Source organism: Astatotilapia calliptera, chromosome 3, assembly GCF_900246225.1.
Source record: "Astatotilapia calliptera chromosome 3, fAstCal1.2, whole genome shotgun sequence".
Classification (NCBI taxonomy): Eukaryota; Metazoa; Chordata; class Actinopteri; order Cichliformes; family Cichlidae; genus Astatotilapia; species Astatotilapia calliptera.
The window spans coordinates 40,594,367-40,666,276 of NC_039304.1; the positions used below are offsets into that span (position 1 = coordinate 40,594,367).

General features: G+C 40.9%; 3 protein-coding genes across 4 annotated transcripts; 1 reads left to right on the top strand and 2 right to left on the bottom strand.

Moving 5' to 3' along the window:
* The first annotated feature begins 12,443 nt into the window (after positions 1–12,443).
* LOC113019552 (V-set domain-containing T-cell activation inhibitor 1-like) lies at positions 12,444–22,245 on the top strand. Its single transcript, XM_026163309.1, has 3 exons — positions 12,444–12,617; positions 18,598–18,945; positions 20,235–22,245. The coding sequence occupies exons 1-3, from the start codon at positions 12,563–12,565 to the stop codon at positions 20,408–20,410; spliced, it is 579 nt and encodes a 192-aa protein (XP_026019094.1). The 5' UTR covers positions 12,444–12,562; the 3' UTR covers positions 20,411–22,245.
* Positions 22,246–35,377: 13,132 nt separating this feature from the next.
* On the bottom strand, positions 35,378–40,475 carry LOC113019539 (uncharacterized). The gene is made up of 6 exons (XM_026163294.1): positions 40,406–40,475; positions 40,150–40,263; positions 38,876–39,008; positions 38,036–38,386; positions 37,769–37,904; positions 35,378–36,544 (listed from the first exon to the last, which is right to left on the bottom strand). Exons 2-6 carry the CDS (start codon positions 40,244–40,246, stop codon positions 35,804–35,806), a joined length of 1,458 nt encoding a protein of 485 aa, XP_026019079.1. The 5' UTR covers positions 40,247–40,263; positions 40,406–40,475; the 3' UTR covers positions 35,378–35,803.
* Positions 40,476–47,640: 7,165 nt separating this feature from the next.
* LOC113019534 (uncharacterized) lies at positions 47,641–56,548 on the bottom strand. 2 transcript variants are annotated; one of them, XM_026163287.1, is made up of 5 exons: positions 56,051–56,548; positions 53,908–53,932; positions 50,326–50,495; positions 50,061–50,196; positions 47,641–48,582 (listed from the first exon to the last, which is right to left on the bottom strand). In XM_026163287.1, the coding sequence occupies exons 1-5, from the start codon at positions 56,524–56,526 to the stop codon at positions 47,839–47,841; spliced, it is 1,551 nt and encodes a 516-aa protein (XP_026019072.1). In that variant the 5' UTR covers positions 56,527–56,548; the 3' UTR covers positions 47,641–47,838. The 2 variants fall into 2 exon arrangements, with proteins under 2 accessions (XP_026019072.1, XP_026019070.1); XM_026163285.1 differs by lacking the exons at positions 53,908–53,932; positions 56,051–56,548 and adding an exon at positions 52,679–53,305 and having other exon boundaries at positions 47,646–48,582.
* Positions 56,549–71,910: the final 15,362 nt, after the last annotated feature.

Consider the following 71,910-nt stretch of genomic DNA (forward strand, 5'->3'; position numbering starts at 1 on the left):
TACATTTTTATACAAATATTGAACTGACCCACGCATTTCTTTTGTTCTGTTTTACTGCATTTACTTTTATTTCTTTAAGGAATTGATCAAATTGGCTCAAATTACCATACCATAGGATCTGGTTCTAACCTGTCTCTATTCCGGCTCCATTTTTGCTCCTTGTGGCTCTGTTCTGTGCTGGGAAAGGCCTGTTTTATGGTCTTGTCACAGGACAGGATCACTTACCTTGATTTGTTGTGCAGCAGAGGAGAAACATTAGAACTGAAAAGAAAACAAAAGATCATAAAAATTCAGTGTTAATAACAAATATAAGCTCACAGGAACAGTGACCACGAACTGAGCCTCAGACTGATAAACTCAAAATGTTTTCTTTGAACAGGATGTGTCCTGTTAGCAAAGGTGACGATGCAGTTTAACACTGTGGTGGTTTATCTGCAGCATCGACCACACACTCTGATTTTTTAATGAAGTGAAACTTTGAGCTGAATTAAAGTGAGAAGCCACAAGTCTTCCTCTTTACATTTTTATCTCCTCGACATTTTTTCTTTGGACATTTCTTTCTACATGGTCATTAACAGTAATTGATTCAAATAAAATATATCTTGCTTTATCTCATCTTATCTTCAATAAACATAAAAACATAAAATTTTAAGAAAGCATGTGGTACTTACAGAGCAGCCACAGAAGACGTGTTTGTCCCATCGTGGCACACAGAGGTGTGAAATCTTTTCGTTCAATGCAACAGTTAAACCCTCCTCCTTCCTCTCAGTAGCTCAGTGTAGAGGGTCTGTGGGTTCTCTGCAGCAGTTCTGGAGAAAAATCTTTTTTTTTTTAAATATATCTCCTCTTGATTGAGCCTTTGTTTAGGGTCAGGTCATCTGTTGTCCTTTGTTCCACGTTTCCATGTTTCAGTCTGCCTCCGCCAGACTGTGACAGAACGACCCTGTTGAACCAAGCAGACATTTATTTCAGTGACTTTTTTAAATTTAAGATTCTTGTTACGTAACTTTGCAGACGTTCGATTATTTCCTGTGTAGGAAATCAGGAGGAGGAGACGGAGGCTTTTTGGGCTCTAGTGATGGGATTTCCGGCTCTTTTTAGAGAACCGGCTCTTTCGGCTCCAAACCGGCTCTTCAGGTTGTTTTGTTGCTTAAATAAACAATAATATAAAATTATGCACAAAAGGAATTACTAATGTAAAAAAGAGTGGTTTTATTTATATATTTTTATATTTAAATATATACGGTGGCCCCTACAGACAACGTACGTACAAACTCCAAAACACATTTCTAGCATGAACTGAACTTCCAAAGCAGAGCTACTAGATCACTTAAATTACACAATTGAAAGCATGTGTGTATTGTTTGTGTATTTATACACAAGCACTCATATATATTCAAATAATTAAAAAAAAAATTTACCTGTTACTACCACACACCGAATCCGGTCGTTGGTAATTGCTGGCTTGTGTAGCCACTAGGTAACAAAAGCGCAACACTGTGCCCAGCATCCTGGAGAACTTCTGTTGTGTTTTGTACGTGTTTTTGGAGTTTTTGCGTGACTTGAAGTTTGTACGTGCTTTGTCTCTAGGAACCACCGTAAATATACTTTTACAAAAACCAACTACAGTTCAACTTTTAACTATTTAAATTTTCAGCTTTTTCCTTTTAAACAAATTTAAAGTGAAACAACACAAAACACTGCAAACCACAACACAATTAAATATAAATTATAATATGAAAACAAAAAGAAGATGCATATTCTCTGTCATATGGACCCGCATGAACAAACTTTCTGAATCCTTTATCATCTGCAACTGAAAATAGTTGTGGATGATTACTATACCTTTCTAATGTGACGTTGTTGTCCCTGGCTGTCTTTCTCTCTCTCTCCTGCTCTGTTCCTGTGCTACATGCGGAGTGAGGCGGAAAAAAAGTGCGAGAGAGAGAAAGAAAAAAAACTCTCACAGCTTGCGATAAGGAGCCGGCTCGCGTCATTCACTTCGAAGACCCGGCTCTAAGAGCCATTTCGTTCGCGACCGACACATCTCTAGTTCTTACTACTTCCTTTGTATTTTGAAGGTTACTTTCCTTATGGATCTTCTACATCATGCTTTGATGTTTTGTCCCTCCTTGTCTCCTTCATCCTTCTCCATGTGAACCAGAAATCAGTCTCAGTTCTTCAGTTTCCTTTTCTTATTTTCCGTCATTTACTGTTTTGCCATGTGAGTCTGAGAGTAATGAATGAACGAACAACAGTTTAACTGTGTGTCATTTTGCAAAATTTTATGTGAAGGCTGTAAACATGTAACTTTCATGAACACTGTTAGACCTGACATGATTAAATACAGCAGACAGATGTTGCAGCTGTGCGAACATCACATTTAAATCACTTTGAAATGAGGCTCTGAGGTGAGGATGGGTCCGTCGGTTAAAACACCTGCTGCCTTACTCCTCTCTCTTCAGGTCTCCTCTTCACCTTGAGATGTGCAAGTGTGAGTCAAACTTTAGCATCAGAGTGTGGAATAAATATAGCCACTAGGTGGCAGCACAGGGGCTTCAGTTTGGCTCACAGTGGCTTCCACTCTGAGCTTTAATGGCACAAAACTGTAAATACAGAGTCCGAAAGAAAAAGCTACATCATCAGAAAAGAGATCACACAGGAACGGAGAGTCAGTGTTCTGCAGGCTGCACACATTTTGACACTTATCCTGCAGTCATAGAGGGAGAGGTGGGGCACAGAGGTGGACAGGTTACCTGCATTTTAGCCCCGTCTGTCACAGGACTAACACAAAAACACAACCTTTCACACTCACATTCTTATGGGCAATTTAGAACCACCAGTTAATCTAACCCTACTAACTGTATGTCACTGGACTTTTGGAAGAAGCTCCGGCTTCCTCCAAAAGTCCAGCTACCAGCTAGTTTGAGGCATGAAAATGCAACTCCACACAGAAAAACTGGATTCAAACCTTGTTCCTGTGAGGTGATGGTGGTGACTACCACACTATTTTTCCTCCCTTGGTTGACTAATCAAACATAAATTCATATATGAATGCAAATACTCTTCAAATTACGATGGAAAATATAATAGTTATATAACAGTAACAGTTTTTAAATGCTGCATGTTTGATGCTTTTTCAGTTTTTATGTTCCAAAAGATTATAAAAAGTTAATACTGACTTCTGTTGCAGACTGGAGTGTGACAAGCAAGCAATCTTTACCTGCTCAGTAGCTATTTTTCATAAATCTATGCTAAGTTATTATTATTTTAGAAACAATCTTCCTTCTTCAACTTCGACCATGTGATCCTTGCCTCTGCTTTCACTCACTTCTTCTTCTTGATGTCTGAAGTCATCCTATAAACTACATGTGATGGTGCCTAGCTACATCCTCCTCTGACACCACCTGCTTCAGGGCAGAAATCAGTCTCCTCTTTACATCTCTGGTGTTGCACAGGTGTGTTCAGTGACCGGAAAACTGCTTTATCTTTAAAATCTTTTATTAAAGACAAACATAAACTTTCCACTTCATCCTGAGCTCTACATTCAAACTGGTTCAGTGCAGCTGTACGACTGTAAACACACACAAGATTAAATAAATAATAAATAATATAGAGAGGAGTGCAGGGATGTGTTTGGCAGCGAGCTGAACGTCACTGGTCAGACTGGTTAAACTGTGGTGAAGGTGTGTGGGTCTGCTTCAGCGAGGAGTAGATGACGGCTGAGTCTTTTTGAAAGTCTGAACACAAACACACAGATTACAGAAGGTTCAGTCCTGAACTGGCTCAGTTTATCACAGAGGAGCTGATGTGAGCAGGAGGAGTTTAACACTGCAGGTGAAAGAATAAAACTAAATCTGTCTTATACACTGTATGAACACCTGAATCTCACGAATATAATGACCAATATTTAAATGTACAAACATGCATTTGTAGTTGTATTCAGGCCTTGTGTGTATGAATGACAGAGCTGTGATGTGATAACTTACAAAGGCACCTTTTATTTCCTCGTCTCCTGACATCTCAGAGTTATTTACACCACCTTCACATTTATACAACATGTTTTCTTACTATAGTTACAGAATGTACTGTCTTCATCACACAAACTAGGGTTTGTCTGCCACAGCTGTGTGTATCATGTGTTTAACCTCTTCATATGTTTCTAATATTATAGTTAATCCTCCTCCCAGAGCTAATAACCACATTCATGTGACCACGGTGATTTTCACAGTGTGTGCTGCTACTCCTTTGCTAAACTTTCCTGCAGAGGAGTTCGTGCAGCGAGCATGAAAGAGGAGCAGCTGTACCTCTGTGACTGCTGTTTGTCCTGATGGCGATCTGTGCATAGCTGACATCAGCTGTTCCATACAGTAAAGAATAAACTGCAGCAGGATCGCTCTCTGCAAGACAAGACAGAGTCATGCGACTGATACACAACTGTTGTTTGAGGGTGAGAAAAATTTGGACTTTTCATAAATTAGACCTGCAAGCAGGAGGATGCAGCGTGTCTGGTGTTTCACCGAAAGCTGCTTTTACACCTCAGCTAAGGTTCCCACATGTTTACAGACTGTGTTAGTTAATAAAACAGGAAGCTCAATGGCCACAAAGCTCCCCAACTCTCTCAGAAACATGTTTCACTTTTACATGATGCATTAAAATATTTTGCAAAACCAATTTCAAAGAAAAACACTAAACATTTTGGTTTTGATCTGTTTTTTTACGTTGATCTGACCGTGTTTACCATTTAGCAACGCATCATTATAACGTTTAACTTGGTTTGTCGATACATCACAAACAAAATGGGTTTGGCTCTCTGTGAAAGTCCAATGGACAAACTTTGGCTGTGTTTAATAAAAAGGACATGATGAGCTTAGTGTGTTAATGTGGTTTATTAACATCATTACAGGGAACCAGCTTTAGTTCCCAACAAAGGATTCAGCTGTGGATGCTGGACGGCTTGAACTTCACTTTGTTCTGTTTAAGGAGGTTTTTTAATTCTTAGTGAGAGACACACAGCTACTTCCTCCAGCAGCACTTTCTGCCTTATTAAAGGAGGACTGAGAAATAAAAGCTTGTTATTACAATGTATAATGTTATTATTACTATTATTATTTTAGCAGCAGGTTATTTAACTGAGGAAAGCATCGGAGGAGCTTCTCATTTCTTAAACATGTCAGAGGATATGATGTTGCTGTGTTTCAGACGGGTCAAATTATTGGCCTGTGTCAAGCAAAGAAGCAGCTTAGGAAAAGCTCAACTACTAAAACCTGGCTACGAATGACCCCACACGTTATTAAAACCTGGGGGGGGGGAACTAAAGAGTGCAAATAAATCACTTAAACATTTGATGACAGCACATCACAAAGAGAGAGCATTTCAACATTTCTGCAGTGCACGATCTTTAATGAATCACTGCTGTCTGAAGTAGATTTCATCACAGTGCATCCAACACACGTTTAAACATCCTGAGGAAATGTCAGAGGATCATCGACGAGTTTAGAGACTGTGTAACAGGAAACGTTTCATACCTCTGGTCACATTTGACTCATACTGGCTGTTTGCTGTTGTTCTTTCCACTAAGGAGTAGGTGGCATCTGGTGCAGGATCTTGCTCTGTAAAACAAAGTCAGACTTTCCATAAACAACAGGACTGGTACTGCTGCTGCTGCTTCAGCATTTGGAATATTAATACAGCTGAAATCCAGAAACATGTTGACACTGTGTGAAATCTCTTAACCACTTATTTTATTCACAATGAAACGCAGAAAACATTTGAAATGCTGAAAAAGACTCATTTTAATGTTTTATGAAAAGGTTGGGACGGGTCAACAAAAGGCTGGGAAAGTAAAAAAGAAACAGCTGGAGAACGATGCTGCATCTAATCAGGTTAACTGGCAGGAGGTCAGGAACATGACTGGGTATAAAAAGAGCTTCTCAGAAATGAAGACCACTGATCTGCAACAAACTGCGGCTACAAATCGTCAAGCAATTTCTCAACATGACAAGTTTCTCCACATAAAATTACCAAAACCTTTGGACATCTCATCCTCTACAGTGCAGAATATCACCAACAAATTCAGAGAATCTGAAGGAATCTCTGTGCGCAGGGCCCTCAGTGCTACTTGAGATCCCTGTTTTGAGCATTCAGACAGCACAAACTCGACTCTTTCATGGAAATCACTGCACGGGCTCAGGAGCACTGCAAAAATGTACTGTCTGTGAAGGAGAGGGAGCACTGGGCTTCATATCAGACCTCTGCTGGAAAGTCTGTCTCTCTGATCATTTGGGGATGTTTGTATGTAATCGGCAGCTTGCACATGTGGAACGGCAAAAGTCAGTGTTGAAAAATGTATGCAGATGTATTTTTCAGGAAAGGCTCAGCATATTTCAGCAAGACGATGCCAAACTGCATACTGCATCTATTACGACAGTGTGAATTTGTAGTAGAAGAGTCCAAGTGGTGAATTGTCCTTCTTGCAGGACTTTGAGCAGCTGGAATCCTCTATGGGACAAGAATGAGACCACATTGCTCTCCTAAAAGTCCAGCAGCACCAGTTCCCACGTGTTTACAGACTGTTGTTGTTGTGTGACATGACCCTGGCCAACTTTATTCAAATGTAAAAAGACTTTTGTTTTCTTTAAAAAGTACATATTTTCAGTTTACACATTGTTTTCTTTGTTCTGTTGTGAACGGAACGTTTTATTATTTTATTAGGGATTAATGAAGTATTCTGATTGTGAAAAATATAAAGTTATGAGATCTGAAAATCACTGCAACCGTTTGGTGGATGGTGTGTAAAATATAGAAAAGAGCTAATGATGTTTAACATGAGCAGTAAAACCGAAATAAAAAAATCGAGGTGTTTCTTTCTCTCAGTCCAGGGGTGAGAAACTGAAACTGGACAGCAGCAGAGCTTCTCCTTCTTCTTCTTCTCCTTCTTCTTCAGCATGCTGATGTGCAGTTCAAACACACGGGTATTTGGTCGTAAAGTGAAGCTTTGAAAGTACTGACAGTATTAACATGCTACCTAATCAAACATGGGTGTTTGGGCCAACACACATGTTGTAAAAACCCCAAGCACGAGCTGGGCAGACCCTGTTGTGGAACCATCAGAGGAACATCAAAGACTTCTGAGATTATATAACAGGAAACTTTGCGTACCTCGTTTGCTGTTTGATTCCTTTCGGTGGTTTGCTGCTGTTCTTTTCACTGATGAGTAGGAGGCAGCAGCTGCAGGATCTCTCTCTGCAAATACCAAAGATTTCCCTCTGATAATACAACCGTTACTGCTGCTTCGGCATGTTAATATGTATAAAGCATTGTGTTTTTAATGAAGCTGAAATAAAACAGTAACTCTTTCAAAAATCTTTCTGAACGCTGAAAAAAATGTCTCTTTTTTTACAGTCAGATAGCTGGATGGCAGCAAAGGTTCTGCTCTCATCGAGTCTCTTTGACCACAAAGTCTGAAAACACAAACTAATCATAAATATTAAAATATAAGGATATATTTCAAATATGATGATTATCATAAATTATAGTAGCTTAAAATGGACTTTTAGAATTTACTTAAAAATGTGAAGGTCTATGGCTCAACAACTCACAAATATAATAATGTGAAATTAACACATCCTGTGCACCATGTGACCATTTTTAAAGGAACAGTTCACCTCATAATCACACCTACATGTGTTTGGTCTCCAGTGCTGCTTATCCACTCAGATTAGTGACTGGCCAAACTTAGAGATATTTGATTACAGTTTTTTCCTTTAAACTATTTAACATGTTCACATTAAGTGTGAGCAGAATGTGTGTCTCACCTTCAGGTTTCCTCTGGACACATCGCCTAACCAGTACAACCAATACAACCAGCATTAGCAGCCCAAATATGAAGGGAACAGAAACCAGCACAGAGAGAGGAGGAGAGGAGCGCTGAGAAGAAGGAGTAGAGGAAAACGAGGAGGAGAAAGAGGCAGTGGAAGCTGATGGAGGAGGAGAGGTGGAAGACCCTGGAATTAAAGAGAAAAAGGGATCTTTGTGGTCACTTTGAGTTGCTTTTGGTCTAAAATCTGTAATATAAACAGAAGCCTCACCTGTGACAGTGATCCAGCTGGATGGAGACTCTCCATGACCGCTGATGTCACACTTGTAGAGGCCTTCATCAGACCTGGAAACATGCTGGATGGTCATGTGACCTGTAGGCTGCTTCCTGATGAGGGAGCCATCTTTATAGAAAGCAGCTGGGAGGTTGGAGGGAGTGGTCTTTGTTTTACAGAGCAGAGTGACGTCATCTCCCTCCATCACAGGGAGGACAGGACTCTGCAGGATCACTGATCCACCTCAACACAGAGACAAACTACAGCATTTCATCCATTTACACACAGCTTCATCAACACTAACTCCACACACTCAGCTTACCAGTGACTGTCAGCTTAACCATGTTACTGATGGGACCCTCTCTGGACTCACACCAGTAAACTCCACTGTCTACTAAGACGATGTGGTTGAAGGTACAGGAAGAACCAGCTGGTTTTCCCCACTTGTCACACTCAGTTCTGATGTCTCTGCTTGTGTTTCTCCTCAGAGTCCATCCAGCAGAGCTGTCGTCCTCCTCACAGCTCAGAGTCACAGAGTCATATTCAAAGAACTGAGAGCTGTTGGGACTCACACTTAAATGAACTGAGAGAAAAACATAAACAATTATTTATATATTTTCTCACATAGAGAGCATAAAAGAGGATCCACAAGTACAGCTTCTGAAACAGCTTGTTGATCAGATGCCAAAAGCCCTCCCTTTCAATCTTGCTGCTATCCTTCTGTCACAAATCACCCTGATGAATCTCATCTCCATCCTGATACACTAGTAGATGTTAAAAGTCACTGGCAGGTAGATCTTGTTAAACAAAATATAACGTAACAGTTTATTAAATTCCCAATCCTAAATCTGGTGCAATACAGTAATACAACAATAAACAGAACAGCTCTACTCAGTAAACGTTTTTCTGTGAGTGCTGCTGTTCGGTTTACTTAGACAGAATCCTGATGGCTGACAGGTTGAACTAACCAGCTGTGCAGATGTTCATGTAGTGGTCAAACACTGTGGGTTTTACATAAGTGTCCTATGTGCCTCTTAGTTCATCGTCTCTCTGAAGCAAAATGTTTTAGCTCCTCTCACTCAACACCAACCTTCCCCCCCCTCAAATAGGTGTGAGCAGCACTGTGGGGCTTTTTTGCTCACACATTTAAATATAAGGGATAAACCTCATCATACACAACCAACAGCAGAAAAAAGACTCAATTCAATTTGAAATTTTGAGCATGTTTGATGGGAAAAAAGATACCGAACTGCAAAAACGGATTTTTAATATTTTTAGGTAGACAGTCTGGTGAGAGCTGAACATGTATGTGACTGGATTTTCTCTCAGTCTATGTTAAAAGCACATCCGATCACTTTAACTAAGATTTACAGGTCACTCTGAAGACAACATGAAGATACTAACCTTTTTACATTCACCCTCTTTTTCTTTTTTTACTAATAAGGCCTCAAAAGTGCACGGAGCTTGTTCACTGGACTCTTATAGTAATATCGTTGACAAGAAATGTATCGACTTCCGTGTCAGGAGCTGCTTCTGCTCACGTCTTGGTATCTAGCTGACACTATTTGAAACCAGAAGGCTGAGCTTTTATAATGTCATTAAAAATACAATCAGCAGGATTTTTATTCAAATATTAAACTGAATCAAGACATTTTATTAAATGTTTGACTGAATTTTACCACACAGAGTTTCACTTCACCAACCGTGCATTAAAGCTGCTCTGACTCAGCTGGTCCATCTGAGCCTAACCAGTTTCTATTCTGTCTCTACTTTTGTCACATTCAGCACAGTTCCAAGTTGTTTTTACACTCTTTTATTTTTTATAAAAAGTGTTAGTTGGTAATAAAGCAGGTTGTCCCTCACCTTGGTTAGTTGTGCAGCAGAGCAGCGACATCAGGCCTGAAAACGAAGCACAACAGATACCAACATCTGTTTATAGGAGCAGCAGAACGGTGACCACAAATTAATTTCCAAGCGATGAACTCAAAACGACTTCTTTAAACAGGACGTGCCGTGTAGGAGGAGGTGAGGATACAGTTTCAAACTGCAGTGGTTTATGTGCAAAATCACATTTTTAATGACGTTTAAAAAGTAAAATGTTATAACCTCCTGTTACAGATGTAAAGCAGCTGGATAAAAAGAGCTGATGTGCACACTTCTACTTAAACCTTCTTAGACAATCCTAAAAGTTGCATCTTCCTCTTTGTAGTCTCGTCTCTTGTCCATTTATCTCGAGGTCATTATCACAGTTATTGAGTATTAAGTGTCTCGCTGCCACTCTCAGCAGAACAGCTTCAAGTCACGCAATAAGATTTACAGGCAGCATGTGGTACTTACAGAGCGGCCACAGAAGACGTGTTTGTCCCATCGTGCCACACAGATCTGAGATCTTCTTGTTTCACAGAAGCACTTGAACCCTCCTCCTTCCTCTCGGCAGCGCAGTTTAGAGGCCCTGTGGTTTCTCTGAAGCAGTTCTACGAAAAAAAAGACAGAAAGAAAAAAGGAAAGTCCTGTAAGTTTCAGGTTTGAAGCTGAAATATGAATCACAGAGTTTATTAAAGCGATGAACGGGAAAGAATGAAACATGTCAAAGCTGTGGGCACCTGAATATTATTAGTTTTAAACCTTCATAAAATTTGTTTTAGTGTTTGTCGCTTAGTCTTTGAGGAAATTATCATGACCTGAATGAACCAACCTCAACATGTAAAATGTAGGACATTTATGTAAGCTGTTATTCTGGCCTGTATATGATTTGCACCATATAACAAAATTTAAACTTTCAGGTATTTGATTAACTTCTCATGCACAGAAATGCAGCTTTGCTACACAAACAACACAGAAATGACAGCTGTGAGAGTAGACTTTATATATCTTTATATCTTTCTTGTGTAAATGGAAATTTGTCTGTGTTGTTGAGCAAATTCTTAACGCTAGTGTGTATTTCACGCACATGGAGAGATTTTTTTTTACTCGCTGGTGCACTGTTACACGCAAACTACAAGATGCCCTTTTGGGATTTAACTTGTTGAACATGTCAGTGTGTTAATAAAGTTAACTTGAAAAAAAAAGCGATGCGGAAGAAAAGTGACGGACATGCGCTGCTGTGCTGCAGCCATGCTTCATTCAAAGTGCCACCTGATCGAAACCAGTGACAGCCCTGCTGTCACTCAGCGAGAATTGGGAGACTGGGAGGATTTAAACGCAGTGTTTTGCTTTTCATTCCTTTTCTCCCTCATGGACGTCCGTGTGACGGTCGTCCGCACACATGAATGCAAAGGGGGGCAGTTTTACCCCAGGAAGCCAAAGACGGTGATCAGGTGAGTTAGTGTCATTCTTCGAGTCGACAACTTTTCAGTCCCTTTTCTTTCTCTACCCGCACACATGTGGAACAGCTTGTTGTTAAATGAAGCCTTTTAAACGTGAGCACTTAGAAAGCAAGCGTCCTCTGACGTCTTCGTGTATCCTGGGTTAGAATAAGCGCTTTTCCCTTGATGTCCCTGAATGCATCAACGTGCAGAGTCTCAGAGGCATTTCGACAGCTTTTGAGTTTCCTGGTTGTAAAACTGCTGCTGAAGACAGTTTATTACAGGTTAGTTCATCTTGCGCAGTGTTAGTTAAACATTTCGATCATTATGAGTAAGAATTAAACCTGCAGTGACCGCTGACGGACACTAGAGGGCAGTCAGTCATTTCACATTTACAGAAATACACAGGTTGAAACCAAATATCATTTCTCCAGCATCTATAGTAGAATAATAGAAACAAAAAACAAAACAAAAGCAAAATTAATATATAATAAACAATATAAACACTTCATGGATTATCTCACTTCCTCTAGGCTACTCAAACAGGGGAGAGAGATCAGGGCAGTGCTGCGGTGTGTAGGAGGATATGCCGGGGTAGTGACGATGAGCAGGCGAGCAGAGATGGTTGAGGTTAACAGCATAGACTGCAATATGTTTTTGTGGTTGGAATCCTCAGTAAACAAACAGCTCCACGCCCTGCCACTAGCGTGTGATCTAAGGCGAGATAAACAGTGTGTGCAGCTTCAGAGCTAAACCCCGCTGAGACGGCTGATGCAGCTTTCCAGCCCACGTCTCCGTGAACCTTACAGTGTGCGCGCTGCGAGTTCGACCAAATGATGAATAACACTGCAGTCCGCTACAGTGAGACGTTAGACATACAATAGATCAGCACAGGTTTTATAGTTAGATGTAACTGATGTATGGAGTGATTTTAAATTCCCACTGTACAAAAACGGCAACAAACAAACACACAAATTAAAAAAAAACAGACAAAAAAACCAGTGATCACCGTCGCACAGAGATATTGTAAAGACTGTGTAAAACGTAAGACTGGGGGCGTGTCCTAAACGCAGCAGACCGCCTTTGACTCCTTGGCAAAACAAATGTACACACATCCAGTTTCCAGCAACTTCAGGGTGGTCGGTTGTGAGTTGTTCTGCAGAAATGTCTCACATTCTTCTTCTTCTTCTTCTGACTTTCGAGACAGCGGCATCACAAGGTGAGTGCCAAACAAGCGGAGGAGTTGGCAGTCTGCCAAACGCTGTGACTCACGATTTTTAGGGAAGTTTTTTTTTTTTTAAACAGCTGTTCAAATGTAATCATTAATAGCAGCGTGTTTGCAGCGAGCAGCCACCTGAAAATCGTAACTGTGGCCCGGCTGATGGTAAATAAAATCAAATGCGAGCGAGATGATAAACATATCTTTGAGATTCACTGCTGCTCTTTAAATCTGCAGATTTGCAGTGAAACAAAAGCGAAACTGCGTTTTCTTTACTTGATATGGGCAGAATGTTGCATCAAAGAAAAGAGTTTGAAGTGATGGGCGAGTGAGATTGAATTCATTGCCTGCAGGCATGAATATTGTTAAGTAAATGAAAGGCGTTTCCAGTCCATTTGTTATAATCAGAGCCGGTGTTCCAGCTTAACTGGTTTTTTTCCACTTTGAGAGGATGATGTTTTTTGCATTTAAGCAAATGGTGGCAAAACTATATAGTTTATATATATAATAATAATATATACTGAGGTACCAATCGGATAGATGCGTGCCAGGAAATCTGTTTATTTCAAAAGCGAACAGCCCAGATTCTCAATAAAGCAACAGATTTGCTTATAAAGTGCTCTGTAGTCATCTCGGTGTACATCGCTCCTCTTTTACACCCTGCTGGTTTGCTTATCTTGTGCAGAATATTACGATGACATCATGTTATATCGAGCAGCAGCTGATTACATTAAACTTTGACTGTTATCACTGGTTAACTTGGGCGTGTTTCCTAAATCAGCAGATGTTAAACAGCTGACAGGTCAACAGGATATATGCAGGTAAACTCAAAGGTCTATTGACCTGATCTATGGTGTCGTGAGGAAAACACTGGCTCGTCTAAAGTTTATTATTATTTTTTAATTAAAATAATTTCATTGTTGTCGGGAGATAATATTGATGCTAATTTCTAGGAGCTGGAGATTGTTTTTGTTTTTTTTGCAGAGGTCTTTAATCTTGTCAAACCACATAAGCCACTGACAGACAGATGAACACTCAGTGAAAATGATAAATCTGCAGATCCAACATCTGGAACACTGAGAGTCGAATAAGTAAACAAATCTAACCAGTTAACATAAGAACCAGTTTACCTGGAACACCAGCACGAGGTGTTGAGTGGCTCTAAGCAGAGATTAATTTGGACTGCATGCTTCCATCGCCTACCACCCACCTCAGCACCACCAATACTTATATATTGTCCATATTTGATCTTTTGCACATCTAAAACATCGGTTATTGATGTCTTACTGCAGCGGTGGGGAACTCCAAGCCTTAAGGGCCGGTGTCCTGCAGGTTTTAGATCTCACCCTAGGTCAATACACCTGAATCAAATGATTAGTTCATTACCAGGCCTCTGGAGAACTTCAAGACATGTTGAGGAGGTAATTCAGTCATTTAAATTAGCTGTGCTGGATCAAGGACACATCTAAAACCTCAAGGCCACCTTTGAGGCCTGGAGTTCCCCCGCCTCTATCTAACTGGAACTGAAAGGGAAGAAAAAGACAGGAAACAGTAAACATTGCCTTTACAAAGCAAATAAATAACACGCCCTAACCCAGAGCAGCAGAGTTAAGTATCTGGTTTACACCCATTCAAAAACTTGCCAAATCTTCTCTCGCAGCGCCAAACAGACTATTCTTCTTTTGAATCTAGTTTTAAGATTCTGGTGCTCCACGTGCTGACAATCGGGTGTCTGATTGGCTCCTTATCAGCAGCACCTGTGAGCATGGACCCTCTTACAGCGCACAGTTAGCGTCTGCTCCTAGCGGGGGTGACAAGAGGAAGACAGTTCATATATAGCTAATGTATCTGTGAATAATAAGGAGATCTCACAGCTTTTTCCATAATGGTCTGGAAATGACTCCGTAACTGGAATACAGCTAAAATGATAATGTGCAGTTGCACTTTTAAGAAAGCTCATTTTGAAACGTATTGCTAGACACACACAAATGGATAGGATTCAGCCTGACACAAGGATAGGCCGAGGATCAAAGGATCTGCTGTTAATGACTACCATAGCTAGGGATGGGTATCGAAAACCGGTTCTTGTTGAGAACCGGTTCCCACTGTTTCAATTCCTTGGAATCGTTTGCCATTTTTGCAAACGATTCCCTTATCGATTCCAGTCACCCCGAATGACGTCACCACGTTGCGGAGCGTCATTTACCTGGCAGGAAACATGGCGCCTAAGCGGCTCAAACGCTCAAAAGTTTGATTATACTTTATGAGAACCGATGACAACAGGGCAACTTGCAAAGTAGATATTTCATTTAAGGGAGGAAACACTACGAATATGCAAAAGCATTTGCTCACAAAACACGCGATGACACGCGTTTTTAATTCCGCTCCGGACTCGTGACTCTCAACCCAGCAGCAGCGCTAACGTTTGCACGTCCTCTCCCGTTAATGCGGCAGGTAAATAATCAACTAACAGTGCATATTATGTTAGCGCAATCTGCCTTATTACAAGACCTGCCATTACTGTACATGTACATGGACTCTGTCTGTCTCTCTCATCATGGTCACCTATAGGTGACCATGATGAGAGAGACAGACAGAGTCTGGCTCAGATGCTGGCAGTTCTCGCTGCAGTCTACCCGTAGCGTCTCCTTTCAGGCCAGGATAGACGAATGTCACCGAGCAGTGTCTAAGTTTGTGGTCAAAGGCTTGAACCCATTTGCCACAGCAGATGCCCCCGATTTTTGGTAAGTGAATGTGTTTAATTGTAGGCAGGGACATTACTGGATATTCTTGTGTAATTGCCACAGAACAATTTATGTTATACTTTGTTATTGCTACAGAAGAATATTTATTTTATTATTTTACATTTACAATTTTTTTTCCTGGGGACCCTGTGACACCCCATTGAAGAGCCATAGGCTGTGGATCTCTTAAGATCTCACTGCTGGGTTTGTAAGGCCATGTTACTCCTAAATTTCTATCTTGTTCAAAGAGAAGATATAAAACAAAGTTCTAAGCTAATCGACCTTAGTGTTCTCCTTTTTAAAAAAAAAAAAAAAAAAAGAATCGATAAGAGAATCGATAAAGAATCGAATCGTTAAACAGAATCGAAAATGGAATCGGAATCGTTAAAATCTTATCAATACCCATCCCTAACCATAGCCCATTACTTCAGAAAACTGGAGTTACGTTTGTCATAGAAAACATTGCCTAATTAGTAACAAGGTGTCTTTACAGCACGGTTTACAACAACAATACAATAATACCATAGTTTTACAATAATATCTAAGATGGTCGAGGTCATCGTGGAATGCGATTCAAATATAAAGCCCTAAACTCAAAGCACACCTTTAAAGGCTGGTTTCATTTTTCATTTTAACTAGCGTGACTGTAGCTAGATTATGATAAGATACTGGAATCAGTCAGTCACATCTTGCTGCTTTTTTTCTGGTTTTTTAGTTTTTGTTTTTTTTTCTCCCTCTGATGGATAAATCCTTTTGATGCATTGTTAGAGTGAATTGTTAAATGTTGTCATTTCTATGCTTGCCAACTCTGATGAAAGAAATTCCACTGTCCTTCCCCCCAGATTCTCCAGGTTCTAGGTGGGGGGCTGTAATGTTTTATTGCAGATACAAACTATCTGGAAGATCTGCTTCTTTTCATGTAAGCTTCCTGCGTTTACGACCCTTTGGTCAGCAGGAGGTCTCACACACACACAGTCTTACAGAAGTTCACACATATACATACAATGCCTTGCCTTAGAACCATGTGGGCGTGGCTTTGTTCTGATGTTTTGTCTCTCAATAAAAAGGCAGCAAGGGAGGTCATCGCCGAGGTCATTTTCGTGGTGGACATAGGCCTCCCTTGCGCAAGTGATCGATCGATCGACTGTCTTGTTTTCTTCATGATGAATACGTCTCTAGAATTAGCGAGGCTTGTGGAAACACAGACCCAACATTCATATTTGTTGCAAGTAGAACAACACAGAAATCTTTATACCAGTAGTTTTAAGTTGTCATATCGTTAGCATATTTATCTTTCTGCATGAAACCAGAAAATGACCTAATGTGTTACAAAACAATCGCATGTTATTGTATTTAGCAATGTAGCTTCCAGACATATAGGTTTATAGATGTTGTTCATATCAGTGCAATTTGATGTTGCCTTTGAAATCTCCAAAAGTTGATTCTGTTCATGTGGACGTAGCGTTTTGTGGGAGAAACGTTTCGTCACTCATCCAAGTGACTTCTTCAGTCTCAGCTGAAGGTTTCCCCGATCTTAGGAAGAGTACATTTGCATAATGACTGAAACCATGAAGGAACAATGGGCTGGGAGGTCAGTTCCTTAATATTAATTATGCAAATTCACATGACCATTGATCAATGGCCTTGAGTACCATTCACATAGAGTTGTGGAATGGCTTCAATCACAGCATTGTAAGATGGCCAGGACTCTGCAGTCTATTTACACTTACAGGCCAGTGGACACGCTTTCAATGATGAGGATGTACACATCCTGGACAGGAAGCTGGTGTGAGCGCAGAGTCAAGGAGGCCATTTATGTGAAAAGGGAAAGACCATCTCTGAATGGAGGAGGGAGCCTAAGGGGACATCTGTCACCATCTTACTATTCTGTGATTGCAGCCATTCCTCAACTCTGTGTGAATTGTACTGATTGCCATTGATCATCACGTAGCGTGCCACACGAAACACAAGACACTTTGCAACCTGCTCTTTAATCACTTTAATCCCCGCTTTTTCTCCTGCTTTGTACACATTAATCATGTTTGTTCCTGCTCTCTTACTTTTTAGAGTTTATACTTGCCCAGTTTGTGTGGCTCACCCACAATTTCATTGTACGTGTACAATGACAGGAGAGGGCTTTTCTATTCTATTCTATTTGGTTTTTATTTACAAATCTTTAAGGTTATACAAATGGTACAATGGGAATTTCGGGGAAAACATTTCCTGAGAATTCAAGGGCATCGCAGCTGTGTCATTGTGGGTTCTTTGTAACAGTCAACATATTGATAGGGATTCTTGGGAACGGCGCTGGGAAGAAAATGTGCAAATTCTAAAAAAGAGAGCCACAAAGTCTGACCAGTACTTTGTACCATATGATTTGAGTCTGGTGTTCTTAGAGAAGAGCTTGTTACTCAAGGTGTTTCTGTTCAGCAGGGAATTTCACGAAACCTGTTAATCCCTTGAGGTGATTTTAAGTAATCGAGCCAGACACAAACAATGAATGTTGTAACCTGAGTCAGGTGTTTGTGTGCACAGAGTAGGTTATAATCACAGAGGTGGATGAGGTCACTTTGAGCTTGATTTTTTTTTTTTTTTTATTCTCCTTTGTTGTGGATCTCCTGGAATAAAAAGTTATTCACACAAGCAGGTGACACATTCACATTTATGGAGGACCCTTTTTCCAACAAACAACACAAAACTAGGCTCATTACAGACTTGAATAGGAGCTTGTATTCTGACTCTCCTAACATCTGTATGTGATTTGATTCAACAGTGCATTTTTGTTCTTTGTTTCTTGTAAATAAAGCATAAACCGAGACAGAAAAGCTACCAATCCCCACAAATCCTGCATGAAATCCTGAATGCAAGCAGAAGACTCTAACCTACACCTATCAAGGACATTTGTGACTTTTCATGTCACTTTAAAATACAGCAGAGATGGTGGTGAAAGTGCATCTTCAAGAGATGCACATCTTCTCTAAGGTCCTTGGGCTTGTTTTGGATGCATGTCGAGCTGCAGGAATCCATTACTTGAGTCCGCTGATGTTTTTTTTAGATGTCTTCAGTGCTTCCTGTCCTGCTCCTGTCAGAAGTCTCTGAATATGCTCATGTACTGGAAAGAAAACAACTTTACTTTAGAGGGACTCACATGAGTTCTTCTACACAATATATCTTAAAGAGATGCAGTATGACACGTTATCAATGTTTGCTTTTTTCTTTTGTCTTTGGTCACACAGATATAACAGTGAGGTGTGGACAAGATGTCGCTCTTCACTGTCAGGATCCCAGGGGTGTAAATATCACCCTGTTAGAGTGGAGCATACCTGAGATTAAGTCAGACGGATACGTCTTCTTCTACCGAAACCGGCGCTCATATGAAAGCTACCAGCACGAGCGTTTTAAAGGCCGAGTGGAGCTGTCAGACCCGTCTATGAACAACGGAAACGTTTCTGTGATTCTGAAGAACGTCAACGTCAACGATACAGGAACATATGAGTGTCGGATTATAACCAGTGATCTCAGCAGCGGTCAGAGAGTTCAGAGTGAGTCCAGGCAGTCCATCGACCTCACAGTCATAGACTCTGGTGAGTTGAGAGGTTCACTTTACTACTTATTCTTCTTCTGACTTGTAGGGACATGCAGAGCCAAATTGCAGCCCTCACTGCACGGCTAAGCACAAAAGAGCTTTTTGTGTCTGTGAACTGTGACGCTGGCTTTTCGGAAGGAAGCATTATCTGTTCATTCATGGTAAAAACAGAAGACCCTGCATGTTATTTTCCACCATCTGATAAAAGAAAGAGGAGAAAAATCCCCAACCTACGTCACTGGAAAGGATTTAAAAAATATCGTCTTTGGATGGGCTCTGAATTTAGCGCAGACTTTGATGTTTATGAAATCTTCACTGCAAACTGCACTGATCTTATTTTTCTGTTTCTACTGTGGTCTGAGATATAATGATGCATCCTGCAGTGACAGGTGGTGACATATCTGATCTGACACAGTTGTTTATTGGCTGTGTTTTATTTATATGCAGACATCTGCTATTGCTCTTTTTTCCATGCTCTGTGTGACATTATTATACCACCTGAGTGTGTTGTACATGTTTGAAGTCCACGGACTAACCTGCATTGTCTCATAGTTCAGAGTTTTGAATGTGGTGGTTCAGTGAAACAAAGATGGTGCAGCTGGTTGAAAAGACTCCGATTTTGAGGCTGGTGTGCAGCCGAGACACAGATGACATGAAAAGAGTCTGTGTGAGTTTAAACTGAGTGTAGTGTTGAATAACTGATTTACAAAGTTGTGTACTCACTCTAGTACTTTAGCTTTCGAGTACCTATAGCAGAATCTTTTATTATGCAGAAAAATGTCCGTGATATGATTGGATCATAGTTGTTGCAGCATTAAAATGTGCTTCCTTTTAATGTATAAGATGGATATTTTATTGGGTTATACTTCTGGGTGGTTTTATCTATATTAATCGAGCAATATATCAGTATCAGTACAATTATAACTAATAAGGTACCGTAAAATAATGAACTGAAGTTTCATATTTCTGGGGGTCTAGCGTCACCCTGCACCCTCATCTTTGGGTGCACCCCTGCTTTTCTTCTTTCCATGGGGAAAATGTATTTTGAATTGTATATTTAAGTTTATATTTAGTTCTGTTTCTTGTTTTTATGCTTTTATTTGATTGGTGCTTTACTTGGTATACATGCAGCAGCTTTAGAGAGAGAAAATAAAAGTGTCAGTCTCTGAAACACGACGCAGTGATGCTGCTCAGCGTTTATTACTGTTTGCAGGATTTCAAAGTATAAAAGCAGAAATACTGTCAGCATACCTGAGTCCTCACACCTGTTTTGTTTTTTCTCTGCAGGAAGCGAGGATGAACAGGACAAGAAGACATTTCTTTTAGCTATAGGTATTGTTGCTGTTGTTTTAAGTCTTTTTGTTATTCTTAGTGCTGCTGTATGTATCCACAGAAAAAAGAAATCATCAACACACAGGGAACATGAACATTATAAACATCCACCTGAAAAAGAGCTGATCTGAAATGCATCAGACGATGTGTAAAATATTATTTTCTGACCCTGTTAGCAAGCAGACAGCACAAACAAGGGTCCCCTCACAGCAACATGCTTCGATGCACCGCTCCTCTGATCTCAAGTCATGTTCTCCCATCAATCATTAAAAGTAACATTAGGTCAATGCTGTGGCTGCAACAAGGTTCATGACTGTTTCTATTTCTTTTCCCTTTTTTTCTTTTAAGCTCTAACTTTATTCTGTGCGGTTTTCTGCAGAGCTTGATCTTACTGTGAGAACAGGCGGCAGGTAGAGAACAGCAGGCGAGCGTAGTGGAGCTTTTAGCAGGTAGAGAGGTGGAGGAGACAGACGTAGAGTAGATCAGTTCAGACAGTGCATTAAAACGGGGCCACAGTAGCACGGTTCGCAGGTTCTCACAGCTAATTAAGCACTTTATTAAGTTCTTTAAGCTTTTATTTTGCACCTTTAAACACTTTATTATACTTGCTGCTATTTGTGGCAACTGCAGCCAATCAGCGACTTCCTTCTTTCTGGCCATTGCCTCCATTAGATCAAAATAATTCGCCAAACACAAGTCAGGTAGTGTAATATGTGATTATAGTATAACCATAATATTTATTTAAAAAACATACAAAATGGTTTTATTGTGTTATTATATGAGTTGTGCAACGTTCTGAGTTGGATCTGTAAATATCAGAAACCTTATTTAAACTCTGCTGATCTCACGTTCAGATCGGGCGTCGCTGTTTTTAGACTTCCCGTCATGTCCACTTAAATTTGTTCCTCTGCACAAGTTGCAAGGTTGATGTTTCCATTGACTTTCATTTTCAGGAGTTCACTCGAACATTAATCTGGTGAATAGGAAGGATTTTAATTCTGAAGACTTTTTAACACAATCTGAGTCAGTTGGTGCTTTCAGCCCCTGACAGTTCGGCTCGTTTCCTGTCCTGATGCCTCAGGATCTCACCCTTTCTCCTGATCGGCGCCCTCTCCTGTTGTGCTGCCTTCAGGCATTGAAACTCATCAGAAAACTGCTCAGTCGTGAAGTTCAGGTTAGTTTTAAATACAATTTGTTTGCTGTTTGTCGTTTGAGGTGTGTGGTGAGGCTGCAGAGCGCTCTGTGGCAGAGGTCAGAGAGGGACTTCCTCTGAGATCTAAAAGCAGCAGCGGCTCTCAAAACAGTCCATAGGTTTCTGATTTTTATCGATCTCTTCTCAGAACTTTTCAGAATTTAAGTCTTTATTTATCTGATGTACTCAGTGTGTTAATATTTCACTCTTTGTTTTCTGTTTTGTTAGTCCCCACTGATCTTTAGTTTGTCAGTTCAAATGTTGTGGATTCTTACTGATATCCAGTCTGACTCTGACAGAGTGATAAGCAAAGTTCATTGGAAATATCCACTGTAAAAAAATAAATAAATCGATATTTGAAGCTCAAAAGGGACAGTGCAATGTGTAAAAGGAAGGTGGAAGAAGATGGACGGGCGTTCAAAATTAAAACCGAGCAGGATGAGCGGTCATATCAGGAGTCGGCAGGAGGAACGAGGTATGAAACCCATGGAGAGAAATGTGGCTTCCCTCCATGTTTAGCTGTTGTTTGTATATTTTGTGTCCAAGCCAAGTGGATCTGTTGGCTCAAATTAGTAAATAATACATAGAAAATACGTGTTCATATGTATGCATGTACACATGTTCATTTCTCAGTACCATTTTTACATTGGAACTTGTATTATATTCCTGCTCTTTTGTCTTCTGTTCATTTAAATTAACTGTAAGTGTTGTGCAGTTGGCTGGACTGTTGATCTGAACTCATCATAGAAATAAAGTGAGAGCCTCATATCACAATGACGGGTTTGTTTGATGTTTTTTCCCTCTAGGGGCTTTTTCTCTGATTAAAGCAAAAATAGGGGAACTATGTCATTAACTTCAGCCTGTTTGCACTTGTGCACTTCCTTCTTCTAAACTCAAGTAATTATAATTATGGGTGTTTTTTCGTAAATGCTTCTCTGTAGAAATGAACTTTCTTAGTTGAGTCCAGCATTGAAAGACATTTTAGATCTTTATATGCCAAACAAATAAGTCGGCACAGTCAAGAAACAGAAAATGTTTGAAGTGTCCTTTAACTGTGACTAAAATGTTCCTAAATTCCCCCTGGTACTGTTGTTGGTATGTAGCAGGAATGGCTGCGGCTCATTTCAGATGCACTCGGGTTATTTCCACTCCTGCTCTGAAGTACACTGTGCTCACAAACACGACACAGTATATCGCTCCAGCTGCAAGCTATCAACCTTTACTGACTCGACTGTTTGGTCACATGTCTGGTTAGCTGACATTGACCTTAAAGACAGTTTAACTTCCAGGGCACGCAAAGCTATTTAAAACCTTATTTTGGGCAAAGTCAGCAGGTTTAAAAAAAAACCTGAGATCAGATTTGACTGCTGAGTCTGTACATGTACTTTTTATGTCTTGGGAACACTTCAAAAATAACTACCAAAACAGGACCCAGTAGGTCTGTTTTAATGTTTTCTTTTTAACAGGAGCTGCTTTTCTTTCTCTGTCATCATAAAATCAGACTGGGATTAGGGAATCTGCAGCGTCTGTTAATGATGAGTGCACTTTGCTTCCAAAATAAAAAAACAGCTGACCGTCAGTCACTTTGGTTTAATCAGTCAGAAGCCACGAGTACAGCTCACGAAGACTTTATCACGAATGCCAATAAAGATAAGTCCTGTTTTCAGTTGAAGCTTATCTCATACTGAAAGTCAGAGTTCAGCATGTTTCCTCATATTTTTACCAAGATTATGTTTTCTGAACCCACAGAGAGGATGGGAATGATGTTTGTCTGATGATACAAACTGTTGACTTGCTCAGTAGTGGTGACGTGTGTCACAGTGACCTGTAGATAGACATTTGTGATACTGTGGGGACTGATGCACTGTGACTTTCACTTCTAGGAAAATGAAACGGGTCAGAGGATGACTTCTCTGGTCACAGCCTGTAAATAAATGACTCAGCACAACACAAACGCAACTGGTCAAAATGTTCATTTCACTAATGTTCTTTGCTGTGGATGTTCCTGTTTGTCCGAAACAGCCACGTAAAAACGAACAACTGCACATCCCTCACAATCAGATCATCAGATCGTTGCTGTACTTTCTTTCTTTTCTGCTGGTCACCACTTTGTCTGTGTGTAATTCTGTGAACAGGATGTGGTCAGACTTAATAAGACTAAAGCTGTGTGTGTGTGTGCGTGTGTGTGTGTCTCAGCAGTGCTTCTGTAAGCTGGCTGATTTTCTGCATCTTCATCCCTACAGTTGTTAATTCCTGACTAGAAGAACATCTGGAAGCTGCTGAACATCTGTTTCTTCCCGCTGAGCTTTAAAATATGAGCAAAACAGAAACAGGCCTTCAAGTGAGGAGTAATGGAGGTTGAGTGGCTGCGATTATTATCAGGTGTTCATGACATGAAAGGAGATGCTGCCACCTGTTGGCTGTAGTTTGTCACTGAAGCTGTGGTGAAATGTGTACATGAGATTATATTCTGTTGTCATGAATGAATTCGCTTTAAAACATTCTACAAAATAATGGTTTGTGCATGACAGAAATAAATAATACTAACACCTTCTCTCGGGGGCTTTATTATGCACACTGTTACACTTGACCTCATAAAATTCAGCAGACAGATTTTGCAGCTGTGCCAGACGTCATATTTCATTGTGGTGTGTGTGTTTGGCACCACAGGGCCACCGTACATTGATCTAAAATGACATTTCTCGTTTTAAAACTTTCTCAGTAAATCCATTCTGCACCTTGAAGGTGAGTTAAATGTTGTATTAACATGTTGTATTAGAGGAGCAGACTGAGCTTTGAGAGCCAAACAGCTTTTATCTTTGAGTCTAAGTTCTGGTTGAAGAAGGTTTATAGTTAGAGTTTATCGAAATTCAGCACATAACTGAGAGGAAGTCTCATTTATAAGTCTTTCTTGGCCAAGTTCAAGTAAACCGATCAGATTGTCATTACTGAATGCTCTAATAATGATTAATATGTCTGGTAAACACTGAAAACAGGTCCACCAGACCTGAACAGCACACAAGAGTTAACTGTTTCAGACAGGACTCGTACACATAGGAATGTTTTTGTTTTTTTAATGCTTCTTCTTTAAGCTCATTAGTTGGAAGCAATTTAACAGGCTCCCAACATGCTCCAAGCTCTGGTTCATGTGTTGTTTCAGACCTACTGTTGATATGCTTCTTTAAAATAGGCACAGTAATTATGCTAAATACTGCTATGTTTTATCAATCTGTGTATTGGTACATAGTGTTGATTTTATTTGCATGGTTTTATTGTGATATTTATATTGCATGGTTTTATCCTCATATTTATATTATGTATTTTAGTGTTGTTGCACAATATTCTTCTAATCCACTGTGGACTAAGCAGACAATTGTAGGCCCCTGTGAGGTGGGGGCGTTCCCCGAGGTGGCCTATCAGCCGCCAGACTGACCTGTTAAAGGGGATGGTGAGGGCAGAGACAAGGGGAGCGACGCACGAAAGGTGAGGAGGAGAAAAAGAAACGCGTGTAAGCCCGCACATGTGTTGGAGAACCTGCTGCCTGACTGTGGGGGGCCACGAGTCGTTCGGCGATCCAGTCCCAACGGCAGGAACAGCAACAGTGGGTGGCGATGGCCGCAATTCACAGCAGGGCAGGGGTGTCCCTCTGCCTGCATCTGACGGTGCTACGAGGGAGGCCGTGTTCAGGTGTGGAGTGTGGGGGAGGGACTGTGCGGTGACGCGCTGTCAGTAGGAGACAGGTCTGCGACAGGAGCCCCCTCCTTGTTCTTCTGGCCTGCGTGGTTTCCATCCCGGAAGAGAAAAACCTCTCCTGTTTTAGATAAGGAACATTTCCCCGCTTGTGGCTGGACTGTGGGATTATGGGACTGTGAGGGGGAAATTTTGCATACGGGAGACATTTGTTTAGCTTTGTTTTAATAGTGTATAGTTATTTTTGCCGGCAGGGTTTTTAGTGTAACCTGTATTTGTGATTCTGGCTGTGTTTTTTCCATGGAAATAAATGGTGTGTGTTCAAAGTCAGCTTAGTGTCTGTGCCCAGAGCACTGACCCACTCGCTCCCCTTCCTCTTGTATGTGAACGGACTTGGAGGTGAAGATTTGGGTCCACCAGTTTTAGCGGCTACAAGAGAAACACTCGAACAATAACTTCCACCAGCGTCACGTTAATGCTTTTGTTTATGTTGATATCTAACATGAATATAACAATTTTGCAATGTTGTGGCTTATTATCTAAAAACTTGTGTGATAATTTCTGTGTAATCAGGGCTGAAAAATGCAAAGCCGCGCGTTCCTGTATAATTCCATGTTAATTACCTATTAAAGGAAGAAGCTGAAGAGCCTGGTGTGTCCAGATCTGCTGGCTGGGAAGTACCTGCATCATGATGCTAACACTGGTTAAAATACCAAATAAAACAGACCGATTGAAATGTCTTTACAACATCTCTGAACATCATGTGGGATAGTATAAGACCTATAGATGTGTGTCAGATTTTTCCTTCCTGAATCCTCCAATAGACAATAATGTCTCTGTTTCCCTCCTCACAGTTTCTAGAAGCAAAGGTCAGAGGGCGAGCTCTGGGTTCTTCGACCCTTCAGAAAATTGTCAATGTAAATTGACCTGAAGCAACAAGATCAAACTGGTCCTCACATTAACATCAAATTATTCAAAACAAAAGCAGCACTTTATCAAACCATGGCTCCTGTTCACAGGACAAATATCAAACGTCTCAAATAAAAATGTAGCTGAAGTTTAACCGCCTCCTAACAGCACACAAAACAAAGTCAGTCAGACTCTTTCAGATGATGTTACACAGTGGATCAAAGTATTTAGTGTGACCTAGTGAGGACCATCTATACCGAAGCACTTATAAATGAAACTGAAAGGACAACAGTACCTCAAGACTCAAAACAAAACTCATACAAATGTTTAATGCAAGGTGCAAACAAAACTCACCTGTTTATAAGATCGGGGAAACCTTCAGCTGAGACTGAAGAAGTCACTTGGATGAGTGACGAAACGTTTCTCCCACAAAACGCTACGTCCACATGAACAGAATCAACTTTTGGAGATTTCAAAGGCAACATCAAATTGCACTGATATGAACAACATCTATAAACCTATATGTCTGGAAGCTACATTGCTAAATACAATAACATGCGATTGTTTTGTAACACATTAGGTCATTTTCTGGTTTCATGCAGAAAGATAAATATGCTAACGATATGACAACTTAAAACTACTGGTATAAAGATTTCTGTGTTGTTCTACTTGCAACAAATATGAATGTTGGGTCTGTGTTTCCACAAGCCTCGCTAATTCTAGAGACGTATTCATCATGAAGAAAACAAGACAGTCGATCGATCGATCACTTGCGCAAGGGAGGCCTGTGTCCACCACGAAAATGACCTCGGCGATGACCTCCCTTGCTGCCTTTTTATTGAGAGACAAAACATCAGAACAAAGCCACGCCCACATGGTTCTAAGGCAAGGCATTGTATGTATATGTGTGAACTTCTGTAAGACTGTGTGTGTGTGTGTGTGTGTGTGTGTGTGTGTGTGTGTGTGTGTGTGTGTGTATGTGTGTGTGTGTCTCAGACCTCCTGCTGACCAAAGGGTTGTAAACGCAGGAAGCTTACATCAAAAGCACAAGGATGTGTCTGTAATGAAAGACTACAGCCCCCCACCTAGAACCTGGAGAATCTGGGGGGAAGGACAGTGGAATTTCTTTCATCAGAGTTGGCAAGCGTAGAAATGACAACATTTAACAATTCACTCTAACAATGCATCAAAAGGATTTATCCATCAGAGGGAGAAAAAACAAAACAAAAACTAAAAAACCAGAACAAAAGCAGCAAGACGTGACTGACTGATTACAGTATCTTATCATAATCTAGCTACAGTCACGCTAGTTAAAATGAAAAATGAAACCAGCCTTTAAAGGTGTGCTGTGAGTTTAGGGCTTTATATTTGAATCGCATTCCACGATGACCTCGACCATCTTAGATATTATTGTAAAACTATGGTATTATTGTATTGTTGTTGTAAACCGTGCTGTAAAGACACCTTGTTACTAATTAGGCAATGTTTTCTATGACAAACGTAACTCCAGTTTTCTGAAGTAATGGGCTATGGTAGTCATTAACAGCAGATCCTTTGATCCTCGGCCTATCCTTGTGTCAGGCTGAATCCTATCCATTTGTGTGTGTCTAGCAATACATTTCAAAATGAGCTTTCTTAAAAGTGCAACTGCACATTATCATTTTAGCTGTATTCCAGTTACGGAGTCATTTCCAGACCATTATGGAAAAAGCTGTGAGATCTCCTTATTATTCACAGATACATTAGCTATATATGAACTGTCTTCCTCTTGTCACCCCCGCTAGGAGCAGACGCTAACTGTGCGCTGCAAGAGGGTCCATGCTCACAGGTGCTGCTGATAAGGAGCCAATCAGACACCCGATTGTCAGCACGTGGAGCACCAGAATCTTAAAACTAGATTCAAAAGAAGAATAGTCTGTTTGGCGCTGCGAGAGAAGATTTGGCAAGTTTTTGAATGGGTGTAAACCAGATACTTAACTCTGCTGCTCTGGGTTAGGGCGTGTTATTTATTTGCTTTGTAAATGCAATGTTTACTGTTTCCTGTCTTTTTCTTCCCTTTCAGTTCCAGTTTCCAGATGAACAGAATCAACTTTTGGAAACTCACCTGAGGTTTGCATAATACTGAAATGATGGTGGGTGCAGAGTCTTAAGTTTATGGGAGGTGTTTCAGAGAGAATGAGACATACTGAGCAGTTGGAGCCACACTGGAACTGTATTGAGCACCACTAGCTCAGAATCAAAGACACACCTCCATCCTTCATTTGTCTGTCCTGCAGATCCTTCCGATTCCTAAAAGATGAAATTAATAGAATAGAATAGAATAGAATAGAATAGAATAGAATAGAATAATCCTTTAACTGAATGCTGGTTGTCTGTATCAAATCGCTCATTCCAGAAACAAGGACATAGATCTTCCAGGTCAGCTCTGGTCAACTATACAACTATGATGTTAGGCTGAATGTTTTTAAATTGTTTCAGAGAACAAACAAACACATTCTTATAAGATTGAGGCAATAAAAATGCGACTTTATCACTGAAAATAAACTAGTGCTTGATTTTTTAAATTCTATTAGACTTATTTTATTAAACATATTCAACCACACACACAGTTAACACAAACCTCCTGCACTCAGATTTCCATCTTTCTAACAAAATTCATGCAAGGTTCCCACAGTTGGATGAAGGTTTCACACCTATCCTTAGCAATGTCAGCCAGTGTCTTATACAACATAGCCCATGGGTTGATGTTAACATGAAGTATTTCTAACTGTCTCTTACACATACACTTTTTTAATCCAGACACTACTATATATAATTAGTAGTAAATAGTAGACATGAGTGATTATTAATTATTTTCCTGTATAAGCTGAACTGACGACTATCCTGTAGCAGATTATACTACGGTCACTGAAATGAGTACCACTGCTGAACATATAACAAACTAAAACCCGTCTCTAGCATCCATGTCTGTCACACCAACCCTCTGCATGTCCACCTTCACTACATCCATGAATCTTCTCTGTGGTCTCCATCTTTTCCTCCTACCATACCTGACAGCTCTATATTTGACATCCTTTGTCTAATATAACCACTACACATATCCAGATAAGGTCCCCTCTACTCCAGCAAAAAGTTTTTGGTTTAGAGTAGCATGGATCCCGCTGAGCTTTGAAGTGTGAGCAGGGCAGACAGCTTACGTTTAGAATAAGAGTGGCTGTGATCATAACGTCTAAAGAAAGGACATGTGCTGCCACCTGTTGTCTTGGTTTATCACTGAAGCTGTGAAATTATTTAAATCGCTTCAATACATCTTCTACATTGTTTAGTCTATAACAATAAAATGATGTGGTTTGATCCCAGGCTGCTTTCTGGCTGCATGCCAAATATCCTCGGGCAAGATACTAACCCCACGTTTGCCTACTGGTGGTTGTCAGTGTCCGGCAGCCTCGCCTCTGTCAGTGCGCACCAGGGCAGCTGTGGCTACCATCACCAGGATGTGGATGACTGGGTGTAGTGTAAAGCGCTTTGGGACTGAGTAAAGCGCTCTACAAATGAAGGCCATTTACCATTTTTGCGCGTTTAATTCTCCTATGTTAGATTTGCATATGTGCATATGGTCACAGCAGAGAGAGCACAATCTGGGTTACAGCAGCAGACAGATCCTTTTTTGAAACGTTCATTTTTTTGAATAGTATCAAATTCGGGATCATGGTTATGTTGCACATTTAGATTAAAAGAAATAGAAACCAGTGTGGCTTTGTGAGTCCGCCTTTACTTTGTATTCAACAAATATATAGACATAGTACCGTCACACAGTCTCACACAGCTTTAGGCGCACTGCAGTATGGCGAGTGGCTTGTTTACTCGCACTAAAGCTCCTCATTTCAGGAGATACTCCCTCTTGTGGTGTAACGGAGGAATAACTACTCTCACCAGCACTGTCTCATTGGAGACTAGGGCACAGATCATTTTACAACTAAAGAGAATAACATATAACAATCAGAACATTTTAACCACCTGTGTGTGTGTGTGTGTGTGTGTGTGTGTGTGTGTGTGTGTGTGTGTGTGTGTGTGTGTGTGTGTGTGTGTGTCTTTAGGATGAACTAGAAAATAACATAAATGTCTTTATTTATATTCTCATTTGCTGTTTGTATTTCTACATTTGTTTTCCGTGGGTGGAGACAGTCTGGAGCATGACTGTCTATCAGATGAGCCGTAACTGAATTCCAGTCTGATTGGTTCCGCGTGACTTCAGAAACCAGCTGGGCCAAAAGTAGCTGTCCAATCCAATCGCCCAGTATCCACGTTAGCTCCTCCTCCCAGTGCAGAAAACACCCACCACAGTCAGCTGTTGCCTCAATCGGGACTTCCCCGTCAGTGCTGCGAGTCCGCGCTGCTTCGGCTTTTCTTTATATTTTCAGATTCGGAGATTATTCTTAGATATATTTGGAATATACGAAAGGCTTTCCAATGGAACAAGACGAGCAGGTGAAGCATCTGCGTCCCACCACGGGCTATGGAGAGAGGTTCAGGCTCACCCTGACCACTCACAAGTCCTTTTTGGAACAAAGATGGCGACGTCAAATGTCATTTCGAGGCGTTGGACGTAAGGGGTGGAGCCCCGCATTGGAGGCTCCACCCCAGAATAGCACGTCACTGTGCCCTGTGACGTGCTATTCTGCCTTACCGGTGCCCAAGTGGAATTTTATGCTTCCTCGACGGATCCTCGACTTCCTCGACGGATCTAATGCAAAGGAAGTATGGCTACGATGCCCTTGGTTCACGCTGCACTCCTCTCGACTGTGGTTTTTTTTGGTCTCTGCGTTTAACGGTAAGTTGGGGTTATTTGTTAAGACGTTCCTCCTCGGTGCAGTCTGACATTACTATATCACTGTAGATCGGTTATACAAAATTTGTAAAAGTACACTTAAATATCGCTTCACCTATTCTGATTCAGTTACGGGTGGGAAGAACTGCACATTTAACGCATGAAGAAAGAGTGGGGTTATCACTTAGTACAAGTTCTCTTATGGCGGTTGGGCAGTGTTGGTCCGGAGGGGGTGCACTGATTGGTTGGGCATGTTAGGTGTGCGTAAATGACAAGTAAGTAGTGACCTGTGTCGTATTTTGCCTTTGTTGTGTCAGTACTGTAGTATGTTACCATTTAGGAGCTAATGTAGTCCATAGTTGGAGCGGTAGGCCACGCATGCAACGCGTGAGTTCACCCTCATTTCATATGCTAACTTATGTTGTTAGCTTGCCCCCGGTTTAGCTTTGTTGACGCATGTACGGTCGCTCGTATGTCCATAATGTCATTCCTGTGTTATCAGACCTTCTCTGTATGTGATGCTTGTGATTGTTTACTTTGAAGTAGCGGAGTTTGTAGCGAACAATTAGGTACGTGGATTAATAAAATGTAGTCTGACCGGAAGTATGGCGTCCCGCTTGCCCTTCACAATAAGTGCATTATAGCGGATTATAATGGGGACGCTTTTATTTTGTATAACTACCGGAAGTAGTTCCTGTGTACTGACGGTTGCTTAACTTCGCGCTAATGCTATTTAGTTGCATAGTGTGAGCAGTTTGAAGTGTATTATATTTTTCTGATCTTTATATTTGATTATGTTAACTATGTTGTATTATGTTTATATTTGAGTATTTGACTTGTCTATTCTCTTTATTTATTGTTATTTCCCTTGTTTATTTCCTTTGTAGGAAACCACACACACACACCCAGACACACACTTATGTACACCCGCTGTGTTACAGCCCCAGAAATTAAGCGGTGACAATAAAGTGCCTCAAACGGAACCTCAAGCTCCCTCCTTCTTTCGTACTCTATTTGGCCTTAAGTAGTGTTCTGGCCGACACACCGGGGTGACCGTAGTGCTCAAAGACTGAATCAGTGCCACACAGGTTTATTTGCTAAATAAATCAGATTATAACCAAAAACCACAGTAACAGAACTGATTTGCAAATTTCTGAATCCCCCTGTTACTGAAAAAGATCTGTGTATTTATCTTTAGTTTTTAGTTTCAAAAGGAAATCGTGCATTATAGGAGGGGGACGCACACATTTTGGCAGATGCAGCCACACAGCCTGATAAAATCTATAGAGGGGTAAACCCAGGTTAATTCACTGGGGTGCGATGTGATGACATGCTCACGTCTGGTTTTACACTGTTATAGTATCAAAGTCTTTGTCTGAACAAACTGTTCCCGTCAGATTATTGTAGTGCACAGTTTAAGGTAAATAGTCTTCCGCACGGTACATTATAATGTCATGAAATTAGCATTAAAATGCGTTTTTTCAGCTTTTGTGATTTGTTTCAGTGACTTCAGATCAGTAACAAGTAGAGTAAAGAAACGTAGCCAGACAAGTGTCTCCTCCTCCTCTGAACGCTCTTGTGGATGGGGGAACAATTTTTGCTGGAGGTAACTACTTTGGCACAACAAATGTGAAGAAACATGCAAAAACGTACAATGAGCAGCATCTTTCAAACTTGCCCATGCCTTAATTCTCATGTGTTCTTCATAGTAGTAGCAAATGCATAAAAATAAGGCTTTTATCAAAATACTCAAAGAAGAAATTTTAGATTTTAACTGTATTTACAGAGGCTTTAGAGCTTTTCCTACTGATAAAAACCTCATGGCCGTTCATACTACACAAGGAAGTGACCACAGACTTTAATGTTGCTGGATTCTCCACATATTTAAAGTCTCCTTTGATAACACACATCACTGTGTGCTAAATTTCAGTATCCAGTGTGTGCTGTAATTCATCTATTTCACCAGATGTCAGTCTGTTTGCAGCTCTTGATGATTAGATTGCACAAAGGAGTAAATTAGCTTTTTAATGTCTACAACCCAAACTGTGTCCTCTCATTCAGTCCAGAAAAACATCACAGCTGGACAGAACGTCACTCTGCCATGTCGAGCTCCAAACAACAACAAAACCATCACAATGGTAGAGTGGAGCAGACCTGACCTGGGATCAGAATATGTCCTTTTTTATCGCAATAAGCAGTTTGCTCCAGACAACCAGCATCCATCTTTTAAGGACCGGGTGGATCTGCAGGACAGACAGATGAAGGAACGAGACGTGTCTTTGATTCTGAAGGATGTGACGATTAATGACACTGGAACATACGAGTGTCGTGTTGTACAAAGAACAAACCGCAGGAAGAGAGCAAATCTGGAGACTGACCCCATCAGCATCATCTACCTTCATGTTGATCCTCCAGGTGAGTGAGTAGAGTTGAGTGTGTGTGTGATCAGAGGTGAAGCTGCTTCCTGCTTGTTGATGTTTGTTTCTAAAGATGTTGTTGATGAGACTTTGTAGAAAGCAGCTGGTCTGAGTGATGTGATCAGAGTGCAGTAGATAATGTCTGACAGCAGTTTGAAGAGGAAATGGATTCTGTTCTGTTCTTCACTCATCACCTACCTGACAGCTGACACCTCACACCTGTTTCTCACCTGCAGGTCAGACACACACAGAGGATGGAGGGAAGAAGGATGGAGGGAAGGAGGATGGAGGGAAGGAGGATGGAGGGAAGGAGGATGGAGGGAAGGAGGATGGAGGGAAGGAGGATGGAGGGAAGGAGGATGGAGGGAAGGAGGATGGAGGGAAGGAGGATGGAGGAGAGAAGAGTGGATCTGTTGGACTAATAGCTGGTCTGGTAGTTCCCGCTGTGCTTCTTATTGCTGTTGTTTCTGGATTTTTGATCTACAGAAAACATAAGAAGCAAAATCAGGATTCATACCAGCCTCCTATTGAAATGCACCATGTTTGAAATGTCTCAGAGCTTTTCCAAATGAGCTCTCAGTCTCCTGGCTTTGCGCCAATTTCCCATCGTTGTCACTCAGCACAGTAAAAAACAGATCTGAGGACGTGTTTGTCATGAAAAGAGCCCAACATTTGGTTTTCAGGGTTTTTATAAAGGGGATTTATTTCTGTGAATGAAAAACCGACTGAAATCCTGGATTCTGTTCTTCTCTCACCACCAGCTCACACCTTCTTCTCACCTGCAGGTCCTCCAGAAGGACATGGAGGGTTTGTGGCACTGGTAGTGAGTCTGTCAGTTTTGGTACCTAATGATTTGATCTGTAAAAGAAGAAAAGGGAATGGTGCTGAATATGTGATTCCTGCTTCTCAGAGATCCTGTTAAAGTCTAAAGACATTGGGAGGGTTTCACACTGTTTGGAGCAGGGAAACAAGTACTAATGGTGCAATCTTTCTACGTAGCACTTTTAATTCTTATTCCTACTTTTATTTTTTCATGTCTATTTAAGTGCTATTTATGACACTATGTTTGCACTGAAGCACCGCAGCAATTTCCTAATGTTGTAAACCTGCTCAACATTTGGCAATAAAACCCTTTCTGATTCTGATTCTGGTTTTGTTGTTGCTGTTGTTTGTTTTTTTTGTTTTGAACAACACAGTCGAGATTCACATTGTCCTCGCAGTGAACCGCAGAATCAAATGTCTGAGATCTTTCTACAGCTGAATTATGAATCTCCTGCTGCTGATCACAGAGACAGAAATTGTCTAAAAACGCACAGAGGCCACCAACACCCCACAAAGGTCCCTGACTTCACTGACAGTCTGGGGGGAAAAAGCATTTTTCTGAGGTCTGAGGTGAGGCTATCTCACATAGTTAACCTGCCAAGACCTGAACTTTTTCATGGCATTTTTAATTTCTCGTTGCTATTTGGGCTGATTGGGACCTGATGAATGTAAAAACAAAGAATTACCTGATTTCCTTTTTTTTTTCTTCATTTTTGTTTTTGAGAAAAGTGAGATCGCTTAATTATCCATGTTTCACTTATCTTAACTGCACTACTGTATAATCTATATTATTGCTAATATATATTTGTAATATCTATATCATGGCTGAAGCACTTCTGGATGGATGCAAACTGCTTTTCGTTGCCTTGTACCTGTGACATGTGCAATGACAAAGTTGAATTCTATTCTGTTCTATTTAATTCTATTCTGTTCTATTTTATTCTATCCACATACGTTTGTTTGACATTTTGATAAAGTAGCAGTTTAATGTCCTCGTACATGGATATTAAGAAAATTTTGTGTTTTGGTCCAGATCAGGGGTCTGCAACCTTTCACATCCAAAGAGCCATTTGGACCCGGTTTCCACGCCAAAGAAATGAAGATAACACTGTGTATTTCTTTTTACCTTTATGCTTTGTGTGAATACTAAGGTGTGTTGCTTATGAAATCCATGAAGTGCTACAGAGAAAAATACATTTTATGTAATGAACACATTTTGAACTCTTAAAGAAATATAACAAAAGGAAAGACGCCCAGCTGAACTAAAATGATCCATGTAGCAAACAATGACTGTTGTGAGCCTAAGTTGTGTGGGCATCGAAGGACTACCTAGTGCAAAGAATATACATGATACAGATGTGCATAAGCTGACTATTTCTTTTTCTACATATACCGGTGTTTGAAAAATGAACAGTGAAAGCAACAGCAAAAACAGATCCTTCAGGCTGGACTGAACAAAGTGATATTTTATTGGCAAAACTTTTAATGAATGTTTAAAAAAACATTTTACTGTTGTGTGAAATCAATAAACTCTTATTTTAGCAAAAATATCAAAAACATTTTACACACTGAATGTTTGCAGAACTTATTTACATAGTAAGTATTTCAAGCTCCATGCCTAGCATAAGTTACTTGCACTGCTGTCTTGGGACAACTCCATCTCGTCTCACTTAATCCGTTTTTGAACTAATGCTGTGTTCTGGTAATTTGACAGCATACATGCTACTGCAAACAGTTGGTTGATATTGTAAACAGGTGACATGGTGATGATGCCATCAAAAAGTTTGTTCTGTTTGATCCTCCTAATGACTCGCTCCACATGTAGCCCGAGTCTGACTGTGGCCTGCATCTCCTTAACCTGGTTCTTCTTCTTAGATACAAAAGGGGGGCGGTACACTTTGCATTTACAACCATCTGTGATCAGGAAGCCCTTATCTACCATCACTGCCATGTCTTCAGTCAACTTCTCAGCAATGCCTGATTGTTTGAATAGTTCCTTGTCACTAACCGAACCTGCGTACAGATCAGAGATGAATGTGACTGGACCATGTGGAGCTATGCCAACCAGGGCTTTCATCGTGCAGTGGGATTTGTACGAAGAGTACGTTTCACTCTGGAGAAGTGGTGAGGATGGTGTCTGACACCTCAGCTCTGTACAGTCAAGGATCACCTGGGTGTCTGAGAAACCTTTGAATTCCTTAGGGAGGTAAGCTTGCACTTCTGCACGTGTAAGCCAGATGCACTGAGACCCCAGTGCAGTGGCAAGAAAACTTGTCCATGTTGCAATGATGCTGCTCACTGTGGACTGGTGTATGTTGAATCGATGAGCCAGGTCCCTCTCCTTCAGACCAACAGACAGGAAAACCAGGAAAAGAAAGAACTCATCGATTGGCTGGAGCAGCTGCCTCTGAAAGGTTGAAACAAAAGGGAAAATGTTACTCCTTAATCTATGAACTAGTAAGATCATGCTTTTCTTGGCTAAATGTTTTGTAAGATAAGACAGGATAGACCCTTATTAGTCCCACACGTGGGAAATTTGTTGAGTTACAGCAGAAAGTGGCAAAAATTCAGAAAAACAATGGGATAGGATAAGAATAAGACACTGTGTACAATAGAATAAAATACTTTATAGATCAGAATAAAATGTGATATTGTCAAAGTAAATGGTTGCTGGGATGGTTATGCACACCATACTGTACTGTCAGGGTTGAATTCTTTTATTTTTCTAGTAAATAAAGTTGTTTTTATTATCTTTATATACAAACTGCAAACGTCCTCATATGAGTCGTAGGACAAGTCTTAGTGGGACTTGTTAACAGTCCTACTAAGGGGCAGGTCAAATGTCAACGGCACTGCATCCATGTTTATGATCTCGTCCGGTCCGATGGAATATTCGTTTAACTTTCTTTGTGTGAATTTGCGCAAGTTTGTTATTTTCTCTGCATAGTCGGGGGGGAGTTGCTGACACACAGTCGTCCGCGCCCTGATGGACAGTCCTTTTCGTTTTTTCGTTGGCGACTATTTTGGCTTTCAGTCGGATCTGCACAGTTGAAACACCTCGCCCATTTGCTCTCTGTGTGTTCATCCAGCCTTCAATACATTTAGGCCATCTGCTCTTATTTCCTCTGAAAGCTTTTGTCATCTTTTTGGACTGAGCCAGTTCGTCACGCTGGAGTCTCCAACGTCTCACCATTGATTCGTTTATGCCAAGGGTACGTGCAGCAGCTCTACTTCCCCTCGCTGAGAGCTTTAATTTGAAAGCTGCATCATATGCATTTATTGTGTTTACCATACTGAGGGTTTGTGAATGAAAGCTTCCTTTGCTCCTGTAATACTCCTCTTGCTAATCAAGTTTGTTTTTCGCGCTACTTCGTACGGGACTACGTTGCCTTTCGGACGGACATGTGACCAACATACCACTCTTGTCCCCCGATACTGTGTGTCTGATCACATGCCCTTCTGCCAGCCAACGTAGTGCCGTACAACAGCGGAACAAACAAAACAAATCCTCTGAAAGTCACAGGGTTCAAAGCTTGTGCAAAAAGTAGCGGCTTGTAGCCCAAAAATTACGCTACATAAACACAATGACATCGCACCTCAAGTTCCAACTACCAACAAAGCCATAGCCTACCGTTTGTGTGCGTGCAGGTGTCAACACTTCTTCGTCCGTGTTGGCAGCTGACTTGGCTCTTGAAGCCCGGATCATCTTATAGATGCAAGGCTCAATCAAAACCCAGAATGCCATCAAATGATCATAGCTTGGAAATCTATTCACAAGAGAGACAAACATCGTGTCAATCATTAATTAACATCACTCATGAAACATACAGTCAGCAGATAAAAAGTAAATATCTATGTTGTTTTCATGAAGACTGGAAACACTTGAACTTCGATGTACCTGGTATAGAATTGGATGTCAGTGTCAGAGCCAGCAAACCGCTGTAACCCAAACTCTCGCTGGACACGTAACTCCTGTATTTCCTTCCTCAGACTCTCCACGTCTTTGGACAGGTCTTCTGCTGATGGCTCAGGGACTGAGCAGTAGTCATGATCTCCTGTAACACTGTGCTGACCTTGATCCCCAGGATGAACTAGTTCAGGGGGTTCTCGCTCCGTTCTCTCCCAAACACTACTCTGCGTTGGTTCAACTTTATAATTATTCCACTGAAAAAGTGTCGGGACAGCACCTTTAAAAAGCCTCCTTCGACCATCAAGGGTTGTTGGTCCTGCATCCTTGGCTGCTGGGTCCCTGATAAGAGAGAAAACAAAATCATGTTCATTCTTTTTTGTTGACTTTTGTAGAAAATGGGCCATGTTTCTGGTGACAGTGGGGAAGGAAAAACTCCCTTATAACAGTCAGAATCGAGAGGGTGGGGAGGCGAGGAAGTCAGAACAAAAGGCACGCTGTGGCAAGATTAATAATAACTAATGATTCAATTCAGACAGGTGTATAAATGCACAGTGGGTGAAAATGTGATTAATAAAGAGTGCATTATGTGCTAAGGGTTTAAACAGCTCCAAGAATTAGAAGAACCTACTTAAAACAGTTTTAAAGTTAAAATCATTTCTGTGTTTATTGTAGTTTTTTTTTTAAGTTTTCCCACCACCTAAAGCAGGGTTAAAGTAACAGTTTCACTATCATGTAGCGTTAGTCTCACCTCACCCAGCCTCAATATGCTTACTTGACAGCACTCCTCGGTATTAAGTCACACCCAGAGAAAGACTTTGATATATTCACCTTGCAGGGATGCCTTCTGCAGATAGCTTGATTTGTGCTATCCGTTGTAGCTTTGCTGTCTGTCTTCTGTTGAACACATCCAGTCTCATTTTTCTTCTTATCTTCTCTGCAGATGCCTCCTCTGCCTTTCTGCCTACAAAATAAACATAAACATTTCATTATTTCTACTTTTGAGCTTGCTAACTAAGAAAACACGACATAAAGCCCACTATGCATGCAGCTATGTGGTTTTCCATCATCAGAAACCACAACGATAGTCTAGTAAATAATGAAAACACTTATGTTAGAAAGCTTATATAAAAGTTGCCCGATACAAAATGATCGCTGCACAAGCGGAATACGCCGGCTGGAAGGTCCCACCTTTCAGTCTTGTTTTGCTTACTCCTCCTTCAATGGTGCTACTCAGTTTAGTTCACCTAATGCGGTAAAAGGAAGTAATTTTCTATTTTCCTCGTCTATTTGTACAACCTGGGGCGCAACAGTTATCAACAATGGTTAACGGCGTTCACCACGGCAGCCGGATGCTGCCAAAATAGCGACGCCTGGAGGGGGAGAGCCTGTGTGACGTCATCTCCTGGAGCCTGAACAGAGGTCGCTGCTCCCTGCACAGAACCACAAATACGACCAGTTTCGAAATAAGAAATCGCATCCAGTTTACTAATGGCTGAGTGCAAATGTGGCTGTTTTCAAGCCGCTAAACTGTGAGTATGTCGTCATTCAAACCACGTTAAGTCAGCTGGAGTGCCAAGATAAGATAACCTTCATGTCCCACTCAAATTAGTTTTGTCACAGCAGTTAGTGGACAGTGCAAAAGTTATATAGCAAAAATTAGAATACAATAAGAATAAAATTCTGTACACAACTGTACAGAATAGAACAAAATAAAAATACTATATACAGTAGAATAAATAGAATAAGATATACAATAGGATGAAACAGAATACAAATTCTATGTACAACTGAGTGAAAATACAACGATGCCAGAAAGGAGTATTGTCCACCCTCCACCACAATTAATGTTATACATTTATCAATGAATTGCAAATATCTCGTTGTCATATTATGTGTCCATAATTGTAAAGTAGATGCAAACTACTACATTGACAATCGGGCAAGATATTACTTTAAACCCATTGTTGTCCTCCATGCACACAGGGGAAACTTTCAGCGGTTTTCACATTAAGGCCGTTTGAATCCTCAAAACTTTATGTGGCGATTGCCGGACACTAAGAGCAATTTTTAGAATTAGGGATTGGGGTTTGGGGTGTGTTTACCTCCGACTAGTGCTCTTTGTTGTTGTCCTTGCGTTCGTCGTCTTTTTTCGGAGTTCATGTGTAGCGTTGGTACCCAGTCTGGATTTGTTTGATCCATTTCATAGGCAGGCTTCCCTACAGTGGTGCGATAGAATTGCACGTGTCTGCAAAGTCACTCAATACGACGTTTGTTCGGATTGTATAACCTCCGAGTGCATCAACAATAAAAATCATTAAGCTATAAAGAGTGATGTAAACATACTACATTTTCACTTACCGGAGTGAAAATGTCGGGAGCACACCAACAGATATTTGGAGATGGAAGAGAACTGGAGATCAAGTCGTCCCACGGCTGCTATCCAGGCTAGACGCCTTCTTTTGGTAACATCCGATACATGAGCTCCTTCACGTTGCTTCCAGGTTGGGAAAGCATAAAAAGACAATCCAACCTTATTCCCGTGCCGGTCGTAAGATCGAACATTGCAGCCGAGCACACAGCAAGTACGAACCATGGCTATGCTATCGCTCCTAGCTTAGACCCCCAAAATGGTGAATCGGGCCAAAATCCTTTCCACGCCCACCCCCGTGACATCACGCTCCGAAGCCCTATATGGCGCATCAGCCCAAAAGACTTTCCACGCCCACCCCGTGACATCACGCGCCCAAGCCCTGTAAGATAGTGATGTCCTGTGTGTCGAAGCGTGTGTCAGGGGAGTTTTTGGGAAGCACGTATCGAGGCTCGCTTTGATTACGTGTGCAGTGACGTTCGAGGCCTCTCGGGCAGTCCGTACCACGTGACTTATTCAGGGACTGGCTCGCCGGTTCGCGCCAGATTCGAAATAAAATGGGCAGCAAAACACAGCTGATTCCCCATCACACTGTTGTGGAATTGGACTACGTACGTGCTACATAGTTGAGCATTTCTTCTTCGATGGAACCAGCAAGGAAGAGTTTTTTTTTAATTTAATCTCCTAATAAAGTATGCACACAGTAATAAATGTCACAAATGATAAGTACCATAATATAAATAAAACTATAGATCCTATAATCTGATTTCTGTATTTTAGTTTATTAAAAAGTGAAGCGCCACACAGTTTGTGTGATTATCCAGATGTACATAAGCATGATTACACAGTTACACAATCATACCAAAACTCTGTCCTGATAGTTTCCACTTTCTCTTTTGTATCAGACATGCTGAGACAATATTCGGGATAAATAACCATGAAAACAATTCATTTATTCAGTCTAGAGGTTTACACATCCCATCAAAGAGTCTGTTTCACTTGAATCGTCCACTTGATGGCACAGTAGAGCAAATGAATCATCACAATGCTTTTACCATGAGTCGACCAGTGTGATGGAAAGCTTCAGTTCATCACGAGGCTTCATCTTATGGAACGCCAGGACTGCCATAATGAATGAATTAAATACACGATTAAATAACTGAGTATCATCCTTAAAAGTTTTAGTGTGTTTGTACAGGTGGCTACAGAACTGGATCAACATCCTCCACGAGCACAGCGGCTGGAGCCAAATGATAGATTAACATCATTGGAACTACACCCAGCCCGTGTTTTGACTGAATATTACACAGCTTCACTCCATGTACACCTTACACTGAAGAACAAGCTTCGAGGGCAACCGATCTCTCCCTGAAGACAAAATGCAGTTCGAGAGCAACAGCGTCAACTTCAAGACTCAACAATGTGAACACACAGCAACACTGCCCTAAAGGGTTCAGCAGCATGTACCAATACCATGGATGGATGGAAGTATGCGCTCCCAATCACAAGCTGGGAGGTTTGCCAGCGACATCACTGTGTGTGAATGGACTTGAGAAGACTGTCTGAGTTTCACATTTGCCATACTGGGAGCTGAAAAGGCAAAGGAAGAGACTGAAAAGAGTGAAAGACAAAAGGCAAAGCTGAAGAAGAACGGCCCACTGGGCCCCTCACACGCCACAACTGTGAACTGCTGCAGATTCAGGAGAGAGACAGAAGCTGTGAGAAGTGGAGAGCATGGAGGAAAAATGAAGTCTGTTGTTGTTAATGTGAGAACACGTGAAAATTGGGTTGGAAAACTGTGGCCGGCTGTCTTGTGGAGGTTGATAAAGAGTTCGTAGGATTGCAACAAAGGTAAAAATAAAACGCACACAAACACACATAAACAGAGAAATGTGAAGGAAAGGCAGCTTTAAGGACACGCCCTGCTGAATCTGCAGCTCCACTGCACACAGCCATTAAACCTGCCTACTAACACACACATGCAATGAAGATCAGCTTGTTATCTGTCATCAGTGTTAAAATTGTGCAAATTTCACAGACACTTGTTATCAAACGCTGAGTGTATCCACTGCTGACAAATAACTCTCTAGGTTGCAGGACAAGAGTTTAACTTTTGTGAAGGGAAAAAAAGAGATTCTGGTTTGACCAACCAGTGATCAGACAATAAATTTAGTTATTAATATAGTAAATTGTGAGATGCTTTCTGCATTATTGGTGCAGCACAAGTAATTTACTGTATGAAGGAAATTCTCTTTTGTGATAATATTTTGAACATGCATTTCTGTTGTCCTGTCAATTTAGTGGGTTAATAGCTGATTTGCAAATTAGTTGATTGTTACTAGATCAGGGAAGGATGACAGTATTATAAAACAAGTGAATAAGATGTAGCAGAGGGTAGTTTCCTGTTTCTGATGTATGGGTGAAGCTTGCACCCAGATACACACTCTGATTACACGAGAACAAACTTGTTTTGTGAAATACATGATGACATGTTACACGTTTTATGTTTGGGGACGAAAAAAAAGGAAAGAAAAATTAAATGAAATGATTGGGTCTGTGAAAATGAAAAATAAGTTTAAAAAAAAAAGCACAGACCTGGGGAAGAAATCCACATTCCTGTGATAAAACATTGATATGAAGTGTTTAGGAAGCGTTTCATGGTGAACATATGTGTCGTGTGAACTCTGCAGCTGCTAATGAAAAACATTTTCTCTGTGTATTTAGCAGGTGAAACTAGGTCAGTTGGCCCCAGACTTTCCAGAATTGGAAATATTCGGGAGCACTTGTGGGCAACCAGTAAATATGATGTGGGGAAAATGAACAAAGGTAGTGACACTTAAGTCTGATTTCAGACCATGTAAGCATCAGTTGTTAATTAAAGCCAGAAGCAGTGACTGCAGCACTGCATGGCAGGTTCTAACCCCTACAGCCTGTTAGTTCACCTGAAGGCAAAACTTTTCCTGTTATTTTTCCGGTAGATTTTGGGGTTTTTGTTTTAGTACCAGGCTGATTCTGCCAGTTAGAAAAAGAAAAACAACCCAAACCTAAGAGAAAGACTTTTTTTTTTGTTTGTTTTTTTTTTTATTTACACTTAAGACATGTCCGGGCCTAAAATCTTTTTTGTTTTTGTAACAGTGCACTTAGGGAAAAACCTGCCAGGTATCATCCCTCTGGGTGTGATATTTTGTGTGTTGATGTTAAAAGCAGGCCTGCAAGATTGGGAGCAAAAGTGCTATAAAATACTTTAATTGAGAGCAAATATAAGGTGAGCTTCTCAAGATTACAATTGGCTTCTGAGAAAATTCACCTACATAGGATGCTGACCATATTAGATGGGAAATCCTGTGTTTAAAAGGATTGTAGCGATTCAATCCATTTCAATGGCAAGAAGAATTGTTTTTGGAATGATGAAATATTGCTGTCAGTGGACATTTAAATTTGTGCGCGGTTTTCCACTATCAGCAATGATCGTTATGAATGCATGTGATTGGTATAAATGCAAGTGCAGAGGACTGTGGCTGGACTGATGATGTGGACTAAATGTGACTGACTTGAAATTCAGAAGATGGTAACTATTCTAGGATTGGTCACTTTTAATGCCTAATCCACCCCAAACAGTGAAAAAAAAAAAGGTGGATGTGGGTGTTTTTGTTTGCTTGTTTTTGCAGAAGCAGAAGGATGACAGAGACCAGAGGAGGAGAGACTGTAGGTTTACATGAGTGTGGGCAGACTTAACCCTTTAGCTGCTACTTTTCTGTTTTACTGATTTTGTGTGAAGAACACTGTTTTTACTGGCTGCTTGTTGGTTATAGTAACACACTGTATTGTTGGAAAATGTCAAATGTTAGAAGTTGGCAGAAAGCATAGCGGCCTTGAAGAGCGTGCAGAGAAGGCCAGCCCACATCAGCAGCAGTTAAGCTATGCTCTGATGAACGGCTTTCACCCACCCACTGCTGACTTCATTAGGAAACAAAATTTTAATCAAAACACAGACGGGTCTGTTGAATGCATGAATTGGGCCCGCCGTGTGCTACTCCGGAGGAGACGCCCTGATGTTGCATTGGCAATGATCTAACTAACCCTTTTCTTTAAGAAAGGAGCCTAGTTCTGATGAGTTGACTCATGGGAGTGTCGATGCGTCAAGAGGAGGAATTCCAGGTTTAACATGAAACAATGTTTTGTGTTTTCCATGAGTTTTTCATGACGATTTTCTCCACGGCTTTTTACTGTGACTTGTGGGATTAACATGTTATGGACAGGTGGTGCACTTATGTTCAGATGAGGGTTTGAAAACCTATAAGTGAAGTTCACTAAACTGAAAAGAAAAATGTGGTTTGATGATGGTTGATATATTTTCCAAATGGTTAGAAGTTTTTCCTTCTAGTAGGGAGATACAGGTGCAGTGGCCAGAGTATTGCTGGAAGAAATCATCCCAAGGGTGGAATCTCCAGAGATTGAGACTGGTGCTGATCAGAAGTCTTCAGAGACCCAGCGAGAAGTAAGAAACATTCATGGCAGAGCTGAAAGCCCAGGCAGTAGTTGAGGTCAAAGGTCGTGCGGTTTGGGGCCCTACTAGTCATTATGAGAAGGTTCCAGAACCACAGCAATAACCATAAAGCTGCATTGGAACGAGAGGGTGAGGGGTGAAAAGAGCGCCCTCCTCCAAAAAGAGCATGCCAAGCTCCAACTCAGCGACTGCAGAGCAGACTCTGTGGCACCTAAGAGGGATCATGAATGTAGATGACACCTTATTAAACAATCAGGCAGTTGTGCCTGAAGTAGTTCCGTGTGGTTTTGTGTTAAGGGGGTCGTTGGTGTGACATTTCTAATCATCTTATAACTGCATTTACATGACTCTGTGAACATCACAAACTCTGTTAGAGTCCTGAGCAGAAGTGACTGGAGTAGTTTTAGCATGCACGTTTTACAGCAACCTAACTAATAATTATTTGTGTATATTTTGTAGACTGATTTTCTAGCATGTCAGTTCCTGATGTGTAAGTGCATTAGGCCCTCACTGTCCGAGTAAACATAGTAACAACAGTTGTGAGTTCTTTTGACATGTGTACTCAGCTTTGACATGTTGTTTGACACCCTAAAGTAGGATTTTGGGTTCATCACAATTCAGTGAGTGATTTTGATAGGTCTCAAACATGCTGGAAGCACCTAAAGAATGAGGTTGTTCTTCTAGAGTTAAATGTGGTTGTTTTGGTTTCCCCAATCACTGATGTGAGGACAGTAAAGATAATTGCAAATGCCTTTGAGAGGGTTTACACTGTTTAAATGGGTCTACAGTAGTAAAGAGTACAGCACAATGCATAGAGTGTTCAGCTCCAGATTGTACTGGATGCACCAGAGTACCAGCCGCTCAACTTCCTGCCAGTATGCAGACTCATCACTATCCTGAATGAGGCCAATGACGGTGGTGTCGTCTGCAAACTTTAGGAGTTTAACAGCCGAGGTGCAGTAGTTAGTGTAGAGGGACAACAGTAGTGGTGAGAGGACACATCCTTGAGGGGCACCAATACTGAGGGACCGAGTTTCAGAGGTGATCTCCCCCAGCCTCACTTGCTGCTTTCTATCTGTCAGGAAGCTGGTGATCCACTGACAGGTAGCTGGTGATCCACTGACAGGTAGCTGGTGACACGCTGAGCTGGGAGCGTTTGGAGGAGAGAAGTTCAGGCACAATGGTGTTAAAAGCCGAACTAAAGTCCACAAACAGGACCCTGGCATAAGTTCCCGGGCGGTCGAGGTGTTGCAGAATGTAATGCAGCCCCATGTTCACTGCATCATCCACCGACCTGTTTGGCAAACTGCAGAGGGTCCAGCTGGTGGCCTGTAATGTCCTTCAGATGGGCTAACACCAGTCGTTCGCAGGATTTCATGACCACAGACGTCAAGGCGACAGGTCTGTAGTCATTCAGTCCTGTGATGGTGGGTTTCTTGGGAACAGGAATGATGTTTGAGCGTCTGTTGAAGATGCGAGTAAAGATGGGAACCAGCTGTTCAGCACAGGTTTTGAGGCAGGAGGGTGAGACACCATCTGGTCCGGGGACTTTCCTGGGCTTCCGTTTCTGAAATAGTCGGCTCACATCCTCAGTGTGTATTCTGAGTTTGAGGGAGGAGGAGGAAAGGGGGGTGAGAGGTGTGATGGAGGGTGTTGAGTCTGGATTGGAGAGGGCGGTGGTGGTCGTTGGTCTGGAGTGGGGAGGGTGGTGGTGGTCGTTGAGACTGGATTGGGGAGGGTGAGGGTGAAGGGGGGAGAGGTGGAAGATGTGTTGGGGGTAAATGTCTGAAGCAATGTCTCTGGGGAAGGGAGGGTGAGGCGGGGAGTCTGTCCGTCTCAAACCTGCAGTAAAACACGTACCATGGTCACGCAGTCTATTCTTGAAAATATTTTGTGCATCTTCATTTTTATTTACGGTTCCACATGTGGCAAAAGTTTTGTGTTGCCTTAACTTACACCCTGTAAATTTAATAATCTATACTTCAAACGTGGGGATGGGGACTACTTTTTGTTTTTATTTGCTGACATAACCAACTCTGTCTAAAAATAAACCTCTGACATGTTTAAACATATGAAGAATGGGATGTAGTATCCTCTAACTACTTGGTTAAAATAGTGTTAGAGAAATAAACATATTCTTATAGCAATGTGCATCACTGTAGTTATAAAACATGAACCATCTAAAATGGTCCCACCAATGTGTAGTCCTACTTAGAATAATCCTTTAATTGTCCCACAAGGGGAAATTTGGTTGTAACAGCAGCCACTTGCACAATCACTTCTGCGTTATACTCATCCTTGCCCCACTGTTTCTGCAGTGGTTAAACAGTGGCGATGTTCTACACCCGCTGCCTACAAGAGCTCCCAAAATTGAACAACTGCCAGAAAATTAGATAAAGGATTTACGTTATATGCTGCATCACAGATACACAACTACGAGGGTAAGAAAACAGAAATTAACCGACAAAAAATAACGTTGGCTAACGTCAAATTTAAACATTGCGTTACTCCTCTCTGCTTTATCACACCTAATTTGACTGGTCAGATAGTTTAATCAACATGTGTTTGGGTGATCAGAAGCAAATATACATCAAGTTAATACTGCAAACATACAACATCTAAATGTCTGTGAATGACTGAGAACCTTCACAGGTGAAGGTTCTCAGTCACCCAGGTCATTGTAGTCAAAGGAGCTTTCAAAGAAAAGCGTCTGGACTTCTTTAAGTTTCTACATTTAATGAATTTTTAAAAAACATTTTACTGTTGTGTGAAACCAATAAACTCTTATTTTAGCAACGGTATAAAAAATATTAAAACACTGAATGTTTTCAGAACTTATTTACATAGTAAGTATTTCAAGCTCCATGTCTAGCATAAGTTACTTGCACTGCTGTCTTGGGACAACTCCATCTCGTCTCACTTAACCCGTTTTTGAACTAATGCTGTGTTCTGGTAATTTGACAGCATACATGCTACTGCAAACAGTTGGTTGATATTGTAAACAGGTGACATGGTGATGATGCCATCAAAAAGTTTGTTCTGTTTGATCCTCCTAATGACTCGCTCCACATGTAGCCCGAGTCTGACTGTGGCCTGCATCTCCTTAACCTGGTTCTTCTTCTGCTTAGATACAAAAGGGGGGCGGTACACTTTGCATTTACAACAATCTGTGATCAGGAAGCCCTTATCCACCATCACTGCCATGTCTTCAGTCAACTTCTCAGCAATGCCTGATTGTTTGAATAGTTCCTTGTCACTAACCGAACCTGCGTACAGATCAGAGATGAATGTGACTGGACCATGTGGAGCTATGCCAACCAGGGCTTTCATCGTGCAGTGGGATTTGTACGAAGAGTACGTTTCACTCTGGAGAAGTGGTGAGGATGGTGTCTGACACCTCAGCTCTGTACAGTCAAGGATCACCTGGGTGTCTGAGAAACCTTTGAATTCCTTAGGGAGGTAAGCTTGCACTTCTGCACGTGTAAGCCAGATGCACTGAGACCCCAGTGCAGTGGCAAGAAAACTTGTCCATGTTGCAATGATGCTGCTCACTGTGGACTGGTGTATGTTGAATCGATGAGCCAGATCCCTCTCCTTCAGACCAACAGACAGGAAAACCAGGAAAAGAAAGAACTCGTCGATTGGCTGGAGCAGCTGCCTCTGAAAGGTTGAAACAAAAGGGAAAATGTTACTCCTAAAGCTATGAACTAGTAAGATCATGCTTTTCTTGGCTAAATGTTTTGTAAGATAAGACAGGATAGACCCTTATTAGTCCCACACGTGGGAAATTTGTTGAGTTACAGCAGAAAGTGGCAAAAATTCAGAAAAACAATGGGATAGGATAAGAATAAGACACTGTGTACAATAGAATAAAATACTTTATAGATCAGAATAAAATGTGATATTGTCAAAGTAAATGGTTGCTGGGATGGTTATGCACACCATACTGTACTGTCAGGTTGAATTCTGTTTATTTTTCTAGTAAATTAAATGTTGTTTTTATTATCTTTATATACAAACTGCAAAGTCCTGCATCATGAGTCGTAGGACAAGCTTCAGTGGACTTGTTACAGTCTACTAAAGGGCAGGTCAATGTTCAACGGCACTGCATCATGTTATGATTCTCGTCCGGTCCGATGGAATATTATGTCTGGTAGAGTGGGCAGAATTAAATTTTCAAGAATAACAAACAGGTTGTTTCTTTTCTTCGTGGCGAGAGCTACCAGGGATTCACAATTCGAGACACAGCTTTCGTGTGAGAGCACGATAGCCATGACAATCTTTGTTATTGTCTCACTATATAAAGTTGTGGAGGGTTATCCTTTTTGTGAACCAGATGCTTGATCTCACATAGAGGTCCACAGCGCTGTGTAAACTTGTAATTTGAATTGCTAACACAAATTAAATCTTTTTAAATGACAGAACGTTCTCCTGAAATTCCTTCTGAACACACACACAACAGTACCATGGAGTATGGAGCCCCGCAAGGAACATGGGGGAAAAAAAAAAAATTAAGATTAACTTTTGCAAGATCTCGCAAAAGTAAATCGGGATCTCTCAAAAGTAGGTAGCATTTGAAGGCCAAGTTGGCGTATCCTTCGTGACCCAACCTATCCGAGAACTCATACCAGCCAATCAGTTTCCAACAATGGCAGCAGCTACTTAGTTTTAATATGACTCTTTCTGGGTCACAAAATAAACTTTTAAGATATTTTCAGACGTGAATGTAGCTGTGTAAACTTCAAGTATCTGCTCAGTTTATCAAGACATCACATATTTGCAAAAGTGGTAATTTTTTTGTTTTTGAAGATGTCTGTTACCCACCAGCTGAAAGCTAACAGCAGGTCGAGGCCCACTACAGCCGGGGGAACACCGCACTCCAGGCATCATGCCTCGACCTCCTAGTCGGCTTTGAGCTGGCGGCCCTCCGAAGGATGCAGCCAAAACATTTGCCAGATCTCGCAAAAGTTCATCTTTATTTTTTTTCTCCCATGTCATGAACACAACAGAACGATGGGGAAAACAGGTGCTGTAGTACACAGATTTAAGTATGCAAAGGATGCTGAGCCCTTTAGGATCTACATAAACACAATGCCATCGCACCTCTAGTTCCAACTACCAACAAAGCCATAGCCTACCGCTTGTGTGCGTGCAGGTGTCAACACTTCTTCGTCCGTGTTGGCAGCTGACTTGGCTCTTGAAGCCCGGATCATTTTATAGATGCAAGGCTCAATCAAAACCCAGAATGCCATCAAATGATTATAGCTTGGAAATCTATTCACAAGAGAGACAAACATCGTGTCAATCATTAATTAACATCACTCATGAAACATACAGTCAGCAGATAAAAAGTAAATATCTGTTGTTTTCATGAAGACTGGAAACACTTGAACTTCGATGTACCTGGTATAGAATTGGATGTCAGTGTCAGAGCCAGCAAACCGCTGTAACCCAAACTCTCGCTGGACACGTAACTCCTGTATTTCCTTCCTCAGACTCTCCACATCTTTGGACAGGTCTTCTGCTGATGGCTCAGGGACTGAGCAGTAGTCATGATCTCTTGTAACGCTGTGCTGTTGAGAGATATTTTCAGGCAAGAATGTAGCTATATGAACTTCAAATAGCTGCTTGATTTATCAAGATGTCACATATTTGCAAAAGTACTCTGATGTTTTCTGAGACATCTGTTACCCACCAGCAATAGCTGACCGGGAGGTCAAGGATCACTACAGCTGGTGAGATGAGTGAAATCCCAGCATATCATTTTTAAACCACCCGTGGTCTTTTGCTACTCAGGTTAAACATGATATTTAAGTCTCTTAGGCAACTTCTAAATTTTAATGTTGGGTTTAATTTAGTGTTTTATTTGTTCCTGAGTCAGTTTGGCTGAGATTAAAGTTCAGCTTCATAACTGGACAGTTTTATTTAACACTGAAATCTTACTTAGAGAGCTGTGATTGTATTTTGAACTACACCCATCATATCCCCTGATGTAAAATGTTCTGTTTTTGTTTAAACAGCTGACTCTGAATTAAATACACTAAAAACTCAAGAGGAATCATTTTCACTGGGAGCAAAAGCAGCATGCTAATGCATGGAGATCCTGACTGCTCCAGTCAGCAGATTATATTTTAAATACTTGATTATATTTTGATTATATTATAAATACTTATATTTATAATATTATATTTTAAATACTTGCGGGGGAGAAGGCTTACTACAGAGGAGCTGTCGGTTATATTAATGGCAGTCGCGTTCTGGCGGATGGTTGAAAAGTGTTCACTCTTACTTGTTCTCTGAACTCTACATAAAGAGGGACGTTTGACAGTTTTGAATGTGATGGGAGGTGCCAGCACCGCTGTTCTTTCACCTTTTTCTAAACAGGAAAGTAAACTAACTTTTTCTCTTTTTTCTATTCAAGTTTGATATTCTTAATATTTGAACTCTATTTTTGTTTATTTTTAATGCTACGCACATGTTTATCCTTTGTGTCGTTGAATGTTAAAGGTCTCAGGGATAACGTTAAAAGAAAAGCAATGTTTATGTTTATCAAAGGGCTAAAAGCTAATTGCACCTTACTACAAGAAACTCATTCAAGTGACGCTGATGCCACCTTCTGGTCAAATGAGTGGGGTGAAAAATCCTCTTCGGCCACTGATCCAACCACTCTGCTGGAGTAGCTCTCTGTTTCTACCAATGTCCAGGGAAGGTCGTGACTTTTCAGGCTGATGATTCAGGACACTGGCTGGTAGTTTTATTGAATATTGATGGTTCATTTGTGATTCTAGTAAATGTTTATGTCTAGATCTGTGGTTGGGCTCGATATGTTATAGATATGTTTCACATGTTTCTATCTCAGCAGCCCCGTTGACAGATCACAGTATTATTATTCTTAAACACCAATTTAAAGGAAAGGCATGCAATAATAAATTTTTAAGGACAATTTTCCCTTCGCAACTAAAAAGAAAAAAATGGTTAGAGACTATTATTTGAAGTTTTTGACTAAATATCTTTCTTTTTCAAGTCCACCTAAAGCAAAAGAAAATCACTTTAAAATTATAAATGCCATATATCTGTCCAATGACTATCTTCACAAGAAATTAAATATAGATACGAACGCATGCACTTTCTGTAATACTGATATTGAAACTACTGCATCTTTTTTTTATTCATGTGAAAGTTCCAGATCTTTTTGGGATGATTTTCTGTACTGGTTAACCTCTAAAAACATTGACTGCCCTTCTCTAACCTTTCAAGTAATTAGATTTGGATTACAAACCGAAAAAAAACCCCCAAAACTTATTTATAGTAGCAAAATTTTTCATTCACAAATGTCGCTTCATGAAAATTACTCCGATTTTTGTTGGCTTTAAAAATGAAGTCCTGCTGTGGAAGGCTTCATTAGACAAGTGTAACTTAAAGCTCACACCTTACTTGAATTTTTGATGCAGCTTTTCAATTGATATAGCTAGATTGTATGTGCGTACTTTGTTTTACTTTTATATGATAGGTCACCTTACTGTACTTTTATGCTGCTTTATGGTATTTCTGTCCTATAATATTCTTTAAATGTTCTTTGTTTGACGACTGCTTTGTTCTTAACCACTTATAACTGTATATAACTTTTTGTTGACATGTAAAATAAGCGCTGTATTGTTATTTTTTGACAATAAAGGGAAAAATTGTACTGCTACATCGGACTTATCTCAGTCTGGGTTGATGCATCAGTTTCACTTGAAGAACACTGAACACTCACGGATACTTTAGTAGCTTCAGCTGCTTCATTGCTTGTCTCCTCCATAACTGACACGGTGTCTGATTGGTCACCATCATCCACGAACATGTTGGCTACTGTAGAAGCGGGTTGTTGTTTACAACCATCCCGGAAACTGTTTAGCATCTCTGGTCTTATGCGTTTCTTAGCGCGGTTTTTACTCGCTTTTCCCAGACCCGTGGTCTCCTCATAGCGAAAAATTGTCGGGACTGCATTTGATTTTAGTCTTCGCTTATAACCAGAAGCACCTGTGAGCTCTTTTATCAACCGTGGTCGACTAAATGCCTCAAACGCATCAGGGCTAAAGTGGCTAGAGCACAGCCGCGGGTCTTTGGGGAGTTGTACTCGACCGCAAACATCTTCCCATTGCTTTCTTCTTGTTTTCTCATGAGGAAAGCTGTGCAGACTTACATCTGTTCCTTTGTTGAGCTTCGACTGGAAATTACAACCGAAAGCTGCACAATGCGGCATAGTAGTTCCTCTCCTGCAACAACAGGTTAGCTGAACGAAAGCGCCTGCCCACAACCAATATACATCATCGTCCCAGAATGCATTGCGTGAACAAAAACATGGCCGCTCCCAAGGCTTCAAAATAGTTTTAAACAACAAAGATTTAATGGATAACGAGAACATTTTAGTTATTTTCAACAATGTTTATGTAGTGGAGATAATTTGTAACATATTTAGAGTAACTTGACATAATAGTCGGGATTCCTTTTAAGAACAAAGAAGGAAAAACTGTGAAAGAAATCCTGTTTCTGACCAGAGCTTTCCTCCTGACGCTCAGACGACCACATTTTATTCATACCTGATTTCACTTCAAGCTTCTCTTTCTTTTGATTTATGTAACACAGTACACACAGAGGCCAGCCAAGTGAAATTAACAGTGTGTTGTGACCACATGGGGTAATTGGGATTATTATTATTTTTTGTATTATGTTTAGTTGTTGTCCCTGTGGTTTTCCCTTTAGTTTTTAAAATGGTTTTCTCAGTGTCTCTATAGGCTCGGCTGTCTCTCATTTGGGGAGTTTGTTGAGTTATGATATGATTTTGCTAAGCATTATTTTTGAAGGAGTTCTGTTCAGCTGACCTCTTTTATGGGTCCACTTATTTCTTAAAATAGCTTATTTTTCGGTGATTGTGTATATTGACATTATTTTTGTCATTTTGGGGGTATTGCAAAAGCCACATTTTATAAATTACACCCGTACCTGTGCACCCTTGGCTTCAGGGTCCCTGAAAAGTAAGAAAAAAAAGTAAGAAAAAACAAAACAAAATCCCATGTCACATTAATCTTTTGTTCTTTTTGTGACTGGACATTCAAAGGTGTCTCACATAACAAGAAAAATAACAATGATAAAACTTTCAGATACTTCACCTTGTTTTCTTAACAAGTTGAATGTTTTAAGTCATGTTAATTTATAAATTTGTTAGTTTCAACAAATCTCTAATATTAACCTCACTTTAACCTTTAACGGCTCTAATAGACTGTGTGTGCGCCTTGGCATTTGCTACTTCCAGTGGGGAAACTCCCGTAGAGCACTTCGTTTCCGGTGTGATATTCGTGCCTTGTTTATGGTCAAACTTTCCAAAACAAGTTAACCCAATGGATGAATCATGCGGCGATTTACATATCTCGGCCCCCTAGACACAGTCTGTTTGACCTGCTCCCCTCAGGCAGGAGGCTCCGGTCCATTCGCACCAGAACCTCTCGCCATAAGAACAGTTTCTTCCCCTCTGCTGTTGGACACATGAACAATAACCTTATGACTGTTCCCACCCCTAACACATGACCCTACGCTGTGTTGACTGCATCATTCCATGTTTGGCACTGATCACCACCTGCACTCATGCGTATATATCATGTATATATCTATCTACGTAGCACTTTTAATTCTTATTCTTACTTTTATTTTTTTCATGTCTATTTAAGCGCAATTTATGACAGTATGTTTGCACTGAAGCACCGCAGCAATTTCCTAATGTTGTAAACCTGATCAACATTTGGCAATAAAACCCTTTCTGATTCTGATTTACATATCTCGAGATGTCTTGGGCATTTACCATTTATATATCTGTAGATGATGTTCATCGACTTGAACTCGATTATTCTACACCAAGAGCAGAACAATTAAAACCATATATTGGATTTGTGAAATGTTTAAATAAAGGTTCATTTAATACATTTTCATGCATCTGGACCACAGTAGAACAGATCTCATACTACGGTCCAATTTTGCTTTATTAGCCGTTCTTGCAACTTTAAACTTTGTGGGGGTTTTTCAGTTGTTCTCACTTCCAGCTACTTTACATCTGACCTGCATCCTGTGTAGATACCTTCATAGAGAGGACATTAAGTTAAACTCCTCTGAGATATTAAATTACACATTGTGCGACAGTAGGGGGCCCTGCATTGTTTAGCGTTTTTTTGTTTTTGTTTTTTTTGCATTAATGCAATTAATTAAATCTATGAATGAGATCCTTGGAAATTGGTCATAAAACTTGTGCAGAAAGCAAAGAAACACAAGATTAATCCAGGTTAAAAAAGCAGTACAGAGAGGGGGGAAAGCAGTGGCCAGGATTATAAGAGAATATGCATTTGCTGTTTTGGTCAGTATTTTAATATATAGTCAAAGTTAGCAGCCCTTTTGCTTTATATTATCTGCTCTTGATGGATTTAAGCTGTATTCCCTGGACCAGAGATCTGAGGTGACTTCAATCAACAGCTGATGGTTTGTGTTATTTTTGATAGTTAATATCGTCAACTAATAGGGTTCATTTGCTTCAATAAAGTGTATTTCATGTAATCAAATGCTTTTCGTCTGCTTTAAGGTGATCAGAATTTGACATTTGAGATGCTGTATCATTTAAAGAAAGTTCGAAGAAAGTGCTGAAATCTGTCTTTATTGAAGTTTCACAAATCACAGAAAGTTTTCATAAAATCGTTGTTTTGTTCTGCTGTTAGTGTGGAATAATCAAGTACAGGTTTGAAATGTCAGGGTTGTGTAGTTTTTGCTCTGCAGCAGATCAAACATGCTTTATCCATTTCCCTAATCGGAAGTTACAAAGGCAAACCAACTTCAGCCTCGTATTAAAATGCACATTTGTGTGGTAATGTTATAAAGCTGTTGTGAAATCTGTTTATGTTGTCCTAGTAAGGCTACCATGAGGGCAGCCACTAGAGGTCGCTAGAAGACCGGTGTGTATATGTGTTTTCCAGAAATTGATGTAGCCACGTACACTGCTGCTTCAATTCAATTAAAAAGCGGTTCGTGCTTGAGAACCCTGCGTCTTATTGCCTCCGAACATGACAAAAGCCATGGGTCACTAGTTGAAAACTTGAGGATTTCTTACCTTGTATAGTCCCGACTGTCATCAGCTGATGTGGCAAATCGCTGCAGTCCCTGAGTCGACTGATAAGACCCGAGCTGCAGCCTGAGCTCGTCGAGCTCCCTTGATATGGTTTCGTATTTAACGCGATGCTCCAAAACTCCAGGTCGCTCTGTCTTTTTCGAAAAGTTATTCCAGTGGAATAACGACGGGACAACTTTGGGCTGAAGACAACGCTTCCCAGAGGAAGACACGAAGATGTCTCCAGTCTCGAAATGCCGACTACACACTCTAGAGCTGGTGGTAACAATGAAGCCGTGCCTTCTGATTTTCATCAGCCATTGTGCGCGCAATTCAGGATCCTTGGGAAAGCAGTGGAAACTTAACATCTTGTTGAACCTCCCCCCAGCAGTGCACAGCGGGACACAGCAGTGGTGGGTGTTCCCGCCTTCTGCTCTTTGTAGCTTAACGCGATCTTTCCGTTTTCGTATTTTGGACATGATTTTGGTGTCTATCTTCTTCGCAGTAGCGACAGATCGCAATACAAAGCTGCCGGAAATGTACAACTCTACATCCGGTCTTAAAACAGGAAGTTAGCGTTTTCTCGTTCACAGTAGTGATGGGCAGATGAAGCCCCATGAAGCACTGAAGCTTTTCATCCAATTGGTTCACCCCAACGCGAAGCTTCATGAAGCTTCATTTGCTCTAGCAGGACACCTACTGGACGTAAAAATAATAGCTGGCATGAATTTGAAGAGTGTGGCATTTTGCACACAGCCTGTAAATGTCAACAACAAAAGGAGTGTGTAAAACATGTATATTGTAGTGATGGCAGTATACTGTGTATATTTATAGTGGCAGTATGGGAAATGATTATTTGGAAATGCTTGAAATGGAAATGATCATTTACTGTGAGGTGAGGTGTGGTTGGGGTGTGGACAGTGGTTGTGCTTTTGTAACGTTGAGGTATGGACAGCTACACACTGCCTGTTCACATTTTATTCTGTAAAAACTAAATTTTCACTGCTTTTACGTCCTTTTTAGTGGGGAGAACATAGCTGGGATTTAATGATTTAACAAATCTTTTGAATCCTTTGTCCTCCACAATGCTAAATGGCTGGGAGTCCTCAATCACCATGCTGACCAGGTCTTCATCTATTTGAGATTGTTCTCCTGAGGAAAGACAATAAAGATAAAGCACAAATATAAATATCACATACGTAACTTATAACAGTTGTATAATATTGTTATATCATTTAGTAACATTACTGCATCCTATATTATCATTGCATTTGATGGCTCACCTGGTCTTGCTCCACAATCGGTGTCCCCCTTATTCTCATGCAAAGCTCTGTAGTGCCTAAGCATGGATGAGGTGTTGTTGTTATATCCCAGCTCCCTGGCACATAGAAAACACTTCACCTTGTACAAAAGTCAAGACAGCTCAACATAAATTGTATTGCACCATCAGTATCATGAAAATACATCTTCTGTAGAAATTTACATACCTTGTTGGGAGGAATAAGATCAAAATGTTCCCACACAGGGGAGGACATCCTCCTCTTCTTAGCTGGCTCCATTCTCTCCTGACTTTCTCTCCTCACTCTCATAAACCTCCAAACTGTCTCCAAACTCTCACTAACCGCAACTCTCCATCAAACACCTACATTTTGAATGAAGTCTGAGGGGTTTATATCGCTGTCATATCTCGCGGCAAAGTTCGAACCACTTCATGAACCAGTCACGTGGTACAGCCGGGCAGCGAGGCTTCGGACGTCATCATTTTCAGCTCCTCCCATAAATGAAGCAAGCCTCGATACGCGCTTCGCGGAAACGCCCCCTCCATTACTCGACACACGCTCCGAAGCCTCGATACAGAACGTCCCATCACTAGTTCACAGGGTCATTTCCTTTCCTCACCGATCTCCCTGCACCGAGCAGCAACAGGAAAAAACAAACCCTGCGCAGTCCTACAAAGCTAGCTTTAGTTCTTCGTTGTATTTCAGGTTTACTGGAGGCATTTTAATCGACCAAAGCGAGCGCGTGGAACACCTGGGTCCCTCCACGGACGGCGGGAGATTAATGGAGAGGCAAGTTTACACTGTTTGTCGAGATCAGCGCGGAAGCTTCCAAGAAAACATGAATCCGTGACATCTGGTTAAAAACGGAATTGTAAACTGACTGATGGTTTCCACACAGCCTACAGCAGATCTACTGCTCTAAAGAAAACAATCTCCCTTTGGTTGTGGTCACTAAATGACTAAATGGCCAAAGGCAAACAGGCGACCACGTGTCGTGTTCTCCACATACACAGAATATTATTATGAGCCTCTTTTCTTTTTCTTCACACCCAGCCACAAATCTTCCTGTCGGCTGGAGATCTTTTCATAAAAGTCTTTGAGGTTTCAGAGCTGAGACATGAAGCTGTTGTTCCTGTTCTGATAAGAACAGGTGGGTGTGTTCTGCCAGTCAGTTTGAGGTGGGAGGAGGGGGATCATCCTCCCTACCCTTTTTATGTGAGTACCTAGAGAGCTGGTAGCTTAAATGACTTGGATGTTAACAGAGAGCGTCTGTCCTGATAGCCGGTGTCTTCGGACTTTGGATTTATATTTTCATTGTGCCATCTACACATAGACAGCCCGACTATGTTGCAGTTGTGTTGTAGTACAGTCCTCTGCATGCTGCTGCTGGTCTGTGTTCTGGTCAATGCCCATGAAGGTAAGCTGTGTAGCTGCATGCTTGTTGTAATGTATGGAGTAGTTTGGATGCATTTCTCTAAGGGATGGTCATGTGTCATATGTGCTTACATTTGAGTGATATGGGAACAAATTCCAGATTAATATCCATTAAAAATTAAATTGACTTCTAGACCAGGCATAAAGACAATATGAGCCCTCAGTGAGAATTTCAGGCAAGAAAAAGTAAATGAAGTTCAAGTTTCCTTAAATGGGACTGTGCTGTTTATCAAAACTTCTGTCAGCTTATTATTATTATTATTAAGTAGTTAAAAACATTGGCACAATTTCTGGAGATTCTGGCTGTGAAACAAAAAGAACAGTGCTGATGTGAACTCAAGGAAACTTCCCCCCTTTTCCCCAGAGAGAGAGAGGAGAGGAGACCGCAGCAAAGAACTGCTGCTCTGCTGCAAATACAGCAGCCGCACAGAACTTAGGGGGGTATGACTGTTCAACAGGAAGGGACACGAACACAAAACTGTAGCCTGACAAATTTGACCACAGAGCAAAAAAAAAAACCCAAAACACTGTCTCACAACACGATCACTGTTGAGAATTTTTTTCACTGTGCTGTGATAACTACTGTGAATCTGGAATTTTAAATATTATAAATATATATTTACACCATGTGTGTTCAAGTTTTGACACACTCAGAGTGAAACAGATCACCTGTTAGCTCATCCTGCACATGCACTCTTACAACCTGTTGAAGACAAACTATTGATCAACTCTGGCCTGTTTCTATTTTCATACTGATCCTTTTAAATAATGTCTACATTTTTGTGTTCTGGTTCAAATGCATGTAAGCTTTTGTGACCTGTAACTTACTAATAAAGATAAAAGATGTTTGTTTGTTTGTTTGTTTTTTAAGTGAGATAAAACAATTCTGCATCATCATCTTTTATTGAGCAGACACCCGTGTTTATTGTGATGAATGGCGTGTGTATTGAGTTGACAAGTGGCATCTAGGGAAAGAGTCACCTTGTAATTTATATCACAAAACCGCACTGTGTTAAATTTCAGCATGCTGTGTGAGCTGTACTGCCTGTGGCTCTGCAGGAATCAGTGGTTTCTGCTCCAGAAGTGAGCGATGCTGTCGATGTTGTTAACTTCTCATTTTGTTTCCTCTTTTTCAGACATAAACACACCAGCTGGACAGAACGTCATTCTGCCATGTCAAGCTCCAAACTACAACATCATAGTTGCAGATTGGAGCAGAGCTGACCTGGGATCAGAATATGTCCTTTTGTACAGGGATGATCTGTTTGTTCCAGACAACCAGCATCCATCTTTTAAGAACCGGTTGGATCTGCAGGACAGACAGATGAAGGATGGAGACGTGTCTCTGATTCTGAAGGATGTGACGATTAATGATAGTGGAACATACGAGTGTCGTGTCCTCCAGAGAGGAAACAACCGTGGGAAAAGAGCTGTGTTGAAGAACAACCCCATCAACATCATCAACCTGAGTGTTGTTGATCCTCCAGGTGAGTGAGTAGAGTTGAGTGTGTGTGTGATCAGAGGTGAAGCTGCTTCCTGGTTGTTGATGTTTGTTTCTAAAGATGTTGTTGATGAGACTTTGTAGAAAGCAGCTGGTCTGAGTGATGTGATCAGAGTGCAGTAGATAATGTCTGACAGCAGTTTGAAGAGGAAATGGATTCTGTTCTGTTCTTCACTCATCACCTACCTGACAGCTGACACCTCACACCTGTTTCTCACCTGCAGGTCAGACAGGAGGACACACAGAGGATGGAGGGAAGGAGGATGGAGGGAAGGAGGATGGAGGGAAGGAGGACAGAGTCAATAGAGGACGTCCTGGTCTGTCAGCTTTTGGTGTGTTTTGTGTTCTTATAGCTGCTTTTGCGATCTCTGGAAAATTGAAAAACAAGAATTCCTCACTTGCTCCGCCTGAACAACAGCAAGCCTAAAAAGAAGAAGCTCTTCGCTTTTTTCTCTTTGTCTTCAGACAAACCAGTTTACTGTAGCAGTACACACATGTCATGGCATCCCTGCAGATTCAGCTTTAAATATGACCACAACAAAGCGTTTCATTATTGCTACATAAGGGCTCTCATACAGGACATCAGTTTCAGTCACGTGTCTCTGAAATTTGCTCTGACTAAATGAACATGTGAATTTTGTCAGATTCTGTTACTGTGTAATCTCAGAGGTTAAACTGAGGTCCAGAAGTGTCTGATGTGGTTGTAGAGCACTCTGAGAGAACGTACAATTATGTTACATGATTTATTTATTGGACACAGAAGCACTGATTATTTTTCTCTGCTGTTATGAAGTGTTTAATGTTAAAGGTGAAATCAGAAGTTTCCACCTTTAAGATTGTGTGATCCTCTGATTACTCTGAAGTGCTGAGCTAAGCCATGCTGTGGTTTTACTCTGTGAAAGGGAAAGTTTGTTAACTCATGTTCGTGTTTTGAAAGTATTTGAAGGTATCCTGTAACCCGAGCTGTCAGACTCATGCAGATTAATGCTGAGAGTAAAATTGCTTCTTGCATGGATGTGACCATCTTTTATGTCATACCTTTCTTTCATCTTTCTCAGTCAATCTGGGCCCTTATTTTTCCTCTGCTGGTCCTGTCTTCTGCGGCGTGCCTCAAGGATCTGTCCTTGGTCCCCTGCTCTTCTCACTGTATATGCTTCTCTTTGAGAAGTACAACATCATTGTTATGCCAGTGACATACAGATCTATTTTGAATTAACTGATGATCGTTCCATGTCTGTGCACTGTTTTTGTGAGTGTATGTGTGAGGTCAAAGATCGGCTCTCTGGTAACTCCCTTAGCTTAAATAACAGGAAAACCAAAATGACAGTAATATCCCTCGCGGCCAACTCCGTGACGCCTTTGGTTCCTTGTTAGTGACCTAGGTGTGTTTTTTGGATAGCTCATTTAAATTTGACAAACAAGTGTCTTCTGTTGTCAAATTCTGCTTCCATCAATTGCGTCTTATTTGCAAGGCCAGACATTATGTCCCTCATAGGGACCTGGAGGGGCCTTTGTGACATCTAGGTTGGATTACTGCAACTCCCTTTACTTTGGTCTTAACTCTACTCTTCTCCATAGACTGCAGATTGTTCAGAATGCGGCGGCTCGTCTCCTTACTGGTACCGGGCAGTGTGTCTCTATTACCCCCATCCTTGCTGACCTGCATTGGCTTCCCGTTAAGTATCGCATTCAATTCAAAATCCTGCTGCTCACCTTTAGAACTATTAACAATATAGCGCCAAGTTACCTCAATGAACTACGTAGATCATACACCCCTGCTAGGGTACTAAGATCATCTTCCCAGTCACTTTTGTACCGTCGAGATCCCGACTGAAGACTAGAGGTGACCACATGTTTACCTTGGCTGCACCCGATTTGTGGAATAACCTCCCCATTACGATCCGTAAGTCCGATTCCATTCAATCCTTCAATTCGCAGTTAAAAACCTATTTATTTAATCGTCCTATTCTTAACTACTAATTATTTTTAAATGTTCATTGACTCTTTTATCTGTTACACATATTGTTCTGTTATGCTTTTATTTGTATTTATTTTGTTTTGGTGTTTTTAACGGCATCAACCTGCGAGCATGTTTGGTACTTTTCATCTGTCTCTATTATTATATCTGACCCTCTTGTATGTTCAGCACTTTGGCATACCCCTGGTTGTTAAATGTGCTATATCAATAAAGTTTGTTGTTGCTGTTGTAATAAATGTTGAGCTAACGTTCATTAGTTTTTGTGCTAACAGGAGCCAAATGAACTTCCCTCAGTGGATAACCAGACGTCTTATAGTAAACTGGTCTACATTTGCATTTGTGACATTTGACTTGATAAACTGACGCCGTCAGAAGTTTTGAATGTGTTTAATTTTTAAGGTCAGTTTTAGCGCTGATACATATGTTTAGTCTAAACTGAATTCTTGTCTTCTTGCTGTAATTAAGCTGAACAAGCGTTAAAGAACAAACACACAAATGGAAACAATCATTCACAGAGAAATCAGTGAGGACAGTCTGATGTGTATCTCTTCATATCTGATAAAAGCTTTTAAATCAGGCATCTTATCAGTTGTTTGTGAGTTTTCAACAATAAATAAAGATTTTTGACAGTAAACTTTATTTTTCTGTGACATAGATGAACTCCTAAAGTTCAGTCTATGCTTGTAGGACAAGAAAGGCAACCACAGCCTGACCCAGGTTTACTTATCTGCTTATTTTATCAGTGGAGACTGAACATGTGGCTGTTTCACTGTTAAAAGTCTACAAATCTAGAAGAGGGCGCCACCATCCATAAACATTACCTTTATTATTATGTCTATAGCATTACCATATTATCTTATATTAGAATAAATTTTAAACCAAAGGCTGGACTGTGATCACTGAAGTGGGACTTTTATTGTTCATAAACGTTCTCAGTAGATTGTTTGTGCTCAATTTCAAGTTAGGTTTTTCACACCTAATTTGAGTGTGTAGTTTTCATTATCTATAGTAAACTTCACAAGTACATCCTAAATGTAAACATGATATTGTTGTTATTCATGACATATAATTAACTTTGGTCCACATGACAGTTTCAGTCATGTGACCTTGAATTTCACTCTCTTCTCAGTGGAGGATTGTGAGCTCAGAGCTAACCGGAGCTTTGTCTTCTGATGCACTGAAGATAATAACAAGGACAGAGGAGGCAAGGATAGAAGAGACAAGGAAACATACTTTTTAGTTATAGTTATTGTTGCAGATGTTTCTTGTTATTGTCTGTGTTGCTTTATTTATTCAAAACCGTAATCATCAAAACACAGTGACTCTTATGAACATTAAAGAGCTGATCTGAAATGTATTCTGTGCACTTTTCTGCAGAGCCTGATTTTACGATGAGAACAGGCGGCAGGTGGAGAACAGCAGGTGAGCGTAGTGGAGCTTTTAGCAAGTAGAGAGGTGGAGGACACAGACATAGAGTAAATCAGTTCAGACAGTGCATTAAAATAGGGGTCACAGTAGCATAGTTAGCAGGGTCTCACAGCTAATTAAGCGCTTTATTAACTCCTTTAAGCTTTTATTTTGCACTTTTAAATCTAATTTGTGATCATAGTGTAGCCATAATATTTATTTAAAACACATACAAATCTTTATTATAATGGTTATATTCCATTATTATATGAGTTGTGAAAAGTTCTGAACTGGATATGTAAAGATCAGAAACCTTCTCGGCTCATCTCGCATTCAAGCTCATCACCTCGGCCACCTCTGGACTGTTTTCAGATCTCAGCAGACTTCCTGCCGTGTTCTCTTATACATTCAATGTGTCAGTTTTTTATTTATACAGCATCAAATCATAACAACACTCACCTCAAGGTGTGTTATATTGGAAAGTAGACCCTACAATAATACATACAGAGAAAAAAAATCGTATTCCTTATTAAAAGAAGCTTTGCAGCACCCACAGGCTCAGATTCAGCCTTCACAGCATCACGTGGCACCACTAGCTCTGAATCAAAGAAACTTGGATGCTGGTTTTCTGGATCCAAATGCTCATCTCATATACAAGGACACATCCATCCTGTTGTTTTGAGCTCAACGTGTTAAAGTGGCATCCACAATCAGCTGTGATGGTTTTCTGGTCTGAAAGACGTTAAAACAAAATTCAGAACAGACTGATGGAGGTGGAGCACTCTGTGATGGAGTAGCAGAAGAACAGTTGGAGGCTGTTAAATCTGCATTTGGTCCTCTGTGTTTTTTAAACAACTGAGCAAACAGAAACAGGTCTTAAAGTGGAGTATTGGCCTTCTTGTGGCTGTTATCGTGGGGTATTACTGAGGAGAAAGGTGGTGTGCTGCCACCTGTTGGTTGTGGTTTTTTAACTGATAGATTTAACTTCTAAAGGCTGCTTATGTAGAGGAGAGCAGTGTGTCAGGAGGCGGCCTGGAAGTAGGAGGACTCTTTGAAGAACTCATCCCTTTTATTTATATGCTTATTTATCAGGCTTAAACAGGCTAATATGTTTCCTGCTTCTGTTTGATTGGCTCTTGTTGCTCAGGGGTGAGACTCTTTCTAATTTGTGCCTCCTGGTCTTCTCCGTCTTCCTGCCTGTTACCTGAAAATCAATCTCAGTGCTTCATGCTGAAGAATTTCTCATTTATATGATAGTTCTGGAGCACTGTTTGTATTCTAGTTGTAATTTAATGTTATTTAACTACCACGGTTTAAAATGAAGCTCTGAGACGCTGATGTCTCGTTCTGTTGAGACTGTTTCCTTGACTCCTCTCTCCTTGTGTCCTTTCTGATCTCCTCAGTGGGCCTTAGACACACTGGAGGGGTTTGTGTTATCAGAATGATCCTCTGATAACAAACCTCACAGTGTGATAAATGTCAGCATCCAGCGTGTGCTATACGCACTCTGGTTTAGAAGATGTACATAAGTGAGGAGAAGCCTTTTACTGAGTTTAAGTAAACACACATCAGATTGTTCTCACTGATCGCTCTGATTATGAATAACATGATGACCTGAAGCAAAGCTCAGAGGGTTTGCTGTGTGTTCTTTGGTGCTGATTCAGCAGGAATCAGTGAGAAAGTGCAAAAATAAATCTCTGTTAAACAGTCAACAGTCCAGTTTTTTATTTCTTTGCTTCTCCACTTCAGTGGCTCAGTGCATCAGATTCACGGGGAGATTAAAATCAAACAAATAACAGAATTAAACCAGGGAACAAATGAGGGGAAAGTTCTGCACCAGGCTAAACCCCGTAAGTCGGCAGTGGTTGATGTATCGTTCACAGAAAATGTAAACAGGTGAACACAGACAGTACATGAGAGAAACTGCTGTAAGTGATCAAATCAACACATGTCGCACAACATTCCTCCTTCCTTGCACAATTTCCTCCAGAAACTGAGCAGAAAAAAGACACCTGGACTGTTCCAGCAGCTCCTGGAGGAGAGGTGAGAAACAAACTAAATCTAAACCAGCTTTTTTACTCTGATACCTTCAGCATTTCATGGCTGACTTGGCACATGCACAGACAGCAACAGTATTTTTTAATACAGATCACAGCATTTATGCATTCATAATCTTGCAAAACACTAAACCCAGAGAAAAAAAAAGCATAAATTACTTAGTTTGTTTAAATTGTTGATTTACACCAAAAAACAAAGTTTCACAAATAGGAAACGTAAAACACAAGTTTTTGTAACACTGTTTCAATTTTCCACTGAAGGAAGTTCAAGTACCTGCTGAAGGAAATAAATAAATTTGGAAAATACCATAAAGTCAGTGGTACTGAGATGGTCTGTTTTCTAGAACAAGTCATTTCCCAGTCACTGCTGCATTAAGTTCTGTTTTCATAAAACAAAATTTATCATTTTTAGCTGCACAAAATTGCCTTTTACAGTCTAAAAAATCCCTGTTTGTGTAAATTTAGGAAACTTTACATAGTAAAAACAGTTATAAAGAGGGAGTTATAAAAATGACACTTTAGTTACAGTCAACATGACTGTAACTAAAGTGTTTCACTCTGAGATATTTTTCATGTCTGTAACATTGCCAGGATGCATCACCATGACAACTAAGAAACAGAGCTTAAAGAGTGTAAACAATTTTATCCCAAACCGTCATCCTCATCTAATGTAATAGATTTAATTCTTAAAGTGATGCATTTTTTATTCATAAGTGTAGAAACCTGCGAGCTGTTAAATGATTCCCTCCATCACCAACCCCACAGATGTCCAAATGTAACATTTTTCACTCTTTAAAAGCAGTAAATATAAAGTTTGTGTCCTGGGACCTAAATTTGCAGATATGAACCTGAGGTATGTTCATGTGTTCATATCCACAAACACATCTGTCAGTATTGCACCATTAGTACTTGTTTCCCTGCTCCAAACAGTGTGAAACCCTCCCAATGTCTTTAGACTTTAACAGGATCTCTGAGAAGCAGGAATCACATATTCAGCACCATTCCCTTTTCTTTTTTTACAGATCAAATCATTAGGTACAAGAACAAACACACCAAAACTGACAGACTCACTACCAGTCCCACAAACCCTCCATGTCCTCCTGGAGGACCTGCAGGTGAGAAGAAGGTGGTGAGTAAAGAACAGAACAGAATCCAGAATTGAAGTCAGTTTTGACGACTTTAAAACAGGAGACTCAGGTGGAAAAGCCGTAAGATGTTTCAAACAAGCGCATTTCAACAGGAGGTTAGTATCAATCCTGATTCTCATTGTCATGGTTTATGTAGATCAAAACAACAGCAACACCAACAAGAAGCACAACAGGAACTACCAGACCAGCTATTAGTCCAACAGATCCACTCTTCTCTCCTCCATCCTCCTTCCCTGCATCCTCCTTCCCTCCATCCTCCTTCCCTCCGTCCTCTGTGTCTCCTCCTGTCTGACCTGTAGCTGAGAAACAGGTGTGAGGTGTCAGCTGTCAGGTAGGTGATGAGTGAAGAACAGAACAGAATCCATTTCCTCTTCAAACTGCTGTCAGACATTATCTACTGCACTCTGATCACATCACTCAGACCAGCTGCTTTCTACAAAGTCTCATCAACAACATCTTTAGAAACAAACATCAACAACCAGGAAGCAGCTTCACCTCTGATCACACACACACTCAACTCTACTCACTCACCTGGAGGATCAACAACACTCAGGGTGATGTTGCTGATGGACTTCCATGAGCGTGTTTCTTCCATGAAGACACGACACTCGTATGTTCCAGTGTCATCAGTCGTCATGTCCTTCAGAATCAAAGACACGTCTCCATCCTTCATTTTTCTCTCCTGCAGATCAACTCGATTCATAAAAGATAAATGCTGGTTGTCTGGATCAAATTTACCGTCCCGGTACACAAGGACATATTCATTTCCCAGGTCAGCTCTGCTCCACTCTACAATCATGGGGTTGTTGTTTGGAGCTCGACATGTCAGAATAACGTCCTCTTTAGGCTGAGCTGTGATGTTTTTCTGGTCTGAAAGAGGAAACAACACAGAGCAAAGAGGTTAAAGGGATCCAAGTATGACTGTTCACTTCTAAAGCAGCCAATCGGAAGACGCTGAAGTTATGCACACTGGTCAAACCATCACACAAGTATTAAATGTTATTTAATATCATAGTTTTACATCTAGTTCCTATTTTTAATATGTCCGTTAATAAACTGAACAACATAGGCTAGTCTGGCTTGACAGTGTTTTCCTATCATGGCTGTAATAATCTATGGACATGTATTTGTTGCTGCTGTCCCTGATTACTATGTTGGTGTGTATGAGTGTGTGTGTGGGTGTGTCAGAACACTGGGTTTCAGGCATCATCAGGACTGGTGGGTGTGTCACGCCTGGAGGCTGGCCACACCTGAAGAGGACGATCACACACACACACCTGCAGCGGATCAAGCCTCGTCATGGGACCTTTTTAGCAGAGTGGCTGAGTTCTCACTGATGCTGGATTGTTGTGTAAGACTCCATGTCAGTGTGAGAGCTAAGAGTAAAGCCAGTTAGTGCATCCCTACCAGAGTTTGTGTCTTACGGTTGCTTTTGCTGGTTTCCCCCCCGGAGGAGTTTGCAAACAGGAAGGCAGCGAGCCTTCCCACTTTCCCATGGTTTGCCTCGCTAACCGTGACAATGGCAGATGGTAAATTAGTTCTGTTTGCATAGAACAGTTCAATTAAAAAATAATATAACTTTATTTGACTTCTTAAAGTCACCAAAATAAATGAATGTAATGCACTCATTTTCCATAACAATGCTGACATCAGCAAGTTTTAGTATAACTCATGAAGTTCTCAGACGCCGCTGCCATTGTGGGTGGGGTGTTTGAGGGAAGCAAACTGGAGTAGGGGGGTCATCAAGGACTTTGTCTGCTGGTGTGAACAGAACCATCTTTGCATCAATGCCAGCAAGACAAAGGACCTGATGATTGACTTCAGCAAGAAGCCATCCCCTATTACACCAGTGAACATCCAGGTTTTGGACACTGGGACAGTGGAGCAATACAAATACAGTCACCCAAGTGACTTCTTCAGTCTCAGCTGACTGCAGGTCAGGTATTAAAGGTTTATTCTATTCTATGTCCAGCAGGGGGCGTTGCGCTCGTTTGCTATATATTTGTGATGCATGTTTTTCTATAACCCCCCCAAACACACACACACACATAAATTTATGATAATCAATAAAGCAAAGGCCATAACTAATGCAAACTATATTGTACAACTGAACAGATGGTCTGATAAACAACTGATAGTCCCTGTACTACACTGCGCAATAAAGGAATAATGAAGCTCCCTAAGATTAGGAGAACAGAACCGGCACGTACATAGTTTCTGTTCTCTCCACAGGAAGCATCATAACTAATCAACCCACTGATTCAATCATTTGTGTTCTCTGATCAGCAAATGAATGAATGGACGTCAGTAACCTCCTGGCCTGAATTATGTAGGTAAAATATGTCAAGTGCAGGCTAATAAAAGCAGCAAAAACTCATTAAAAACATGTCATCAAGTAAGAACTCGCTCAGCATAATCGAAAGCATTATTAGCACATCTCACCTGCAGAAGTAAACTCCAGGAGGAAGGCAGAGGACAAAATCCAGAAATGTGACATAGTTATCCAAACATCCATTCCAGCGCAGATTTTCCGATCAAGCCGTTGTTTTTCTGTTTTCTATAAATGATGTTCCAAATTAGTTTTTAATCGGCTAATCTACTGATGAATTCAGATTTTTAGATAAACCTGTATCTAGAGCTAATGTTTGAATGAAAGAAGGGAGGAAAGTGCGTGTTCCTCTTTTATCACACATCTGAAACTTGGGATGCTTCTAGAAAGTGTGAGGGAAAGGGGGTGGGGGCTCTTTGAAGACTCCTCCTTGTGTCTCCTCCTCCTCAGTTCTGTTCCTACAGTAAATCAGAGGTAAACTACTGATTTTAAGCACACTTTTGTATTCAGCTTGTCCCGGCAGAACCAACATGACTCCATTTTCTTTGACACTTATCCTGATGAGAGGAGGCAGGGGGGCTGGAGCTTCCCCCAGCAATCATAGAGGGAGAGGTGGGGTACACACAGGACAGACCAGGGTAACATGGCTTGTTTGGGATGTGGGACGTAAGCCAGGCAGACAGGAGAGGAGAGGCGACTTCTTAGTCAGCTATGCTCCTCTTGGCAGTCCTAACCATGTATTATCTGAATGGTGATAATTATTCTCTTCAAAACAACCCAACACGTTTCTTTTCAAATACAGAAATAAAAGAAAAAACCTAAAACAAACAATGAAATCATTATCATTTGCTGCACACAGCTCCACTTGCCAACATAATGGAAAGTAAGATGTTTTCCCTGTGAGTCACACCGCTGAACGGCTATTTACTGAGTGATTATATTACACTACATCCGCTAAAAAAAGTTAATGTCATAAAAGTCTTGGGAGAACAGACTGAGGCAGAGGAGGATTGGGAGAGTGTGGAAAAAGAGGAAACTCTCATGGAGTGAAATCTGCGGAATGGAATATAATAGACTAAGTTTCATCATCCGAGCGACATACGATCTGCTACCTTCCCCAATAAATCTGCAGCTGTGGTTTGGAAAGGACCCACCCTGCCCCCTGTGTACAGTCCCACCAACAATGTTCCGCTCTTCTCTCCTCTGCTCTTCTTCCCTTTTCTGGGAGGCAGTGGGGAGGTAGAGTGTACAGCCTGATCCAGCGGGGAGGTGTGGGAAGCCAGATCGGGCGCCTCTCTTCCGGCTCTCCTCTCTGCTCTCTCCTATCTTGTCCCTTTTGTCTTACATCACCTTTTCTATCCCTTTGAAGAAGTATGGCTTCATAAATGCTAAAGAGGTAAGTATTATTTCTCAGTTGCAGTAGATAGAAAATAAACTGTAGGAAACTAAACAGAAGAAAAGAAATAACAATTTAACATAAACCAGTGACACACTGCAGGGCCTGATCAACCCTGGCAGGGCCTCCTTGGATGATGTGTGCTGCTGGCAAAGTTTCTGGGCTGCTTTTTCTCATAACAGCCGTCCCTCAACATCTAAAGCAATGCATTATCAGGGACTGTAACCTCAACATCCAGTCCTTTTTACTGAATCTGTTAAAGAGTGAACATTCCAGTTTTAAAATTCATTTTGTTGTTTAAGGCAGTGGGTTAGTGCATCATATTCACAGGGAAATTAAAGTCAAACAAAGAACAAAAATTAAACCAGGGAACAAATGCATTAAGGGGTCTGAGTTCCCTTCGCCTTAACGCCCACTCACATCCTGGGCCATCTGACCTCAGGAAATCACATGATAGGGTGGGGCCAGGTTTCACAATGAGCTCACCCGAAACCCTGGCTGATTGTGACCTACACCCGTTTTCACACCTTGGCTGATGTGGTTAGGTAGAGGATCATCAGGGGGTCCTTTGTCCCTTTTTGGGGGGAAACTCCCACTGGGTTTAAATCTGGGACTCTCCACCATTTGACCTTAGAACTGAAGAAGCTTCTCGGATGAGAGGTGAAACGTCTTCAAGCAACTTAAAGAAGTCCAGACGCTTTTCTTTGCAAGCTCTTTAGACTACGATGACCTGGATGACTGAGAACCTTCACAGATTTTTAAACTTTCCCTCTGTCCTCTTCATTCTCATTAATTCTATTTGTGTTTTTTTTTCAGTACCAGAAATAATGGTATGTGATGGTTTTCTGGTCTAAAAGAGGAAACAACACAGAGCGTTAAGGTTAAAGGTCAAAGGACAACTGCTCAATCTACTGTTGTGGAATCTTCTGTAAGAAAAAGTTCTGCAACACAGTCAGCTCTGGTCAAGCTATTTTAATTACTGCATGCATGCACGAGAGTCAACACACATCAAACATCACAGTTCACAGTTTACTAATTAATTTAATTCACGGTTCACAGTCATGCCAGCTCTGCCCTTGAGACGTCTCAGCTCCTCTCTTATACCCCCACACACTTACGTACAACAGGTTTCTGTCCCACGGGCTGTGGCTGGGCAGAGAGCAGCTCCCACTGTCTTTTCCCAGGAAGCTCCTGGCACTGGTCACCTTGGGAGTTTTGTCCTTCTGAGTAAAACAGTTAGAGGATAACATAGTGAAACGTTGTTACGCCAAGCTAAGCAGTTTTCACAGGGTCATACTGACACACACACATACTTCATCTAAGTAAACAAAGG

Excerpts from the sequence above, each read along its gene's own strand:
- LOC113019552 (XM_026163309.1), top strand. The coding sequence starts at position 12,563 with ATGTCTCACATTCTTCTTCTTCTTCTTCTGACTTTCGAGACAGCGGCA. Across the intron at positions 12,618-18,597 it reads CGAGACAGCGGCATCACAAG|ATATAACAGTGAGGTGTGGA; the intron begins GTGAGTGCCAAA and ends TTGGTCACACAG. Across the intron at positions 18,946-20,234 it reads CCTCACAGTCATAGACTCTG|GAAGCGAGGATGAACAGGAC; the intron begins GTGAGTTGAGAG and ends TTTTCTCTGCAG.
- LOC113019539 (XM_026163294.1), bottom strand. The coding sequence starts at position 40,246 with ATGGATCAAACAAATCCAGACTGGGTACCAACGCTACACATGAACTCC. Across the intron at positions 38,387-38,875 it reads GCAGAAGGCATCCCTGCAAG|GGACCCAGCAGCCAAGGATG; the intron begins GTGAATATATCA and ends CTCTCTTATCAG. Across the intron at positions 36,545-37,768 it reads CACCTGCACGCACACAAACG|AGGCAGCTGCTCCAGCCAAT; the intron begins GTAGGCTATGGC and ends TCAACCTTTCAG.
- LOC113019534 (XM_026163287.1), bottom strand. The coding sequence starts at position 56,526 with ATGTCCAAAATACGAAAACGGAAAGATCGCGTTAAGCTACAAAGAGCA. Across the intron at positions 53,933-56,050 it reads GACAGTCGGGACTATACAAG|GGACCCTGAAGCCAAGGGTG; the intron begins GTAAGAAATCCT and ends CTTACTTTTCAG. Across the intron at positions 48,583-50,060 it reads CACCTGCACGCACACAAGCG|AGGCAGCTGCTCCAGCCAAT; the intron begins GTAGGCTATGGC and ends TCAACCTTTCAG.